Raw genomic sequence first — 70,622 nt, 5'->3', positions numbered from 1 at the left:
AGGAGGTCCACCCCCATCCCTGGGCCCATAGTGGCATAACCTCAAGCTTTTGTGCCAAAACCCAGCCATTCTACTCTTCCAAGGTTGGGGTCAGCCAATTACCGAGCCAAAGGCCACCTTGATGAGTGAGAAGTTGGCCTGAAAAACCTGCATGAAAAACCTTTGTTGGATGCTAGGAGGTCATCTGGACTTCATGGGGGAAACCTGACCTCTGCACAGCTGGTTCAGATCTCTCACTTGGATTTAATCTGGATTTCTCAGATTCCATCTCATTACAACTTTCCTTGATGCTGTTTCCAGGATTTATACCTGTGCAGATGTTGATAACCTGCAGTACCTTCATTGCAGTACCTTGTTGATAACCTGTTGATAACCCGCGGTGAAGTCCCTTCATTTTCCCCTTGGATATGTTTTTCTCTCCCTAAAGTAGGCTTCCAATGCCTAAAATCACTCTGGCAGGAATCTTTGCTGTTTCCTTAAGATCTTTTTTTGGACATGTGAACATCAAGACTAGACATAACTTTTCAGAAATGGTCTCACTAATGCTGTTTACAGAGATAATATCAGTTCAGCACTCCCACTTCATATTTGCCGTCTGCGCAGCCAAGGATTACTCCAACCTTCTTGGCTAAGGCATTGCTGGGAGTTCAAACACCAGCAATTGTCTACCAGGACCATTCCAGTTGGTTCTGAGTCACTGATTTCCAGGATGTATCCCCCCCTACACACATCCCCTAAGGTGTGACCCCTGTCACTTGCTCCAAAACATTTGCCTTTTCCTGTGGCCACACCAAAATGAATTTTCAGTGGTTCCCACTTCAGCCAGAAGCACCTGCCTGCACAACCAGGCTGTGCCCATGGCTACTTGCCACCAATCTTGCTTTCATCTTCATTGCAAATTTTTTTGCTCTTTGGGGGCTTTTCTTGCCATTCACAAGTCAGGGGCTGCTGCCCTGTGGTGGTTATCAGATCATTCTCCAGCTATCTGCTCCTTGCATTTTTCTTCCTCCCACTTTCTCTCAGCTTTCACTTCCCCTCCCATGCTTTTACTCCTTTTTGCTAGCATCAGTTGGTTCTGGTTTTGTTTTCTGAAGGTGTCTTGTTTGGCTCAACTCACTGGGGTTTGGGTTTGAGGGGAGGTGTAATGAAAGAGGATCACACTGAGAACATGCCCTGCATGTCTCTGCTCTGCCTAGACCAGATGTGCACCATGTGGCCCAACACAACAGTCATCAGGCATTGAAATTGAGAATATGAAAATATTCCTCAGAAAAGAAGTACATAAAGCTACCGGAGGCGGCTCACCAAAAATCTCTTATTCTCAGCAAAAAAAGACGATTCCCATGGCCCAGCAACTGTTTTGATAACCCTTTCACTGGTGTAGCAGAATACTAATAAATAGGTAGCAAAAGAAATATTTTTCTACAGGCTTAACTACAGCAAGCCAAGCATTTTCTTAATTTTCATTTTTCTCCCTTTTTTGGGGGGCTTTTTTGGGGGGTTGGGTGAGGCAGGCTGGAGAGATGGAATAAGTGTCTACATTAAAGAACCAGTGGAGATTTTGCAATTGTATACTTAGTTCCTGGTTGGGGTGTACTGGGCAGTGAAAGAAGAAACTGACTGGTGGGGAAGGAATTAAATTATCTTTGTAAATAATTGGTGCTATGTACCCAACTTAAGTGGAAACAGGTAACAAGAAACCTCTCACTGGAGTCACGTTAATGCACAAACAGAAGCTGTTGGGCTTTAGGGTTTTCTTATGAAAAATCTGTTTGCATTTCTTAGTTTCAGCCACTGAGAGAACTGCCTCTGTAGAGGATGCAGTCATGGAATCGTAGAATGGTTTGGGTTGGAAGAGACCTTAAAGACCATCCAATTTCAACCCTGTTCCATAAGCAGGGACACCTTCCACTATCCCAGGCTGCTCCAATCTGGCCTTAGACATCTGCAGGGATCCAGGGGCAGCCACAGCTTCTCTTGGCAACCTGTGCCAGAGCCTCACTGCTCTTTTAGCAAAGAATTTCTTCTTAATGTCTAATCTAAATCTGCCTTCCTCCAGCTTAAGGTTATTCCCCCTTTTCCAAAGTCCCTCTCCAGCTCTCTTGTAGCCTCCCTGGACATTGGAAGGGGCTCTAAAGTCTCCCAGGAGCCTTCTCTTCTCCAGGCTGAACCCCAGCTCTCTCAGCCTGTCTAGGATAGAATTTCATCATCTTTTGAAGGCTGCAACGCCCTGACTGCCTGTGTACATGGCTGTGTTCCCCACTCTGCAGTTGGAGAGCTGGGGCAGCCAGGTTCAGCCCAAGGTCCTGCAGACAGCCTAAGGCAGAGGAGATGGATGCTCAGAAGCTGCTGCTGCCACTGCTGCCCCATCCTCCTTCCTCCCCTGCCTGACCCTGCAGCAGTGCATGGCAGGAACCCGCTGTCCCTGGGGAGAGATGCTGAGGATCATCTCGCCATCGGAGACTGAACCAAACATTTCAAAGGACTATTCTTCTGTTTAAAAGCGTATCTTCGTTGGATCTCTTATAGAAAGCACAAGAAGCTTTTCAAAATAGCCAGCATGATTATTCATGACTACTCATTTGCAGCAGCGCTTGTTTTCCATGGCAGCACCGATGAGCTCACCTGAATAAAGATTTTTGGGGGAGAATGGATGGCTGGAGGTTTTGCACAAGCCAAGATGTGGGCTGGCAGGGTCCCTCTGTACTGGGCAAAGACCAGAGACCTCATTCCCATCCCCATCCTGGTGCTGTTCCAGCTGCTGCCCTGCCCTCGCACAGCTGTGCTGAGCCTCTGGCACTGGGAACTCATCCCTGCTTGCTTTATTTACCAGTATCCGATGGAGGAGGGCCTTGGGGGCACACTGGGTTTTCCAGGGAAGCTCTTGATGGATGGGCACACCTGATGAGGGTGATGATTCCAGCCAGAAGAACCTGCAGTGACGTGCCCAGGGCTGATGTGGCAGTGCAGGGGAGGGAGCCCAGCTCACCAGTAAAGCCCAGCCTAGCTCAGGATGATTTCCCAGCAGGCAGAATGTCCCGTCCCCTCCTGTTCACCCCTGGCCTCCATGTACTCCGACCAGCAGGCTGCCGGGACTGGAATTTCCTGACTCCTGAGACCTCGGCTGTGCTGCCGCAACACCCACTGGAGTCTCCTTTGCTTCCCCCCAGCTTTGTTTGTCTGTGGTTTTGCACAGGAAAAAAAGAAAAAAATAAAAAATAAAAACAAACCAACGAAACAAGCGGAGGTTTCCGTGAGCCGTCGCTCCACCCGAGAGCAGACAGCGATGCTGGGCTGCTCTGATCAGTTTATTCTCGCAGCGCCTTCAGATGGGAGCTGCGAATTCCAGCGGCAGCTGCGAGCAATGCGGCACAGCCCGAAATCCAGGCAGGGTTTGCCGGCACAGCCCGAAATCCAGGCAGGGTTTGCCGGCACAGCCCGGCGCGGCTTGGGCCGTCTGCTGAGTGATGTAACCCCTCCTTTAATTTGTTTTCCAGAAAATTCATTTGGAGGAGCGCTGCGCGAGCAGCTTGGCAGCAGCGGGGGGAAGCGGGCCGGGGAGGATATCAGCGGTCAGCCCTGGCCAGCAGGATGGAGCGGGGGCTTGCAGGGCTGCTTTCCCTGCCCGGGAAAAGCCTTTGGGTCGGGTCCACAGCGAGTTACTCCCGGTCACCCACTGTGTCAAGCTCCAGCATGGAGTTATTTGTATGCCCCAGAGTGCCCAGCACAGAGCGGTCTGCACCTGTGGATGTGACAGTAAAACCGGGGATAAATAACAGCCCAAGCAGGAGCCAGTGTAATTCAATCTGTATTAAGTGAATGCAGTTAAGTGGAGAAGGATTCTCAGGCTGGCTGAGAGTGGCTTTCCTTTTTTTCCTCTGTGGGTCTAAGGATGCATGTCCAGGCTAAAAGCATTTGGAGGATACAGCACAGAGAGCCTTGCCTGCTCTGTTCTGCACCACTTGACTCTTTATCTGTAGGATATGGAGGGAGCATGGCTGAGAGAGGGAAGCACAAAGTGTGCCAGCTACAGTGGGAAAGGCACAAACTGGCAAGTGATCTCCTTCCTTCCTTCCTTTCCTTCCTTCCTTCCTTCCTTTCCTTCCTTCCTTTCCTTCCTTCCTTCCTTCCTTTCCTTCCTTCCTTCCTTCCTTCTTGTGCTGAGGTTTAAAGCTTTGTTTCATCTTCTCCTTCTCTTGGAAGTCAAGGAATGCTGGGTTGTTCTTTCCCATGGACTCAGAGCTGCAGGGGGCCCCCAGGGCCATCATGCCCACCTGTGGCTTCAAGCAGAACCTCACCAGGTCCAGCCTTAACAGGTGTTTCTGTAAAGGGAGCAACAACTGGTGCTTGCTCTAGGAGACCTCCCCAGCCTCCTGGCAGCGGGTCCTGGTCCCTGCTCACCCCTGTCCAGCAGAAAGCTTTGCCTTATCCTAGATTTCCCTTGCATGTAGCACATCCCTTGCTTGTCCTGCCCTTCAGGGACATGGGGAACAGACAGTCCCTTGGTGTCCTCAGCAGCCTTTCAGAAGCAGCCCTTGGCCTGGGTCCCATCCCCAAACGGGATGAGGAGGTCAGTTCTGCATTTCCTGGCAGTGAATATGTGAAGGAGTGTAATTATTTATGGGAAAAGATGTTCAGGCATATTTTCCTCCCCTGTGCCACCCCCTAAGTCTTCTTTGGGTCTTTAGGAAGAGGACTACTGGGGTAAGACCACTGGAAATCAGCTTCTTTTATGACTGCTGACCCCAAGGCTGGAAAAATGGGCACAGGTGATGACTTTACTGGCTCCAACGAGATTAACTGAACATGTGCCTAAATGCTTTGCTGAAGGAGGTCAGAGGCAGCTGCAGGGGGACACTGCAAGGTGGGATGGGAGAGCAGCTGATGAATTTCCTGGTTTCTGGAGCATGGCAATTGCTGGGCATTAAGGCTGAGCACTGCAGGCAAGCAGGACAGAGCAAACTCCTCCTCACTACCTTGCTGCAGGTCACCTCTTCCATAACTCACTGAGTCATTTCCCCCTGCAGAGAAGGACAAGCTGAAGAATTTGGTTGGCCAGATTGTATTTTTTTTTCTTTTGGAAAAATAATAGCATAGCATTTCCTCTGCCTTGTCCTCTCCCGTGCTGTACTGGTAGCTGCACTGAAGCTGATTGATTAGTTTAATAACAGTCAGTTGATATGCAGCCATAAAATTATGCACTTTTACTCATCAGGCTGATTGAACTCCTCTGCTGACTGTACAGGAGCAGAATGGCAGAGTTAAAATTATGAGGGAAACAGCCAAGGGAAAAGCAAGCGTGGTGGTGTTATTGTTTTAAAGCTGAGGAAGAAAATGAGTCCAGGGAGGAGTTTTTCCAAAATAAACACCAAAATACAGAGGGAAAATGTCAAGATGTAATTAGCATTCGTACAAGTGCCATTAAATGTCTGCTGGGGTTGGAGAGCTTCTTTTACACCCACCTGGTCTGTTTTGGGGTTTCAGGAGGTTGGGGCTGACCCTGTTGAACATCCCTGGATGACCCCTCGTCCTCAGAAAGGGTGAGAGGGGCTGAACCCTTTGCAGGGTGAATAAAATCAATGGGAAAAAGATGGGAATTCAGTTTGTTGTTTATCTTGGGACTGGTTTTGGTTGGTTGTTTTTTTTTCTACTTTTAACCAAGGAGGGAAGGATAGGAGGATGGAGCTGGGAAAAAAAACATGACTGGGAAGGGATTGTTCCCTCTGCCCCCATGCTAATGGCATCAGTGGAGGGGAAATGGTGTAATGGGGAGTACCAGGGCTCCTGCAGCCTGGCCTGGCAAGGACAAGACTTCTCTCAGTGACATCCCCACGACCCTGAGCTCTGCTCTTTGTGTTCCTGGGCACCAAGGAGCTGAAGTCAGCCTCTGTCCTGCGGGGTGTCAGTCACGCTCTCTGGAGCCACCAAAGGGAATTGAAGGTTCTTGCTCAGCCATGAATCAATATACAGGAGCAGGCAGCGGGGCTGGCTGATGAAAAGCCACACAGCCCCCATCCATGCATGGAGAATGGCATTTAAGGCTTTATATCCCAATAAAATATTTCCCAGCACCCCAGCATGGCTTGCTCGGGTGACAGGCTCCCTGTTTGTCCTGCACACATTCATTTTATTTATAAGACCAATTTGTCTGGAAGAGGTCAGCCGGCTCCTCATGTCCATGATCCTCATCACTCCTTCTGCTGTGAAACATTTTAATTGAACTGCTCACGTGCTCTGTCCCCAGCACAGGGCTGGCAGCCTTGACCCTGGGTCCAGTCTCCATCCAGAATGCAGAACTAGTCAGATTTTTCCTTTGGGGCTCATCTCCCTGAAGGAGGGGATGGGAACAGGAGAGGGAATAAGCGGCGCTTGGTTGGTTTTTTTTTCTCCCAAATGCCTGGCAGATGGTTGCACAACTCTTCTTGCCCTTTCTCCCTGATTGCACCCCGTCCAGGCTGCTCCTGGAAGCAAGGCTCTCTTCATCATTTGCCTCATAGGGCTTTGGGTCAGGCCATGTGTGCAGGTGACACACTGACATACCCAAGGCTGCTGCTTCTGCAGCTGTTTTATTATGGGTGTCCAAGAACCAGGAGCGAGGTTCTGGGTTCACAGAACCTTTGTCTCTTTGCTTTGTCTCTCAGCTGTCGTGGGTCTGCTTCCCTCCTGGCAGCCTGTGCTCTTCCTTGGGCTCAGCAGAGTGGAGGTTGCACCTCAATCCAGAGCACTCTGGTGCTAAGGAGCAGCTCTGGCTATGGCTCCTTGGCCTCAGATGTGGGATGGAAAAGATAAACACAAACTGTGTTGCAGCAAAGACTTTGCTTTTATTCATCTGCATCTAAGGTAAAAAGAGACCCTGCAAACCACTAACAGAATATCTTTCTGCAAGTGCAAATCTTGGTAAAAGCTGTCAGGGCTTCTTTATGCAATGGAGTTGGAAAGCTAAATTTAACTGCTCCTTCAGGCTTCCCTCCCCTTTCTTTTGTTTTCTGGCAAAAGCCCCATTACCAGGATAGAGAGCTTCAGTATTGAAATTTTCCATTAAAATTAAAAAAAAAAAAAAAACACCACCAACCTTTCCCAACTTTTTTTTCCCCAAAAAAACGATAGTAAAACCTACCAAAGCTTTGGTTTGTTTTTTTTTTCCCTCTCTCCTTATGCTGAGCAGGTGCAAAGAAGAGCCTTTTCCAATGTAAAGAATGGCACAGCAAGAAAGCATAAGAAGCAAGGGAAGGTGACATGTGGACAGGGACTGCAACAACAAACAATATTGTGACTCAAAGGATGCTGCAAACATGTTGTGCGTACTCAAAAATACTTTTTAACCATTTTTAAACTGCTTCTTGCCATCTGAGAGGGGAAGCCTAATAGCAAGTGCCTGGTTATTCCTGATTCCTGCTCTTGGCAGAAGATTTGGCTTGGCGACCTCCTAAGGTCCTTTCCAACTTCATTTAACCTCTGATCCTGTAAGCACAAGTCATTGAGCTCACCAGGGTTCTTGTGCAGATTGCATTAAGGATGATGAAGAGAATGTGAAGGACTGAATGAATTCAGTCCATGCTGAACACCTTCCTCCAGACCTGAGTATCACAGAACAACTCGGGTTGGAGAAGACCTCTAAGGCCACCGAGTCCAACTATTAACCCAGAACTGCCAAGGTCACCACTAAACCCTGTCCCCAAGTGCCACATCTACACTGTTCAAACCCTCCAGGGGTGGTGACTCCACCCCTTCCTTGAGCAGCCTGTGCCAGGGCTTGGCACAAATTGAGGCCATTTCCTCTGGTCCTGTTGTTTGTTATTTGGGGGAAGAGTCTTACCTCCACCTGGGTGCACCCTCCTGTCAGGGAATTTTGGAGAGCCAGAAGGTCCCCCCTGAGCTTCCTATTCTCTAGGTTGAGCCCCCACAGCTCCCTCAGCTGCCCCTCATCAGATTTGTGCTCCAGACCCATTCCCAACTCTGTTCCATTCTCTGGACATGTGCAGCACAGAAAGGGAAAGGGAAAGGGAAAGGGAAAGGGAAAGGGAAAGGGAAAGGGAAAGGGAAAGGAAAAGGGAAAGGGAAAAAGGAAAGGGAAAAGGGAAAAGGGAAAGGGAAAGGGAAAAAGGAAAGGGAAAGGGGAAAGGGAAAGGGAAAGGGAAAGGGAAAGGGAAAAGGGAAAAGGGAAAAGGGAAAAGGGAAAGGGAAAAGGGAAAGGGAAAGGGGAAAGGGAAAAGGGAAAAGGGAAAAGGGAAAAGGGAAGGGGAAAGGGAAAAGGGAAAAGGGAAAAGGGAAAAGGGAAAAGGGAAAAGGGAAAAGGGAAAAGGGAAAGGAAATGAAGAAAAAAAAAAGAAAAAAAAACAAAAGAAAAATGAAAAATCCCAAGTTTCCCCAATGTTTTTAAAATGCATTTCGTGGAAAGTAGAAGGAATGTGTGGTGTGAGGCAAAATGAAGGCCTTCAATGCCCTGCTTGTGCTCTCCCCTCTGCGGGGCAGCTCCGTGGCTGCCGCTGCTTTTGTTTTGTCCCTCTGAGTGACCTCTGGGTCACTGCAAATGTCACCCTGGCCCGAGGAACCGCGGCTCCCCCGGCAGCCCCTTCCGGAGGGGAACACTCGGTCACCGGACCAGGGACTTGGCTGCAAACCCCAGAGAGAGCAAAGCAGCGTCAGAAACGAGCGAGCCTGGCAGCGGGGAGAGAGGGGTGCTCTCAGCCATCATCGTTCACCAGCACATCTCCAGGGACTCCAAAAACATCCCCAGCAGGCCACAATGGCCCTGGTAAATGCCACTTTTGGAAACGGAGGGTTTTGTTTTTTTTCACATCCGGCCTTTGCCCCCCGATATTCGGTCGGTCTGGAGCTGCACAAGCAGCACAGGGTCTTCCCCAGGTGGAACAGCTTTATTCTGCGGTTGACATTTTGCTACAGCTGAGATGGGCATGCTAAAGCCATGTTAAGGCAAATATTTGCACAGCATGGAGAGCTGCTGATAGGTAAAAATTGCCTGGTGTTACATGGCATGAGTGGGGATGCAGGGGCTGGAGTAGGGAAAATCCCAACCCCTGCAGGCTCACGGGTCATTAAAGGTACCAGTTACCCCTCTGGGAGCCCATCTTCTGGCTCACAGCTCCATTTGCCACGTGAGCAGCACTGATTTCAAACTGTCCAGCACTGCATTCATCTGTTAAATGTGCTGAAATCCTAATGGAGCCGCTGATGGGGACCAGGAACCTGTTGTCCCAATTTCCAGCAGGAATCCAAAATGGACCAGATGAGTTACACTGCCCTGAAGGTGCCTCTTTCCCCCCAGTGCCTACTGGCTGCACACAAGCTGTGGGGTGAGGCATAGGGACTGCTGCCCTGTAAGTGTGCCCTAAGAATTTGTCAGCATCGATGTTACCAAGCTGCCTCCTCTGGAATACAAATTCCCTTGGACCTGCTTGCCAGCTCTCTGCTGTGATCACATTTTTCTCCCAGAGTCAAGCCAGCCCTGTATCCTGTATCCTCTCCCCTCGGAAGCAATCCTCAGCTGTAATGAAGTCCACTCCCAATTTTAGCTTTTGTTTGTTAGCCCTCTCCCTGTGATAAATATTTATTATCACATTTATTATCACAATATTTTGGTGACTCACCATCCCCAACTTCCCAGCATTGTTTTTGACAGGAACTTCTCAGTACCTGTTTCATTAACACCCTGCAAGGAATAAACTTTACCTCTGTCTGTTATTGACTCAGCCGTGCACCTCCCCAACAAAACCCCTCTGCCCCTCCTGTGGGGTGAGTTCATGACCTGCTCTTTGTCCACTGTGATCACTTCATCCTTTTGCACTGTCACTTCTCTCCCCATGACCAGATGGGGCTGTCCTTTCTTTGAATGTCACTGGCCAGCAAACACTGGTCCCAGGGCAACCATCAATTTTCCCTCCAGCGCCGAATTAATCCACAGCCACATCCTGAGTTCCCCCAACCGAGTGATTGCATTTTTGATGTGTGGTAGTGCATGTTCAGCAATGGCCAGCTGGGTTTTTAGAAGCACTGACGCCATCCTTCTACTGCAGCACAGGTTTCTCACCATGAAATCTCTGTTATCCAAATCTTTTCTCGTTTCTACAAATTAACACTGAGAGTTCTTCCCCACTTGAACTCCAAGGCTCATCACAGATCCCTGCCACTGCCCACTCTTGGGTAATGTTAGTGCAAAGATGCAAAGGCATGGGAGAATCTCAGGCTCTGAGGTATCAATAAATCTTAAAAGAAATGGGTATTTTTTTATTAATAGGTGTCCTCTGCTCCATTTCTTCCCTTTCATCTTCCTCCACACTGCAGCCCATTACTGCAGCACTCCACTCACCTGAATCCCTCATGTGTCACCCCAGACTCCCCCCAGCACTCCATAAACTCCTGGAAATCTCTCCTCTGTCTGGCAAGGCTTCGATCTGCTCGTTACACAAAACCCAGTTTTGTTCTGCTTTTTGCCTGCTTTAATCCTGCTCGTTTTGTGATCAGTTCAATACATTTTTGCTTGCATTCTCTAGTCTCCAGCCAAATAAAAAACCCCCAAACCTGTCCTACCCAAGAGCTGTCAGCTTGCCCTGTTACCTGCCCATCTTTGTCTCCTTCCACAAACCCAATGTTTTCAGCTGCTGCTTGCAGAGGAGGTTGCTCACACCAGTATTTTTTGCTTTATTTCTCAATCTCTCAGAAAAATCTCCCAGCTGATCCCCCTCCAAATGATTCCTTTCTCAGACTCAGGGGTTCTCTGCAGTCTCTGCTGACCTGTGTAACTCCATGTTATGCTCCATCTGTTGTTGACTTCTTTGTGTTTACTTACTAAGGGGAAACTGAAAACACAATTCCCAGCTCTGGCCAGTGTTCCTGCCATTCCTCAAAAATAAGATCTGCCGTGGATGGAGCTCTGATTTCGATCTGCTCACGCCCATGGCTCAGCCCCAAGGATGCTGGCTGAGGGAGGACATGTGAGAAGTGTCCTGTGCAGTGCTTCATCACCTGTGAGACACATAATTCTCTCTGTCTCAGTCTCCATACTGAGATGTCAACAGCTGAACCTCCAGTTCAAGTGTATTTATGCATATTTATCCCTGCATGGCCAGTGAGGTGTATTAAAACCAGTTTATTTCAGAAATAGCATCATTTTTCCTGGCGAGGGAGAGCAGCTTCTCTAATTTTCTGTGCCACTTGTATTTTTGGGCTTAGCAAGGCAAAATGCCAAGGAGCGACAGGCTGTTTACCTAAGAGCAGCTAAAAGAGCCGTGTGGCAATCAAGGTATTGAGTGGGCTGGGCTGAAAATAGATCAGCTTGGGAAGGGCTTGATAGGAAATGCTCACTGGGGGGCTTGCTGGCCAGAAGTACCAGTGACAGCCTCTCAGGGAATATATCCCCCTGCACATGTGCTGAGCAAGGTACACACTCCTCCCCCTATGAACCGCACCATGGAATGGGATTCATTATCAGAAATGTGGTCATTTTTGTCTTCCCCGCTGGGAAAACCTCTTTTGGAAGGGTGTTTGTGGCCTCACTGGGATATCACTGAGTCCTTCACCTCAACCTTCCTCAGAGAATGATTGTTTTACCCCTTGAAGCTCTCCTGAGCTCCCACCAAACCAGTCTCAAAAACTTTCCCAAGCTGTTTTGCCTCTTTCTTTCTTTCTTGATGAGCAGACATGCCAAGCCCAACCTACCTGAGTGATTACCAAACTATTTGCCTGCAGCCTCACATATCTCACTTTATACAGCCCCGTGTGCCAGCTCTCTTCTCTGGGCATGTCTACATAGCAATTTTGGCCCAGGCTCCAGGTCTGGCGTAGCTTTTGGCATCCTGACAGGCAGGACAGATTACAGAAGAAAGGGTTTGGGCTCTTTTGGTGGCTCCAGGAAAACTCTCACCCTGAGATAGGAGAGCATGAGCACAGACCAGGCTCTGGTTTTGAAGGTGTGGGATTCCACAGGTTCAGTCACAGGCCCTGAGCTCAGCCCCAGAGAGAACAAACAGCATCACATCTCTGTAGCACTATTTTCAGGAGTGTTTTCACTCCTTAGTCGATGTATTTTGCAGCAAATAAGGCACTATGGGGTTTTTTCTTTGCAGTTTTCCAGCTGCAGACTTCAGGGAGAACTGGCCACTACAGGGATACAATACTTGTAAAAAAAAAAGGGCTCTCCTTGAGCTGCCAGCCACAGATCTTGTTACAGACTCAGTGCCCACTGTTATCATGAAAGCCATGGTTACATCAGGAATTTTCCATTTCCAGGGCTGCCAGGCCCTTAGTTCTGCTCCTTGTCAGTGGGGGAGAAGTAAAAGCACCACCTCAGGGTTGTTTGAAGGCTGCAGAGCATGCCAGGTCTATCCCTGCTCTGGATGACAGTGCCTGTACCTGTCCCCAGCCCTGCTGATGTTTAAGGCTTTATCAGACTCCACAGGAAGGGAGTTGAATGTGGTCCAAGCCAATTCCTGAGGTTTTCCAGCCTCCTGTTGCATCTGGCACAATCCAGCTGAGGATCTCAGGGTCACTGGCTCCAGGCCTCCTCCTCCTCCTCCATTTCATGCATCTTCCAAAGGCTGGGGTTGTGTTTTACTCTATAAAGGTGTTAGAAACTAAATTACTCTTTGAAGACAACGATGCTGCCCCATGCAATTGTCCTTGCAGATTTTGGTAATTGCCTTGCTATCCACACCAGTCCTTCCACGGATCAACCAACAGCACAAACCTCATCAAATCCCACTCACTGCTGCATGCCTATGGCTCTGGGAGACTGAGGGAAGAGAAAACCCAGCTGTTGGCACATTTGGTTCAGAAAGAGGAAATCTGAGTGAAGAATTAAAAATGGCAGACTTTTGCAGTGCCACTGTTTTGCTCCTGGAGTTATGATGCTGTGTTGGGTCTAGAGTGAAGCTGAGCAGATTTCCAGACACAGCAGTGGAATGAGGATCAGTAGTTGGCTGACCAACTTCTCATCAGGGAAACCAAGGGATGGCAGCGAGTCAGTGACATCCTCTAAGTGAGCCCAGAGGGGCTGGATCCTCAGCTTTGGCTGCAGTTCCATGGAAAACAAGATACCAATGAAATATGTGACCTTCCAGCATCAGCCTGAAGATCCTTCCTGCCCGATGGAGGAAGTAGCAATGGGGCTTTTCTGTCCAGCAGTAACTACACTCAAGGCTGGTTTTTCTCATTCACATCCTTTAGTTAGAAGTGAGTATGAAAGGCAATTTCAAGCTTTGAAATGTTGAAAGCCTCAAAAAAAGAAAATTTCGAGTATGGGGACCAGGTATGGGTTTTAGCTGATGCCTGAATACTTTAGGGGTCGTATTTTGTGGTGTTCCTTATGCTGCTGAATTACAGCCGACACTGAGGTTTGAGAACTGCTGGTTTAGGAGAGATGGTTTCAGACACTGAGGTAGAAGGTTGGGAGGCACAGCATGCACTTGGTTGGTTACTGGGATGAGCTGACACTCCTCAATTTGTTAAATCAGGTAATCTGACCTTAAATCCAAGCCTGTAGACACAACCATGGAAAGAACACTTCCAGGAATAGGCCATTTATCCTGTTCTGTGCACAGAATTACAGCAAGATAATAACTCTGGGACATGGTTTATTTCCCTCTGGTTGCTGTGCCTTCTGGGTGCTCAAAAGAAGGCTTTTTCTTGCATTTTTTTCCCAATTTTAGTTTATTTTTAATCTTACCATTTGCATTCCCTTACTTGCTGATTGCAAGTGTTTCAGTTTTAAAACAGAGAAAACAAAAGAAACCGAAAATACATTAGTGCTGCCTCCGTGAGAAAGGTGCCTGCCAACATCCCAGCCCTGCTCTGGTCATAGCATCCAACTTTTAGCTCCTGTCTCTGTGGGATGCTGGGACTGACTGCTCATCATTATGAGCCAAAGTACCAAAACCAGCACATCAGCTCCAAAACCCAGCCCCTGCTCTAGCACATTGGTAGCACCCCTAATAAAAGTGTCACTGGAGATCCCAGGTGCCCAATAATCCCTGTGTAAGCAAGCACAAGAATCAGCCCAGCAGCCAGCTCCTGACTTGTTTGCATTCAATGTGCATTTAAAAGCAGGCAAAAAATAAAACAGCGTGAGTGGATAACATTCCTTGGGAGGCCACTTGTATTTCAGATCACCCCAGCCTAGTGTCACATTCAAAACCTGCCAACAGATGTGGGAAAATAATTTCAAGGCTATCAAAGGTCAGAGAGCAGCTCCAGTCAAGGACCCTTTATTCCATGGGTTTTCCAGCAGGGCTTATGTAGTTGACATAGGGATCATGGTTTGTTTTTTTTTTTTTAGGACAGAATTTCAGGGAGGAAAACTGGTGGGTACTGAAAGCAGCTTAGATTCCAAGCAGGACACCTGGGTCTCTAAAAATAAAAAAAAAAAACCCAGGACAGGATCCTTTTGCATCCTCCTCATCCCAGGGACAGTCAAGAGTAGCTGATGCTGAGGGCTGTCTGTTGCTCCACTGGGTCACAAGTGCAGCCCCTGGGTAAATCTAAATCTCCCTGTGCTCCCTTTCCAGCCAGGAGTGACCCCTTTTAGAGCACAGCTCATCTCACCCCAAAGGAGTCAGCTGGAATAAGTAAACAAAATTCCTACAAACTCATCTTTAGGATGATCCCTTCTGCAAGGATATAAAATTTTTTCCAGTCCTGTGTGAGACCTCTGCCTTGGCCAGGGGCTGGGGGAGAGGAGCAGGACAGCTCTGCTCAGCCAGGCAGGAGGATTTGGGAAGTCACAACACCCTGGTGACCCTATGAAAGTTTTGCCCTTAGTTGGGAAAAGCCCCATGTGATGTTTTTCAAAATTACCAGTAAAATAAATTGTTACATTTAATTCCATTGCATTCTTTAATTCCAGAGGTGGAAAGGGGGTTCTGTACAGCCCCTCAGTGCATTTATATCCACCCTTCCCTTAAGTATCCTCAGACCAGGGAAAGCTTTCCTCATGGCTCTTGTATGGCCAGAGATGTCCTATCAGGTCTGAGTGGGAAGGAATGTCTTCTCCTCCCTTGATCTATACATCTCCAGGTAAATTAAAATTATGCCTTCTACTCCTGATGACTTTCTAGCAACCTCCTCTTGGTCTAAAAGCATGGAAAATTGGGGGTTTGGCATAGATTGTTATGGGTAGCATACCCAAATTATTCATGAGCATCTTTGGATTAAGTAGTCCCTGGCATTTCTGGCAGGAAAACAGGCAAATGTGATCACAGTTTCCCTGTCTGTCTGTTCACGGTTTGTGAGCCAAGGGATAATTTCCAGCTTTGTTTGATGTACCAAAGAGTTGAAGCCTGCAAGATTTGTGCCAACAGGCAGCCAGGTACAGAGAGGAAGGACAGAGAGAGAGAGAAAGGGAAAATTACTATTTCTGCAACACAAGAACCCATCTAAGGGTTCAGCCTAAACTCTTAAAACCAGGGAAGACCAGGCCATGTCTGGGATCACTCACTCTAATGAGTGGCTTCCCAAGGAGCAGGGGTCTATTACGTGCCCCAGTACCTGCACACACTGTGTCATCTCAAACTGGTTTGAACAGGGGATAAAACCCACAGCAGAACTTCTCTGGCTTAAACTGAGCCCTCTCCATCATCTTTGTCCTGCATGGACAAGGTAACAGAGGCACAAAGAGCTATCACTGCCAGTGATTCGAAGCCTGATGGTTCCAAGTGATGGAAAACACGAGTGTGCAGGTGTGGGCTTTGGTATTGTGAGCCACTCGCAGATAGACCCCACCTCCATCACATCAGCCTTTAAATTCTGTTTTTGTTTTTGTGTAAAGCAGCCCATCCCTGTGCAGGCAAGAGCAGGGATAGAAGCCAAGCCAGGCTGCAGGTACTGAGGGGACAGGAAAGAGCAGTTGTGGGAAGCAGCAAGCGTCCAGCCCAGACCATCTGCTGCTGTTGGATTAATCTCTAACCCGTGCTCTTAGCTGGCCAAGGAAAACTTGTTAGGCTGAATTTGTATCTCCAGCTTCAGGTTACAGCCTGGCATGTTAAAATAAACCATCCCTGACTTTGTGTTAGCTTTAAAAGCTGGGTTGTGGATTAGAGATGGAGAAGGAGTCGTGGAAGGAGCTGTTTGTGATCACCAGTGAGGGAAGGAGGAGACAACTCCATGCTGCCAACAGCTTGAGCATGGCCAGAGCACCTCCTTGAGAAAAAAGGAAAGGATCAGAGGCCCAGAATAATGGAGTGTCTGAAAAGAGCCTTGGACCCATGAGGACAGGCTCTTTTCCTCTCTGGGATCAAGGACTGTGTGCTCTGAAGGAGCAAATTTGAAACATTTTTTATTCTCTTGTTACTATTGTTTCTCATGGCCACTGTTTGTCTTGTGTTCTCATGCAAAGCATCCTCTGCCAGAGGAGTAGCAGTCTTGAAAACTTGGAAGCATTGTGGAGGAAGGAGGAGAATTTTTTTTAAAATTTCCATTTTGAAAATGTGAAATGGGAAAAAACAACCTGTGTCCCAGCTTTGTTGAGTGCTGGAGAAGGAGGAGATGGATGAAAAGCACTAATAAAAAGCAAAGTTTGAGGAGTGGACTTGAAAGCTGCCCTACTGCTTATCTGATTCCTCTGCAAACCGGGCCAGCTGTCTCGCAGGATGGTTTCAGGTAACATCTGCCCGAGCTTCCTGACTCACCCATGTGTGGGTTTTGGATGTGCTGGAGCTGAGCTGAACCTGCCAGGCTCTTACAGTTTGCTTTTACACACATGGAGGAGAGCTGGGCTGGTTGGACTGAGCATTACAAAGCCTCTTTCTAGGAAAGGAGCTTTGCGTAACAGAAGGGAAAATAGGTCGTTGTCAAGGTTTAGGGCATTTGCAGAAGAAAGTAAACAAGCGGTGCAGCGTGGCCGGGCTAGAGGGGAGAGCAGGGTCTGCTCCTGCTCTAGACAAGGCTGTGCTTTGGAGGGTTTGGCTTGGAGCAAAGTCAGCCTCGTGTTTATGGCAGTGGGACTCTGATTCTCCACGTGATCCTTGGCAAAGCATCCCATCCCAGGGCTGTGTCTGGGTGCAGGGAGGAATCGCTGCCCCATAGCACCCCAGGTTTTGGGTGCCAGCTCTGCGGGGCACGACACAGAGCAAACAGGACCTCGGAATCCCTGTGGAGCTGCTGCGGGAGGAGGAGGCTCACCGAGACAGAAGACCACGGCAGAGCCAGAGCAGAGCGTGCCCAGGGACACTCGGAAAGAAACAAAAAACAAGGCAAAAAAATAACAACCACCAGCCTCCTGCAATAGCACCGCAAAGTCCTTACAAACGCCCTCGGGCATCGGCCAAAAAAAAAAAAAATCCCAGGGGAGATTGTGGGAAGGGATGCAGCTGCCTCTCCGGGTGATGCAGAACCAGAGCGTTTTCCCTTCCCCAGGGCCAGGGGAGAGGCCGGACAACACCGCCCCAGCCACCAGCGGCTGTGTGCTGGCTGCCCGGGCTGTGGCCGTGCCCTCCCCGCCAGGGAACAGCCTGTGCCGGAGCTGTGGCACCGGGGGGCTCTGCGGAACATCTGCCAGCTGCCCGGCCCCCGCCGCCAGCCCGCCAGGACATCTTGTTTGTGTTTTTGTGCGGAGCACACTCCCAGCGGGTTATGTCAGAGGTGAGGAATGCAGGGCCACCCTGTGTCATGAGATCAGACTCACATTTTTAGGCTGAGCTCTTACCGTATTTGCTGGGAAGCGGCGCGGGGGCCCCGCAGGGGTGGGAGATTCCCCCCTTCGCCCGCATCCCGCTTTTCCAGCCCTCGCTCCAGCCGAGCCGGGTGGGGCGGATGGGGCCCGTCTGCTGGAACAAGCTCTCCCTCTGTTCCTCGCAAGGAGCAAGAAAGGAAACGCAGTGAATTAAGGCGAATGAAAAGGCGGCAGTGAAAGGCGGCCGGGAGCGCTGCCAAGCGCAGGGCGAGCGACGGGAGAGAGAGCCGGTGGCGAGCTGCTCTCTGCCGCCGGGGAAGGCATCGGCACCCGGGGCTACCGCGCCGGGAAACTCACCCAGCCACCCACAAAACATCCCCGTCCCAGGGGCTGAAAGCGTGGGGAGACACGGGAACCCGCCCAGGGCCAGCGAGGAGGCTGGGCTTGGAGCCCTTGGAGTAAAAGCACTTTGACCCAAAACACCGCCCAGAGCAATGGCTTTCTCCCAGTTCTGTTGCTGGGAGCCAAGTCTTGCTTCACCCCTTTCTGAAATTTCTGGACTGCTCGGCCCGAGTCCTTCTGCTCAAGGCAAGCTGGTGCAAAACAGTTCTGCTGATGTCACACAGGGTGGCTGCACTGCCCTTTCCTAAATTTTCTTTCTTAAAACTAGGAGGGTCCTTTGCAGCTCTGCATCTCACCTAGGGTAGAAAGAGGGGAGACGCTTTGATCCTGGTGCCACTGCAGAGAAAACCTACAGAGGCAGGGTCAGACCCTCGCACAGGAAAGGCTTCTCCTCTGCTCTGGTGTGGCCTTTATTTCTTTTTTTTTTTTTTTTTTTTTTTTTTTTTTACTTTTCCTGAAATAGCTACAACAGTAGATCTTGAGATCGAAAAGCCCACAAATGAGGAGAAACACTTCCACAGACCATGTCCAAACTGAATGACTGAATACTGAATACAGCTTGATATTTTTTGGTTTGTTTGGGGGTATATTTTTTGTTGTTGTTTTTTTATATTTTTTGGTTGTTGTTCTGTTTTGCCCTGCAGAGGGTTTTGACATAGTGGTGTTTTGTTCTGTGTTAGAAGGAAAACAAACCCTGAAATACCAAAGGCTTTCACACAATGGTCTTTCCTTTCTCTAAACATCCCTGTGAGCTGGGCCTCTTGCAGCTCTTGACTCTTCCCAGAACAGGAGAACAAATAGTAGGAAATCTGGAGGGATGAACTGCATGGATGAGCTGCAGGGAGCTGGCAGCACCAGCTCCACATTATTCCATGTCTCCAGTGCTGCCTGATCCTCACCTGGAGGAGGCAGGTGGAACCTCCAGTAAGTGCTGATGGTTCCTGTCCTACTGGGCATTTTCTGCTGAGCACCTCAGTCTCCTTTTTGTGTCCCTGTGAGACATAACAGGACAATTTCACGTCCTCTTCTCCTATCCTCTGGCATCTGCTGTTTCTTGTGTCACTCCCAGACTTCTTTGGTCACTCTACCATAGTCCCAAAAGTTTGTTTGGGAAATTATCATTTTCATGGTATGAAAATGAAAATGCTGATGTTAGATCCTCATTAGACTTGTAGTGCTGTGGAGGCACCAGAGAGTATCTTGAGGAAATGAGAGAGGTGACCAGCAGGGGCAGAAGGGACTAACAGAGAGCTCAAGAGGGACTTTCAGACCCAGAACCCTCCCCTGTTCCTCCACAAAACACAGAGGTGATGCGTTGACAGGAAGGGGCTGGTTGCTGCCTCATAAAAATAAAGAGGGGGAAGTGATGGTGTGAGAAAATGAGGCTTGTTTAATGGTTTAGGAAATTATCTTCTCTTTCTTCCCACTCTCTTTGTCTGCCTTGCTCTTCATAAAGTCATTCCTTGATAAGATTTTCTTTTTTATCATCTGGGGTGGAGATGTTGGTTCATTATCTCTGGATTGAAAAAGGAAGGAAAATGGGGCTTCATGCAGCATTTAGCAACAGCCTTGGACACTGAACCAGGGTCAGGAAAGACCTGGAGAAGGGGTTGCAGGTCCACCTTAGCTGATCCAGAAGACTTTAAATGACATTAAATAAGGATCTTAGCTTTCATTAGATTTTTCAGTAGTCTGGAATGCTTTAAGAAACAGATATCTTCAGTAGCAATTATTATATTTAATTATTTATTTATTTATTTATTTATTTATTTAGATTTTATATAAGCTCATTTCTACTGCACTGAACTAATTCACTTCTGCTGTGCTCCTTCAGTTTGGGAGAAAAATGCTGACATTACTTAGTGACCTTTAAATCATTTTGGTAGAGCACAATAATGTGGGAAGGACAAAGTTGATGTCTGTTACCCTGCCCCAGGTTACTTGATCTGTCAAATATTAACTAACCTTCTTTGCTTCTAATCACCATTGTTTTCTGAATTGCAGTTGAGTATCCTGAAATCATAGAATATCTCAGGTTGGAGGAGTCCCAGAAGAATCCTAGAGTGGTTTGGGTTTGAAGGACCTCAAAGATCTGTGTGTTCCAACCCCCTGCCATGGGCAGGGACACCTCCCACTATCCCAGATTTCTCCAAGCCCTGTCCAACCTGCCCTTGAACACTTCCACGGATCCAGGGGCAGCCACAGCCTCTCTGGGCAACCTGTGCCAGGGTCTCTCCACCCTAAAAGTGAAAAATTACAAGGATCAACAAGTCCAACTCCCTGCTCCTTGCAGGACTGCTATAAACATGCATTGCTTGACTTTAATGTTGGCTTTTCACTGCCTCTGCAGCATGACAGAGCACCGGGCTCTCTGGGGAGATCCCACGACACAAGGCAACAAAATCTCCATCTGACCCAAGCAGGCAGCTGCTTTGCCTTGCTGCAGCTCAGCAGTGGGATGTGTTGTGCCTGCCAAAGCAGATACTGAAGGTTCTTTCTTTCCTAATTGTCACTTTTTCTGTCACTGCTTCACACACAGAACCAAGGAGCACAGAAAGAACAGTGCTTGCCCTGTCAGGGATGGGGTGGAAAAGGCAGGAAAAAAAGACTGAAGGAAGACTGTGGTGAAAGGCACCACAACATCCAGAGGCTTGATTCTGATTTGCTTAAAGCAGTGTAAACAAGCAGGTTCAAAACTTGGAGCTCTGACTGGTGCTGGCACCACCAAAACAAGGCAAACATGTTTTAGACCAATTATACTATAGAAGATATGCGAGATTTTCAAGACACCTAAAGCCATCAGCATCAGACAGTGCAGTAATTTGAGTTTTAGGGCCAGATGTAAACACCAGGGCTACAAGAAACAGCTACTTAACCTGATATAGTGACTGTTTATTGTTTCTAAGGATTTTGCACTGTTTGAAAGATTACCTACTGTAAGATCTCTCTGCTGCTCTTCTAACCTCCCTGCTGTGATGCCCTGCAGCTGACCCAGGCTCATCTTCCCCAAGTACTTTACCCATCTTTCTGCACTCTGAGCTCCAAATCTCAAAATAACTCTGGCACTGCATGCACACTGTCTTGAGTTTGCCCTTTCTGCGAGATACTCACCCATCCTTTCCTGACCTATGGCCATATTTCCCCACTCTTTGTAACCTACATCCATACTAAAGCTCTCTGCTCATAGTCAGGGCAGGACTGCCCTTGTGCTCCTTTCTATGAAACTCACTGGAAGAACATCCCACATATTGGACTCCTGAGCGACTCAACTCACCTACACAAAGAAAAATGAGGCAGAGCTGGTAGGTCTGAGCAAAAGGCCCAGGTTAGCCCCTGTGGAGAAACAGGGCAGGACTTGCAGGAAGATCTTGTTCCTTGATGTTCTCCAGGTTCCCCTTGGGAGCCAGGCAGAGCTTCCTGGCTTTCATGGATTCAGTTCTGTGTCCCTCCAGGCCACCTCTCCATCTGGTGTCTCCCCATCCCATGATCGGGCTGGTTGTCCTTATTCCTGATTCATCCCTCCTGGCTCCTACAGAACATTGAGAGAGCCACAGAAGCCTGCGGTGGTTTTGGTTCTCCTGAGCTGTGGTTCATTGCTCCAGCCCTTTATGCTCTTATATCCTTCAGGGGAAAAGCAAAAATCAGTGTAATGATCCATCTTTCTTTACTTACCAAGCACACGCTTCAGTGGCCTTACCCTTCCCAGAAGGGCAGAGAGCTGGGAGATGGGAAGACACCTGAGAAATGATCAGTGGTTCTCCCACTCCAGAAAGGGGTGTAGGAAGTTCCAGGCAGCCTCAGCATGGTGATTTCATCCCCTTCAGCAGTCCTTCTGCCAGGCGCATCCTGTCCAGCTTGTGCTGGACAGACTGGCAATGAGAGGAGTCAGTGGCAGCCAACTTCAAATGGCCAAGGCCAGCCTCTTTCCAGTGCTCAGTAGCTGATTCATGCTTTGGTTTTCTGCCCCACCCAGTCTAGAGTGAGTTCAGCACATCCCTCTGAGCTTCACTTTCCTGCTTTCAAGGCTCTGCCTCCTTCAGATATCTTCCCACATTCATGGCCCAACCCAGCTGCCATCAATTCTCTCTCTTTTCCTGGACTGGACACCAGGGAAGCAGCCAGGAGCTTGCTGGCTTTGATTCATCATGCTCTAGGAAAAAAAGCTGCTGGTTCTGCTGATGGTGCTTCCTCTTGACCGTCTGGCCCAGCGCAAAGACTTGGTGTTCATCTCCACCCCTGTCTCAAGGGGGAAAGGCCACTTCTGAGGGCCACTGTCCCTCCAGGGCCCTGCTGAACTTGGAATGTAGGAAGTGGAGCTATGGGGGAAAACACAGACATGGGACCATGGGAACACATTCCTATCCCACCAGCTTTGTGCCACCAGGCAATGCTCAAGTTTGGTGTGTGTTAAGAATCAAAACCTGATGGTTTCCCCCAAGACTCAGGCTCCTGGATGATGTAAGCATTTGTCGTCCCTCTCTTTAAATAACTACAGAGCAGAGCCAAATGGGTTTTCTCTCTCCAACAGATGGGCTGCTGACAGGTGCTGCTGGAGGCTGGGAGATGGAAAATCAAGGATGCTCTGGTATGGTCTGTCACTTGCTTGAAGAGAAAAAAAAGCAGGTGAGGTCTGGTCTCCTTGCTCTGCCACATTATTTAGATGCTGTAGAAGTATAAAACCACAATATTATCGTGTTAGGAAAATATTATTACCTTGTCTTAAAGGCAGGGAAATTGAATATATAATAAAGATGGAAGACCGGGATATGTCCCTTGGGACAAGGAGGTTCTGCTTCCATAACACAGGTCCCAGAATAAGCAGGGTTTTGTCAGAATGGCATTATGTAAAATAACAGAAAACAAAAGCTTTTCTTTGTCTCTAAATAAGCAATTTCTGTGCTTCCTTTGTGGTTCACTCTTAAAGGCTTGCTGAATCCAAGGAGGATGTGGTCACACTCATTGGAAAACTCCAGATGCTACAATATAAAAAGACAAATCTGCATTAAACCCACATTTTTAATGAGTTAAATCTCATGTGTTTTCACTCTATTTTTCTCACAGGGTGATGGCAGGCTGCTGCAGTTTTCATGTCCCTTGGAGAGCATTTGCCCAGTTCCTCAGAAATCTCCCCCTTGATTTTTTTGACAGGATACAGTCTTTTGTTATTTACTGATGTCACTGTAGCCTAGGAGAGAAATCAACAGAGTCATGAATTACAGACTATGCTTGTAGGACACTTCACTCTGTTTGATTTAGTGTGAACAAATTCCAGATAATTAGAGATGAGTTCAAGTTACAACACTTCACTTCTGTCTTCTGAGTTGCCCTAAGTGGTGAGGAGTGTCTGGGTTGAGTATTTTCACAGGGGTCATTGGGAACGTGAGATCCTTCTGTGTGTAGGTCTCAGTTTTGAAGGAGCCTAACATTACAGCAATGCAGCTGTGTCTCCACTCAGGAAACACATCAGACTTTGAAAAAAGACCCTCTGAATCCTCAGGGTGAAAGCATCACATGGTTTTGTGTGGGTTTTCTTCAGCTTTATCTGTGGCATCCTCCAAGTGCTCCTACACCTGCAGGTCATTTCCATTCCAGCTACCACCTCCTGCTGCTGCACGCCTGAGGGATAAGGAAAGAAGCATCTTGGCCTGGGTTTGTGAGATCTGGGACTGCCTGGACATAAGATTTACCATTTCTGAAAAGCTTTCCACCAGCATCCTCATTTTATGTGTAGAAAAGTAACTCCAGCCTTCCATTCAAATTAAAAAAAAAAAAACAAAGCAAAAAAAACCAAACAAACAACCAAAAATTGAAAGGGGTATGGGAAGAGGGCAGAATCTTGCTTTCTCCTTGAACAACAAAACCCTTGCCTCAAAGCAAAACCAAAGTCACTTCATCATGATTTTGGAAGATGATGTAAAGTGCTGTGGTACAACAGTGAGGGGAGGGTGTCCCTTAGCACACAGCTACCCTGGGGCACAATTAGGAGAATTAACTGGACTTTTCCATCTGAATGCTCCATTTATTATAAATAACCACCATTTCAATCATAACTCACTGCCTGCTGGAAGTCCTTCGGTAATGCCCACTCTCATCTGTGGGCACTGGAGACTGGGAAGGAGAAGGATATGTTGGTTATTTGATGGACTCTTTCATGAGGGCTACATTCTCTGCATGTGCACAGAACACCACCATTTGGAAAGTGTGGGTGGTCTTTGGCCAGGTCCTCTTCACATACCCAACTACAGCACCAAACACACTCCTTAAGATAGTCAAGGCACAGGTGATGCACTCCTGCCTACCCTTGGAGTTTATAGCTCTTACCGTTGGTTAAAAGTCTGATACAATTAGGCCTATATGTGGACATTGGGCCTGGAGGATGCCTCAGCTCGGGTTTTGAAGGTTTAGTTAATGATTTGTAACTCCTAGACATCACAGGGGCAAAAATAATTGTTTTGCTTGCAGTCTGATGAACCCCATGGTTTCCAGCCAAGCACTTGACCCAGAGAATCAAGCCAATAACTGCGTGACTCACAAGGAAAAATCAGCATCAAGAATAATAAAAATCCTTGGACACACAAGCAGACTCCATTACCCTGTAAAACACCACAATTGCAGAGTCAGTTATGGAGCAGCCCTTTTACTACCTGGGAGGAAAGGAGGCATGGACCTTCTTTGGATGTGAAACTAAAGCTCTGCTCATTTCTCTCTTTTCAGGATGGGTGGGACAAGGAAGGCACCAAGAAACCAAAACCAGAGAAGGAACAAAATGAATATTTAAGGAAAAATAATTGCAGCATCTGGCAATTTTTTTTTTTTTTTTATATCCTTCCTTGGGTAATGGTTATTCACCACCTGAATGGCATTGGTGGTTGTGACTCCTCTCAGGATATAAATCACAGAGTCACAGGTTGGGAGGGACCATAAAGATCATCCAATTCCAACTCCCCCATGCATAAGAAGTGCAGCTGTACTGCACGTGTGATGGGCTGAATGGACAACTCAGTCCCTGGGGTAGTGTCTGGTGACGGGTGGCTTTGATAAGACTTACAGGAAAGCCACTCATGGTGGAGAGGAGCACTTTGGGTCCCAGCTGGTTCATGTTTTACATGCAGTCATAAAAAATAAAAAATCAAACAATCATTTAGCGTACCATCAGCAGATGGAGTAAGGTTTTTTTTAAACCAGAGTTGCAGCAGGTGGTGGCCAGTACTGATTCCTTGCTGTCATGGTCAGAGGTCCCCTCTGTTACACAGGGGGAACTCTCCTATCTTGTGCTGATGTGACCTGGAAATCCCTGTGGTCTTGGAGTTCCCCTGGCTCCAGGCCCATGCAGGGGGGTGAAGGCACTGATTGCTGTTTGAACATCCTGTCCCACCAGAGACTGGATGGAAAATATTGATTTCCTTTCAGAGGAGGCACATTCAGAGATGCATTTATTGAGGGCTTGTTTCTCCTTGGAGGCAAAAGGAATGTGAAGACAAAGCCCCTTTCCCTGTCATGTTGAAGGCTCCAGGCATGGAGCAGGATGATAACACTGATACAAGGCTCTGTAACATGCAAGATCTTGGTTTCCCACACCAAACCACAATGCCTCCTTTGTCAGCCACCACAGAGCCAGCAAATATTAAATTAAGTGCTGTTTCCCCCAAGGTGCTTACAGTCCCAAGGTGACACCTCTTGCTGCTCCTCCTACAGTCTCTGGGGGTGTATTCAAGCTAAGGTGCCCTTTCAGACCCGAGCTTCATGGCTGGGAAGAAGCCCCCTGGGATGAGATGCAGAGGCAGAAGAAAACATGACTAAGGAGGCACGAGGTGTTGACTAGTGACAGCAGTAATTGGCTCAGATTTGTTTGGCTCGTGGATACTCACTGGTGCCGTTGGAAGTGGCATGTAAGAACACCACCAGCCCTGAGGTGCCACATTTTTCTGCATATGGATGCAGTGACTGCCCTTTTGAAGGAGGTTATTAATCTTTCCCATGTCATTGCTTTGAGTGATGGAGCAGTGAAACACCTGTTCTGCAGCACCTAGAGAGGAAGCCCGAAGACCTGGCTCCTCAGAGAACAACACACACACACACACACACTTGAAGGACAGAGACTTCTCTCTAGAATTTCACAGCCACTTGGGAACCTTGAGGTTGAAAGCCCCTCCGTGGCATGTACCTGGAGGAACACTTCATCTTCCCTGGCTGTAAGAATTTGTCCTACCTAAAGATTTTCAATTAAAAGTCAAGACTGAATTGCTGCAAAGTGTCGGAGACAAGACTCATTAATACTGGAATGCAAGTTTTAAATAATTTTTAATATGCTCTGCAAGACATCTATAAAAGGCCCTTAATCAATATGCACTTCAACTGCTTGCATTAGGGTTTGAGGAATTTAAATTCATGGCAGGGAAAGGGTCGAGAAATCATAATGAATTTCTATCAGAGCTCTTACACAGCCGGACCTGGGAGATTATGAAGGTCCCAGCTGTTGGAGGCTGCGACCAAATGGATTAGACTTTTTTGGTGGTCCCAGTCCATGTTGTGACTTGTCATTGATAGGGAAGCAAATTTTTGAGTCCATGTTGGTGACAGCAGCTGTGATTTTGCTTGACCATTTCAGCCAGTATCAAATATTTACTGGCACTACTGGCAATTTAAGCATTACCTGACTGTCCCCTGGTGAGAAGACCAGAGGACGAGCATGGGCTGAGCTGTAGACATCGGGGCTGCAGGTGCTCATGTTTGGGGACCCCAAATCTTTGCGTGCAGTATTCCCATGCCCTCGCAGATTTGATAACTATTTTCCTGCACACAGACAGGGTTAGTTTTATGGTTGGTGCACAAGCAAAGCAAGCTGATCATCATCTCACAGCATGAGCGTGAAGAGGCACGAGCTTTCCCAAGGTGAGGAGGAACAAGACAATCCGACCCATCCAAGAAGACACTGTGGGAATGCAGGTTTGAAGCTAAGCCTGTGCTTAAGCATTTGGCTGGATCCAGGCCAGAGGTGCAGAAAAGAAATTTCCAGTAAGGAGAAACCTCTAGGAAGGACCAAACCCTAGAGGAAGCTCAGGGTGAGGTTTGTGCTTCCTATTTCAGTCTAAAAAAAGCCCTGTCCCAGGAGGGGGTGAGTTTCAGTAACATCCAGAGTGTCTCCCACACACGCATGCCAAATATTCCAATTCTTCGTGTCCAGCACAGGGGTGATGACAGTAAAGCACATGGAAACTCCACATGCAGATGGACCCTCAAAACATCCTTCCCTGCAGGCAGCCCAGGGGCAGAGCAGCATCACCCTTGGAATGGCTCATAGGAGGAGGGAAGCACCAAAAGGAACAGAGGTGGTTGTTGTAGCCAACTTGACCCCCAGAGATAACAACAGGGCCTAGGGGTTTATCCCGTGGTTATCTCCATGAGCTGTGCCATGGGTTTGGATAAGGGCCGGGTATTTCTCTCATCATTTTTCCTTGGGCAAAGTCAGGAACTGGGGGCTGTGCCCAAGGAGCAGGCTGGATGCAGCCACACTGTTTCAAAGGCTGAAAAAGTGCAGTCCTGTAGAGAGAGGAACGCCAAGTGGGAGTTATTCATTAGAGTCCCTCAGGCCCTGCTTAGTTTACTGCCAGCCTAAAAATCCCCCAGTGCTGGGAAATTAGCTTGGACCTTGTGTGCACATTGCTGCAGCTCAGCCTGCATTCTGAGGGTGCATCTGCCTGATTTTGCAACCCTGACGCTTGAAATGAGCTAGGGAAAAGCAGGCAGCCCTTTGGAGAGGGATGGGGAAAAGAAAAAAGAAAAACAGAAGGAAACCAAAAGCACAAGCGGGGGGGGGGGGGGGGGGGAGGGAAAAGCAGGATTTTATCTCAGGAAGGCGTCGGAGCCTCTGAGGACTGTCCCCGCCGTCGCTCCGCATTGCGAAAGAGCCTTTGGCTTGGGCTCGGGTGCCCCTCGGTTTTCCAAGGGATGCCGGCACGGAAAGCCCGTCCCGGGCGCTGCTGGCGGAGCGCAGCGGGGATGCCGGGGAGCCGGGGGCCCGCGCCGGGGCCGGGATGCGGCGGGAGCGGAGCGGAGCGGGAGCGGAGCGGGGCCGCCTGCCATCTAGTGGCACCGGGACTGGTCCCCTCCCTGCCCCGGCCGAGGGAACCCCCCGAACGCAGCCCAGATCCCTCCGATACCCCCCGCCCACCGCCGTCCCTCGGCGTGCGGGGGAATCGCCTTCGGGTTTGGGGGGGTTCCGAGGGGATTCTGCCAGCGGGGCTGGAGCATCTGCCTGGAAAATGCGTTGAGACGGAAATGCGGTGGAGCGTGAATGTCTGCGAACTGAAGAGTCGTGCCGACCCCAGCAGCCATGGACTCTCCCCCTCCACTGCCTGCACCTTTTCCCCTCCTTACGCCTCTGCGAAGGGTTTCTCCTCATTTCCCTCCATTAAAAGAAATACCCTGTGGCAGGAGCAGGGCTCTCCCCTCCATCCTTTCACGTTCACTGCAGGCTCTCTCCTGCTTCCCATTTTGTGGTCTCGTTGCTCCCCCACTGCTGCTGGTCCTCATGGAGAGCGGCAGGGAGGACACAGCCACATTTCTTCTCGCATGTCTTTAACACCCCCCGATCTTTCAGGGATTCTGACACCTCTCTGTTTCTGCACCCAGATGTTTGCAAGGTGAAAGGGCGGGAGTGGGGTGAGGGCTGAACCCCCCTTCCTTTGTATCTTCTTGCAGTAAATCTCCCCTGTTCTGCTGGGAGCTCCCCTTTGCTTTGGGGGTGACAGTGTCCCGTTTCATACCCAGGGAAAGAAATTGAGACAGTTTTTCAAAGGCCATCCTAGAAGGGGATGGAGTAATGCCCTTCCTTGATTCCATCCTGCCCCTTGGGGTTCTTTTGAGGGATACAGAGCAGAAAACTAACATGGACATATTCAAACAGCCCCCACCAGGATGCTTATCAGGTGCAAAGAGGCACAGAGGTGGAATCAGATTTAAAAGGAGAGGGAAAACTGGGCCCTGGGCAGTTGTGAGATGTCAGCCAGTGGTGATGGTGTGCCCAGGAGCCAGGAGGTTCAGCCACTTGAGGGGTGTCAAAGATGATGCCAGCAATGGGTCCTCTTGGCAAACCAGCACCAGACACAGAGATCATCTCTGATGGAGTGGGCCAGAGCGGTCTGGCAGCACCCCAGGACCCCAGAGCATGGGGAAGAGGGCACAGGCACACTGGGTTTGTGCCCACAGCCCCTCCATTGGCAGAGGGTGCACAAAGCCCTTCACACTGATATCAGCTTGGAGATGAGGTGCAACCAACTGCAGATGTGACCCAGTTCTGGGGGTCCAGTTTGCTCATGGTCTCTTGTGTCAGCTATGGCTGAATGCAAAACTCTGCCTGATTTTCCTGCCATCCTGCGCAACTTAACAAGGATCCAGCAGCATGCCTTAGAGAAAGGACTTCAAATCAACATTCTCCATCTTCAGCAGTACCATCACAAAAGTGACATTGGAGGTTTCCTCATGTTCTCCCCACTTAACCGCCTCTAACCTTGCTCCAAAAATGTTCACCCTCCTTTTCCTTCCCTGTTTTTTCTTCTTTTATTGCTTTGTTCTTTTATCTAAACAAACAAACAAACAAAACCCCAAAAGAACCCAACACAACTTTAGAAGTTCAAGTTGACCATACAGCCCAAACCTTGTGCTAGCCCAGAGTGTGGGCAGTCAAATACATCATGAAGGATTTATTCACAAGGACAAATCTTGCTCCATAGGTGTTCTCAGCCAGATGCTTCTTAAAGTCCTTTATGTGAAGTGCTGCATCCACAGTTAGTTGGGAATGGGCAGGGAGAACATCTTTTTGGCCCTTGTGTTTAGGTTGCCCCTTACCAGCTGGTGACAGTGCTGGGAACTGGTCCCAGGCATGTTTATTTTTTTAAAGGAGAGGTGTTCCTGGGGTCAGCACTGTCCAAGGCAGGATTTTATCCAGGGGAAAAGGCTCAAGGCACCAGCCTGTCCCATCTTCATCCTGCAGTGTGCTGCCCTGGGGACCAAGCCTCTGCCACTGAGGAGGGGAGGAAACCTAGGAGGAGGGAAAAAAAGAGACTTTTGAGAAATGTTGCTACTTGGTACAGGTGTAGCATAGTAGAACAGAGGTGCCCCTGGTCACTGGGGTTCCCCATCTCCCAGGGCTCTGTCCATTTTTCCTCTACCATCCCAGCTGGATGGGATTCCTCATCCCTCCACATGAGCCAGTTCCTTCCAAGGTGATTCCACAATCTTCACATCTTAAGTCCATGACAAGCTAGAAGGGGACTGCAGAGCCAGTCCTTACACTTCTATAAGCACAGCATTAATTAAAAAAAGAACTCAAAAATAGAAAACAGCTTGGCATTAACCTCATGCTAGAGCAATTTCCAAGCAGGTACGCCAGCAAAATAAAAACAGCAATTTGCAGCTAAATAAAAATAACAGTTAAGCATTTGAAACACAAATGCACCATTCAGGAGTAGCAGATAAATATTCAGACGCGTTCATTAGGAGGTTGAGGCTGTCTCTCAAATAAACAGACAGGTACAAAATAGCAGCCTGAATACTCCAATTACGCCAACATTGCATCAGTGCCGATGTGAGAGAGTGAGAAGAGAGGGTGAGGAGGAGGAGGGCAGTGGGGAAAAGCATGTGTGGGAAATGTATTTATTTTTTTTTTACTTTTTTCCCCCAAGATTTGACTTAAATTTTGTTTTATGCAACCGGTGTTCGGATTCTCTTCCACGGAGGGTTTAACTCCCGGGGATGGGAAGTTCTCCTGAGGTGGGCTTGCTTGGCCTGGCTGCCAGGGAAGACCCCCCACACTGGGGAAAGCAGGACTTGGCCTCCTGCCCGCAGCCCTAAACCCAGCCCGCACGGCCCCCGGGTACCCAGGGGCGGCCGTGGAGCAGCGCAAAGCAAAACAGCGCCGAGCCCAAAAGCTACAAAGCCTTTGGAGCTCAAATACTGAGATTATTGAAAAAACAGCATTGCCCCCTCAGCCCTCTGCGAGACCCCATTGCCCCCAAGGCTGGGACGTGGCTCTGGGACAAGGGGACACTGAGCAGGGAGGGAGCGGGGGCTGGTGCCGAGTCCGGCTCAGGGACAGTGGGGTGTCCCAAGGACAGCCACTCTTTTTGGGGTGACATGTCACCGGGGGGGAACACAGGGACCACGCTGCCTCACACGTGCTGCAGGGGGACACAAAATGAGCGCTGGTGTGAGGCTGGGGATGCTCGGGGACGATGGGGTGACCCCCAGGCAGGGACAGCGACATTTCAGGGGGTGCCATGCGTCCCCGGAGGGGGAGGAGGTAGTACTCTCCCCCATGCACCCCACCGGGGGTGCAGTACTCCCACCACACACAAACCCTGCCGCGGGGCTGGGGACACGCTCAGGGACAGTGGGGTGTCACCCAACCCCAAGGACAGACACACTTTTGGGGCGACGTGTCACCTGAGGGAGTGCGGCAGGGCTCACCCTGCTCCACGCACAGCTCGGGAGGGTGTAACACTTCTCACCGTACGCGAGCTCTTACGTGGGCCGAGAGTGTCGCCGCACCCTGGGGACAGCAGCACTTTGGGGTCCCCCGGAGGGGATGGCGGCAGCTGCCGCCTTTCCCCGCTCCCGCCGCGCGGGGGCGCAGCGCTCCCCACACGGAAGGGGTGGGGGGGCGCGCGGGAGCGCGCACTGGCGGCGCGTGCGTGCGTGCGCGCGCCCCGTGCCGAATCTGCGGGGCGCTGCCCAGTGCGGAAAGTGCCGCGCTCCCACCCGCGCCGCGCTTTACCCCGGCCGCGATTTCATCATGCGGGGGGCGGGCACCGCTCCTCCCGCTCCTCCTCCTCCTCCTCCTCCTCATGCCGCTTCCCCGTAGCGTCCTGCCCGCCCTGCTGCGCCGCCTCGCCCGCCCGCTCCGCTCCGCCGCCCCCCCCGCCATGGACGGCCCGCAGGCCGAGGCGCTGCTGGCGCCGCTCCGGAACGCGGTGCGGCAGCAGGTAACGCCGGAGCGGCTCGGGGGTGTCTCCCGGGGGTCGGGCGGGCTGTGGGAGGTGCCCCGGGTGCCCCCCCGGGGGTTGCCCGCCCTGCCGAGGGGTCTCGGCGCATCCCCGCGGGCTCTGCGCGGCCTGGAGGGGCCCTCCGGTGTCCCCACGGGTGTGTCCCCACGGGTGTGTCCCCACGGGTGCGGGGTGGCCCCTCGGACGCAGCCGAGTATCGTGTGTGGGTTTCCCCCCGTGGCTCTTTGCCGTCCCCGCGGTGCCGGAGCTGCCTGGCGGGGCTGGGTCTGTGTGCCAACCTACCTGGGTGTCCCCTCCCGAGCTGGCTGTGCCCAGGAGGGGACAGCCCCCCTGCCTCAGGGCCCCTCCTCGTGTCTCCGGTGTAAAACACCCCCTGGACCCTTCGGGGTCCAGAGGTGATGTCCCCCTCTTAGAGATGAGTTCGTGCCGGGTTTCGGAGGTAAATTACGTTCTCTGGAGTTGCATATTTGCCTGATGCAGTAAGGGATGGTAATTCCTTTACGTATTTTCCATTTCATCATTCTGATTAATCTAGGTGGGTGATGTGTCCTTTTAGCTGGGGCTGCATTGCATTCTCTTCCCGTGTCCCTCCTTTTACGTTTACCATCCTTCTTACCTGAGAAGAATTTGGTTGTCTTTTCGTTTCCTAAATAAATCTTGGCATTGGTGGTAATGGATCTTCTGGAGTTCCTTTTCCTCTTTTCGCCACCTGCCAGACCTGTCCCCGTGTGTCCCCCGTGTCCCTCCTTTAAGTGGCTGAATCCATATTATTCTATTTAGCTGCACACAGAGCTATGCGTGTGTCCCTTGTATTTGCAGATTTGTGTGTGCGTTTCCCCATTAAATGAGTGGATTTATGGCCCTCTAATTATGCCAGCACTTCAGTGAGTTTTTATTATGAATCACTGTACAGCATAATGCCTTGGCAAGAGAGCTGCTTGTAAATAAAATGATGATCTCTAGAACCAGCCAATTTATTTGGTTTAAAATCCTGGGTGCTGTCATTTGCCTGTGATTACCAATGCACCCCTTCTTTTCAGGGGTTAAAACTGGGGTGTGGGGTGCCAAGGGGAAAAGAATTGTCCAGCTGGGGCCACACATATTGTGTTGTACAACTGGCTGTAGTAATTCCAGGAGATATTTGCACAGGAGGGAGTAGCAAAGATCGGGGTGGTTGATGCCTCTGGATGCAGGAGTCTGTGTCTGGCAGCTCCAGGAGAAGTGGTTTAATTAAACCTAAGGGACTCAGCCTATGGAGAGGGAGCAGCCTATCTTCCTGCAGCAGTGCCTGATGCAATAAGCTGCCGTGATCCAGGGGTGGATCCCTCCCTGCTTTGCTGGTCTGTGGGACAAAGCTGCAGCAAAATTTGCCACATCGAGTGCTGCTGTGCACTCCTCCTCTTGGGCAGGGCTCGAGATCAGAGCTTTAATTAGATTGAGTCCTGTCAGCAGGCATAATTATTTGCTTCAGTTGTGTTTGTTTTGTTTTGGGTTTTTTTTTTCCCCTTCTCCTTGCGTATGTCTGAGCACTCTTCTTATAGGTCAAGACAAAGAGTTGCTGTGTGCTGCTTCTGGATGCTCAGTAGTGAGCAGGGTGAGGGCTCTGTTGAGTCAGCAGGAGCTGCTTTGCTGCTGTCTTGATGTTTTTCCACTGCTGACCCCCCTGGCTCAACAAAGGCAATTTGGACTTACTACTTTAAAAGAAAAAAACGCCAGATCAGATCCCTCCCTCTGCCACGTTACCCAGGAATGGCAGTTGCAGTCCTCAGCCCCAGAGTGAAACTTTCACGTTTTGGTTTTGAGTAGATAACAGGAAGGAAACAGCAGATATCTTCTGTTCACGTAGCTGATGGGGTTAATCCTGACAGGATTCTTATTTTTCCTTCTTCTCCATGTGTGTGTTTTAATGCAGTCCTTGGAGACATCCTTTTATTAATAAAATGAGCCTTTGAACCCCTCAGTCTCTGGAGCACTTTTATCCTTTCTAATCTGATTACAGAATGGCAGTCTGTGTATTCTCTTCTCTTTGCTTTCTCAGTTGCCTGTAACGTTTATGTTAGGAACATTGAGAATTTAGGAAAAAAAGTTAAAAAGTTAGTGTTGTAGAAATGTAATCTCTATGAATTGTGAGGACTTCTCCTTTATTTTTTTTTTTATGCTGAAGATATGCAAGGTGCAAGAAAAATGCTGAACTTGGAGCATCCCATTTTTAGAACATCCCACTTGGAGCGGCTTTGACATTTCTGTGCTTTTTCCTCCAGCACCTTTGTCCTTCAGTAATTCAAGCTAGATCTTGGTTTTGGTGAAGAAGAGTAGACACAAAGGAAGACTTTTAGTTGATTTATCTCCAGGAGCAAGCTGGACTTGACAGCTGAGGATCATGTTCATTAAAGAACCCTTTTGGGTGTGTGTGGATTGAACACTTCCTTGGGCTGAAAGGGGAGAATCATCCTTACAGGGCAGAGAGACCTGTGTGGAACTGTAACAAAGTGTTGGTGGTTTGACTCAGGCCAAGATCTCCTATAATCCCACTGCAGGGTTTTGCTCTGAAATATTTAGGTTTTGGGAGTTTTTTTAAAGGGTATTTTTATTTTTTTTGTTGTAACATAAAGTTACTCAACAGGTTTTAAGAACAGTAACAGTTTTCACTCAAAATGCAGTGTTTTACTTGCTGAGACATTGGGCTGCAAATATCTGTCTTCTGCGAGACTTTCTTCTGAAAATTTGTATCCCTGTTGGCCAGGTAGAACAGGTAGAACAGAGGAAAAGAAGTCTGAAATGGTCATAATCTTTGAAGAAAAGGTAAGGGGTGGAAGGAAGAGAAGCCTTGTAGAAGGAGAAGGAGGGCACGAAGCCTGTGTTCACCATCTGAGAATCCACTTAGTACATCCTCAAAGGCAGAAACCAGGAATTTGTGGAAATGAGATGTACATAGAGGAATATAATTACACACAGAGGTTGAATAGCAGGTCTGTGATTTAACAGTTGTGTGGGGTGGTAGAATTTCCCTAATGAAGTCTACTCTGCTAACTCTTCAAAAGTGTGTTTCTCACTTGCAGCCTCTGGAGGCCTGTGTGCAGGCTGGACAAAAATCTCCTTTTGGATTGCCAGGGGAGCTAGAAGTCTCATCTGTGGCAAAGAATGAATCTGTAATGTTCTTTTTCCCCTAGGGAGAGCTGGTGAGGAAGCTGAAGGAAGAGAAAGCTCCCCAGGTGGACATAGACAGAGCTGTAGCAGAGCTCAAAGCTCGGAAGAGAGTCCTAGAAGCAAAGGTGAGTTTGGAAATTTAATTGTGAGCTGCACAGTTTTGTCTGAAAAGCCTTGAAATCTCTTCTTAATTCTTTATTGCAGGTTTGGTCTTAACAAACCTAGACTGAATTACTTCTGAAGTAGTTTTTACAGGTTTCCAACTAATGGCAATTTCATTCTTTACCTGTTACACTGATTTCTGTTAGCATTGAATCTGTGTGGAAACAAATACATATGAGTTCAGGTTGCCCAGTAATCAAAGATGAAATTGAGTGTACATTCACTAATCTTTGTTTGCTATATAGATTTTTTGTGTGCAGAGTGAGAGCACATGCTGTTCATTGTGGTGAATTTTCAGATTCTCTGTGCATTGATAGTCCCAGTCATAGAAAGTGTTTATTTAGAAACCACCCAATTTGCTACAGTAACAAAGTTTTTGTAGGTGTTTCAAGTAACCTGTAGTTCTTCTCAGCCTTAGAGGTGAAATTGTGTCCCCTTTTTAAAATGCAGCATGCTCTGAAAAGTCTTTGTGCTAATTAAATGATGGAACTTGAATTTTGTTGTCTTTAGATTAATAAAGAATTAAAATACACTTTGTTATCCTGTGAGCTTCCCTTCCCAGACTGAAACAACAAAAAGAAACTCTTGAAGCTTAAAAATGGTCAGTTGTGCAGATTCACCCAGGTTCTTTCTAATTTCTATTTCATGTAAACATGATTGTAATTGTGTTTGGGTGGTACTCTTAAAAATAAAGGAATTAATGAGTAAATACACTTAGAGCACTTTTTACAGCTTCCTGGTTGTGAGAATGTGGGTTCACCTGGACTGAAGCCCACTGACCCTGTTTGTCTTACAGAGTCACGTGGGATGAACAGGTGCTGCTCTGTGCCAGGTCTAGCCTTGTGGCTGCCTGTTTTCATACCCTGAACCCAAGAAATACCATTTTTCCCGAGCATTCAGCATAGGGACTGGGCTTTGAAACCATTGCATAAACCTGCATTCATAACTAGGTCATCCTGGAGGAAATGCTAGCTAGATGTTTTCCAAGTTTTGTGTACCAGCCCTTAGAAGCGTGAGGGAATGTCAGCAGGCAGGTGAGAGGTCCTGGAGTCCCTGTGGGTGTCAGCAGGCAGGTGAGGGGTCCTGGAGTCCCTGTGGGTGTCAGCAGGCAGGTGACGGGTCCTGGAGTCCCTGTGGGTGTCAGCAGGCAGGTGAGAGGTCCTGGAGTCCCTGTGGGTGTCAGCAGGCAGGTGAGGGGTCCTGGAGTCCCTGTGGGTGTCAGCAGGCAGGTGAGAGGTCCTGGAGTCCCTGTGGGTGTCAGCAGGCAGGTGAGAGGTCCTGGAGTCCCTGTGGGTGTCAGCAGGCAGGTGAGGGGTCCTGGAGTCCCTGTGGGTGTCAGCAGGCAGGTTTGGGGTTCTGGTATCCCTGTGAGCCCCACCTCTGTGTTGGAGGATGCCTGTAGGATGCAGTGGGGAGGTTTCTTAGCACTTACACAATTTGTGTGGGCTGTCAGTGGAAGGGTGACCTTGTAAATGCAGCATCTGCCCTTGGGAGTGCAGCACTCCAGTTCTGGGAGTGTTTCTCTCCTGGTGCTGTTCCCAGTAAGAATCACAGTCCCACCTTCTGGGGAAGGTAGCAGTGGTGGTTTTCAAGCTCTGTGTTTCCTGCTTGAAGATGTCAGAGAAGCTCTGAATTTGAAGCTTTGATCAGGGTGGAGCAGTTGAGTATACAGAGTAGAGTGCTTTTAAAATTAAACAAAGTTTATTTGTCGTTAGAGATGATAGAAAAGGGGAAATTTGAAATAAATGGACACAAAACTTTTTGTTACCCAAAAGCTTTTCAAAATGATAGTCTGAGACACTTAGGGGGATCTGAATTTATTGAACTTCTGTGCTTAACTCTGTCTTAATTATCAAAACAGCTTCTTGGAGGGAAGGCTTTGAAGTCTGTTGACCTCAGTGATGGATTACATTGCAAAAATCACAGGTTTTCAGACAAAATAGTGAGTCTGCTCTTAAACATTTTCACAGTATCTAGTCAGAGCATTAAAGCACTCCCAAGTTTTCTGAATGAAGACCTAAATTTTACAGATAGATTTTCCATGCACAAATACTTAAAATCATCCCTTTGACAAAGCACAAGGATGATGGTGCCTGTAATCTTTGTAGTCAAAATTCTTTCATGTGAGAAACACCTTACTGAAGGTTTATATATGCCAAGAGTTAGATGTGTGCAGTGTGATATGGTCACTTGAAGCTCTTTTCATAGTCAGAAGAGGGAAGAAAGTCAGAATTACTTTGGAAATCGGCTTCTTTGTTTTTTTTTTTTTTTTGGTTTTTTTTTTTTTTTTTTTTTTTTTTTTTTTTGTTTGGGTTTTTTTTTTTTCTTCAGTGGTTGTGAAGAAAGCTGAGGATAACTCACTGAGATAAAGTTAGGTCATGAGTCCACCTCAAGTGTCTGAAATGCTGCATTCAGACAAGGATGTTCATATCTGAGCACTTGAATCTCAGTGGGAAAATTCCTCTTTGGAGAATGTGGATATTGACAGGATACTTCTTCTTCAAAGTGGTCTTTACAGACTTTTCCTCACAGTGGTGAGTGAAGAGGATTTCTCCTTCTGCCAGAATCAGGAGCTATTAACTGGTTTTGTTTTGCCTGACTTACAGGAGTTGGCGTTACAGCCCAAAGATGACGTTGTGGACAGAGCTAAGATGGAAGACACTCTCAAAAGGAGGTTTTTCTATGACCAAGCCTTTTCTATTTATGGAGGTATGGGTTTGAAGAAGTGTACATTTTAATCCCTTCAGGCTAATGTTCTGGTCTTACTAGCTGGGTGAAATGCTGTGCTCTAGCAGTGTTATATTAATATGACATACCAGATTTATTTTTTTTTTAAGTTTGCTTTAAAACTTTCCTGCTTGAGTCTGTAAGCCTTTCAAAAATTCCCTCTTCCTGAAATGTATGGGTTGGGAAGAAGCTTAATTTTTGTCTTGTGCTCTCTGAATGGAAATGAGTGGACTTTAGGATGTGTGTCCTGAGCATTACATTGGTAGAAGATGTCTTTGCTGAGGGGAGGGTGTTTGAGGCTTTAGGAGATCATCAGCTTATTTATAACCATTCATCTCTACCCGAGCTTCTCTTGGCAAATTAATCATAGAATATTCTGAGCTGGAAGGGACCCACAAGGATCGTGGAGTCCAGCTCCTAAGTGAGTGTCCCACAAGGGGACCAATAATGCTCAAACCCACTGTGAACTTTAGAACTTGTTCCCTCAGTGAACTTTGCCAATGAACTTTATGGCACAGGTGAATAAGTGTGGCTGTTAAACCTCTTCAGATAGCTGATATGAACATCTTAGGAGGCAGCACAGTGCCTCTATGGTTGCTGCTCTTTCACCTTAGATACTAAATTAAACACTGTTGAGTTGTTTTATTGGCTTTTTTTTTATTATTTTTAATCTTTGCAGCTACACTGGTGATTTGCAGATCCATAACAGTAACACTACTTCAGCTCGTGCATGATCACTTCTTCTCTATTCAGATTCCTCCTTGACATAGATTGCTCCCACAAAACAGAATCCATTGGTGGAGGGAATGTAGTTTTTAGAGTTGTTGGTTGCAGGAGTTTATCAGTTTTAGATTCTGTCACTACCTGATGCCTCAGTGCTCTGCAGCTGAACTGTGCCTCGTGCTCATAAAATGAAACCAATTGATGGAAATGCTGAGAAGGGAAGACATCTCTTCCAAACAGTGCAGCTTTGTACAATCTCAGACTCCTTTTTTTACCTTTTCCTCTTCACAGGAGTCAGTGGTCTTTATGACTTTGGGCCTGTTGGGTGTGCTTTGAAGAACAACATCATCCAGGCATGGAGACATCACTTCATTCAGGAAGAGCAAATCCTGGAGATTGACTGCACCATGCTTACGCCCGAGCCGGTTCTAAAGTAGATACGGATTTTTAATTTTTTTTTTTCCTGCAGCATGTAATTTTTGGTCAAAGGTTCTTTTTACAGTGTTCTGTAAAATAACCCACAGGGATCTTGAGTCTGGGTCACCCAGTTTCATACCATAACTAGTGCACAGGTCAGTGTGAGAAGCTGTTGTTCCATAAGTCAGGGAAAGCAGTGGCACTCATGTTGGAGAGTTCAAAGCCTCCTAGCAGTCCCATTAGGTAATAAATTGTCATTATTCCTTTTTCTAAAAGATGAAGACAAGAAAAAGGGCAGAAGCTTTCATGCAGCTGAGTTATAAAATACTGGCAATATCTCCACCTGAATTAGTGGTTACTCCTCACCATGGCAGCTATGTCTAGTTTTGGTCGTGGTGCAGTCCCTGAAGGCATTAAGTGTCATCTTTGTGACACATTTTAAGATTTAGATGTATTGATACTTCCCACAGATCATATTTTCTGAGGGATGATGCTGCTTAACGTGACTCTGTAATCTGAAGCAGGATTGAACCTGCAGTTTTTGAAGGATTTCATTTTGATAAAGGTCTGTCCCCTGGGATCACACAGACCTGGGGCTGTCTGGTGGCTTCTGTCACATTCCTTGTTTTGTGTCATCTCTTCCAGAACTTCTGGCCATGTAGACAAGTTTGCTGACTTCATGGTGAAAGATGTGAAAAATGGGGAATGTTTCCGTGCTGATCATCTCTTAAAAGGTTTGATTTTGTTCAAGCTAAGTGGGCCTGGGGATTTCTTGCAGTGGTACAAGCACTGGCAAAGAGAATTGTTCTCAAAGAAAGCCTGCTGGTGTAGCCAGTCTTTCATACTTGTGTTTGCAGCTAATTAATAGTACCATGCCAAAATCCCATAGGTTCTGTTAATGTCTTAAATGAGGTTCAGGATCTATCTCTGTGTGTCTCTTTTTATAAAATCCAGTGTCATCAGACTATGAAAGATTACTGTGTTGTCTAAGCCAAGGATTCCCTATATAACAGGATTCCTGTACTCCACTGCATTCTGGTCTTAATTTTCTTGAATTTCAGTTGCTTTTTTTAAGTACTGAAAAACCATTTATTGATGCTGTGAGGGTCAGAGTGTGTTTTTTCCTGTGAGAGGTCAATTATGTGGCAGTGGATGACTTTCATGTGTACCTTAGAAATAGACCTCAGGCATTTCTTTGATTTGCAAAGTCCTCACACTTCTTCCTTTTTATTAAAATTTGTTTGGAAAAGCAAACCAAGAAAGTCACAGGAAGGAATCTCAGAAATAAGAAGCCTGTTTGAAAACTTTCTCGTGTACAGTTCTGCTGTGAATGGAAGGACTGTTGCACTCTGCATAAGTTAGTTGTGCCCTCTGGTTTTTGAACCTTTGTCTTGAAATTCAAGTATACAGAACAATCTGTATTGGCACTAAAGCAGTTTTAATGATATTCATTAAGAATTCTTTTTTTTGTAAAAAAAAAAACAAACACACACACACACACAAAAAAACACCTCAGAAGAAGCCCATCCAACCTCTGCCTCCTCTGCTCAGCAGCCTCATCAACAAGTGTGTCCCTGTGAACAGCCACCTGTTGTTACTGCCAAACTGAGCTGTTACTGACTAAAGTTGCTTTTTCAGAGAAGATTGGGAAGTCTTGGCATCATTTGTGTGTTAGGGAGGATGTTATGCTGTAAGGTGGAATGCAGTCCAGCCCCACTGTACCAGCTCTGTTCCTGCCTCTGTGAATAAAATCAGCCTTGCTGCTTGGGATCAGACATTTAATTTCTAGTCTGTATAATAGAAAGCAAGAAAAGGACTACAAAGCCATTGCTTGGGTTTAGAGAAATAATATTGGAAAGGAACTAGATAAGAATGTGTTGTTTTCCCTGTGACACAGCAGTACAGTGAACTGTAGGTCACCACTGCCCTGAGGACATGACTGGAATTACCCTGGTGGATGTTGTCAGGACAAGTTGTGAACATCACTTAACTCATGCTGGGAGATCCTCCTGAGCTGTTTATACTGGGGTCGGTGTTGAAGTTGCAATATAAACTCATGACCTACTTTTCTTACAGCTCACCTGCAGAAACTGATGTCTGACAAGAAGTGCACGGCAGAGAAAAAGGCAGAAATGGAAAATGTTCTAACACAGGTGGGTGCTGCACAGGGAGGTAGGTGACTGCTCCAGGGAGAGGGGTGTGTGACAGAGTCCAGAGGCAGTGGCCCTTTTCTGTTCCTGAAGATGCTCAGAAGTCTTTACCCCAGAGATCCTCTCAAATACTGAAAATTTAATTGTTAATGAATACTCTGAGCTTGCTAGAGAATCCCATCTCCCTCACTGTTTTGGAGAGTTACTGCTGTTATATTAATGAATCTCTCGAGTTGGGCTGATAGGGCTGAAGCTCAGTTGTGGAGTTGATCTGCTCTGTTTCACTTCATACCCTGGCAAAAAGCTTTTACATTTGTCAATCCCTCTGTGGGATTGTTATACAAAGGAACAGTGATGGGTCACAAGTTCTGCAAGGGTTTTCTTTGAGTCAGCTCAGCACTGATTTGCTTTGTTCTGAATTTGTCTTGGCTTTGAAGCACTGGAGATTTGTTCCTCTCTCTCTGGCACCCCACAAAGATTTTTCCTGTGTTTACCATGAGAATAGTTAGTGCTCAGGCTGACATTCCTGAACAACTGTACGAACATTTGCCTTTTTTTTTTTTTTCTTTATTTTTAAGGTTTATCTCATGACTTCTAGGATAAATGCTTCCAAATCCATGCATTGAATGAATGTTCCCTTCCAGAAAGAGAAACTTTTTTTTGTCAGTGTTCTGCATCATTGAGCAGCTGTCATTAGGTTTTCCACACTACAGCACTGAACTTTGACTATCCTTTAGGGACATCTCTCTATTAATAGAGTATTTTTGTATCCTGGTCTGGGATTCTTTTTCCTGGTATATGAAAGATCATGATAACTAGAAATGCAGAACAGCTCTGAAAGGGCATCTAATGCATAGCTGGAATACTGTGTTTCATGCAGCAGAAGAAAGAGAAATGAATGCAAACAAAGCCCTGCAGAATATTTAGCTTTCTTCTCTTTCATTGCTGTATTTTTTTTTGCTCCCAAGATAGAGGTCCCCATATTTTAGCTGAATCTGTTCAAAAGAATCTGTTCTGGTGGGTGGTGGTGCAGTCCCAATGACTTTTCTTGTGCTTTACGCCCACTCCTAAGACTTCCTGTGATATGACTAAAACCCAGACCTATTACTAAAATGGGTTTGCACATGTGCAAAGTGTGTTCTTCTATCACTGATTCAAACTTCTGCTTGCTTGAAAATTTAGGTTAGAAGGGACTATTTTGGGCAGGTGATTCAGAGCTGTGGATCACGCTCAGTAAAAAATAAAAAGGACATTAATTCCTGTTACCTTGTCTAGTAATTAAAATAATTCTCTTGTGTTTTGATATTAGTTGGACAATTATGGCCAGCAAGAACTTGCAGATCTCTTTGTGAACTACAATGTGAAATCCCCTGTCACTGGGAATGACCTGTCCCCTCCTGTTTCTTTCAATCTGATGTTCAAGACCTCCATTGGGCCTGGAGGAAACATGCCTGGGTAAGTGCTATTTTCATTCTGCTCACATTCTCCTTGCTTTAGAGATCATCTGGAATAAATATGAAATGTGTGGAGTAACTTTCCCCACCTCTCAGTCTCAGCCTCCTGTAGCACATCAGCATTCCTTGGAGTCTTGGGGGAAGGCAGGAGAAACAAGGGGCTGTTGGAGAATCATGAAAGTACTTAAAGCACCCAAAATACAGATCCCAGCTCTGCCCTTGGTGGCTGGAGTAGTTTCCATAAAGCCAGTTAATGCTGGTCTCCAATTGTCAGTGACTTCATGGCTGTAGAAAACCTACTTCAGGATACCTGTTCGACGAAGGAGGTGAAGTTTTTTTCCCCTTGCATTTATTGCTTAATTTTTTTTTTTTTTTTGGTCTGGAATTAAAAGTCTCAAGAGAAAAACTTTCACCTGTAAGTTTTGTAGCAGCTGTGACTTTCTTCTTGCTTTTCCGACCCGTAAATCTTCCTGATTTTTCCACTCCCCCATCTCCTTTCAGCTATCTGAGGCCAGAAACTGCACAGGGAATATTCCTCAACTTCAAACGTCTACTGGAGTTTAACCAAGGCAAATTGCCTTTTGCTGCTGCCCAGATTGGAAATTCCTTCAGGAATGAAATCTCACCCCGCTCCGGCCTTATCAGAGTGAGGTACTGCCAACTTCTTTCACCAGGAGTGTACCTGGGAGCAGGGAGCTTCTTCCTTTTGTTCCAGGGTTTGTGCAGAGTTGTTTTACTTTAGTGCTTTCTCACAGAGGAATCCTGATTATGTGCCTGGTGAGTCTCAGGCTTTAAAGATGAGTTCACAGTTTAGGTTTTAAGTACAGAATTCTAAGATTGGCTTGTGAGAAGTAGAATCTCTGAAACAGTTTTTATATTGGAGATAAACTCAGTTTCACTGACAGAATTTGGCTTCCATCGTAGTCAGAAAGAATCATGTCAAAGGTAGCTGTGTTCTCTACAGGACTTTGCTTGTTTAATTATATTAATGCAGTTTGCTTTGAAACTGAAATCAAAACGTGATTGACCTTGCAGCAATATTTCCTTGTCTCAGTCCTGCAGATTCTGCAGTTCTACAGCTTGCTCCAGAGAGGAAGTTAGGAGATGACCTGACTCAGGACCAGTGTTTGTGTTGCAAGATCAGTCAAGCTGGAAAGCTCAGGGTTATAGGGAATTACTTTCAGTTCTGTCTTTGGATAAAAGTGATTATTGCCTTGCACTAGGGATAATCTCTGTGTTTAAAGTGACCTATCCTAATTGGAAGACTTTTCCATATAATTTGGAACAAGAGTTCCCAAGCACAAGCAGTGCATAAAGTAAACTTGGCAGTTGATTATTTTGTGGTGCCATAAATATCACTGAGAGGCTGTGGCATCCTTAGCACAGAGGGAACTCAGGAATTTCCTTAGTCCTCCTGTTCTGTTTCGCTCATCTGGAAGTGAGAACTTCTCTCGTTGAAATCATTTTCAGTCAAATATAAATGATATGCTTGTGGCACATTTATTTGAGACTGTTATTAAGCAATCACAGCAAATTACACCCTGATGGCTGTGATTTACAGTTAATGATTACCTAGAGCTTTTTTAAAGGTTCTTGATAATGAGCTAATTCAGTGAAAAGTGATTTCAAGCAAGAAGACTCAGAATCAGTCTCTGAGTGAAGATATATTAAAGACAAGTTCTTAAAACTCATGCCACTGCTGTGTGCAGCAGTATCATTATTTTCATGAAATTACCACTTCACCTGGTTATTTTTGGCACTTCTGACATGAATTAAAGCTACTGATTTAATCAGCAGACCCTGTAAGGAACAACTGCTTTAATATGGGCATCACGACAGTCTGGAAAAACTGTAGAGAACTTCTGGAAGTAGTTCTCTCTTTCCAAAGTAGTTCACCTCCTTCCAAAGGTGGTATTCTCTGCTCTGATTCACAGTGGTGTTAATCACAGCCTGGAGAGCTCTAGATGAATCTGTAGAAAGTTTTGTTAGGAATTTGAAGATGAAATTAAATTCAGTGATAAGACTGATTCATGTTCCAATCTGCCCATTGTCTTGGCTGGGTCTGCATATGATTTTAAATCACTGGCTTGCTGTGAGAGGCTGAAGCACAATGCTTTATTAGGGTGTAATGCATAAAATACTTAATGTGTGTTTGCTTGTTTTCACTAGGGAATTCACCATGGCAGAAATTGAGCACTTTGTGGACCCCAGTGAGAAAAACCATCCCAAGTTTCAGAACGTGGCAGATCTCAACATCCTCCTGTACTCAGCCAAGGCCCAGGTCAGCGGGCAGTCTGCGCACGTCATGCGGCTGGGAGACGCTGTCCAGCAGGTAACCTTCCCCCTGCAGGCACCCCGAGCTTGCTTCTTGCAATATTGCCCTCAAAGCTAAGTTACAAACTGCCTTTTTAAAATTAGGGCTCAGAGTCATGTGTCTGCCCAGTCCCTTGTTGGTCCGAGCACACGTAGTGCAATTGAAGTATTCTGAATCCAGGACTGAGGGCACGGATCAGCTCCATGCACTGGGCTTGCACCAAGTTTGTGTTGGCTTGGTGCCAGCTGGGATTTACTCCCAGATTTATGAGTAGATTTTCTTCAGTGAATCAGACTGATGTCTAGGCCTGGCCCTTGCTACCAGAAGAGTGCAGGTGGTGCTGGGGGTGGAAGTTAAACTTCACACTTAGCTACTTAAGGGGGGCAGTAAGGACTATTGATGCATATTGATAGGAGCAGTATCTGAGAACCTTATATTCAGCTGCTGACCCCCGTGAGTAGGTGGCTTGCATAATTAAATGAATCACTAACTGATTCATCTAATTCTGAATGGGTTGATTTACCAACCTCCTTCACCCCATTTCCTCCAAGCCCCAAATGAAAAAAAGAACCCAAAAAAACCACCAAAACACTGCCTTTAAAAACATAAACAAAACAAAAAATCCCAAAAACAAGAGCCAAGAAAAGAAAAGAACACCAAACACCACCCCTCTGTTGTATTGCAGCTGTGAACTGTAGGGTGCAGCTGTTGTAGTGCCAGTGACTGCCCTGCTGCATACAGTGGGGTATTTACAAGTAGGTGATCCTCAGAGCCAGTGGGTGATGAGTCTTGGAGTGACAGTAACTCACTGTTTTGGTCAGATGGAGATGGTGCCTGTGGCAGAGGTAAATTGGAAGAGATGTAACAGCTCAGGGAAAACAGAACTTAGGTTACAGGTTCTACCTGTAACACGTCAGGTTGCCTGCTGAAGTTCAACAACTCATGACTTTGCTTCCCTAGGAATTCACGTGGGTGTTTTTTCTCCCTGCAGGGTGTGATCAATAACTCGGTTCTCGGTTACTTCATCGGCAGAATCTACCTCTTCCTCACAAAGGTCGGTGTATCCCCGGAGAAGCTGCGCTTCCGACAGCACATGGAGAATGAGATGGCTCATTATGCCTGTGACTGCTGGGATGCAGAGTCCAAAACCTCCTATGTAAGTAGGCAAAGTGGAAACAGCAAGGGGAACCCCTGACAGATCTGGTTTGTTTCTGGCTTTTTGAAGTTAGGGCTGCGGGTGTGATGTGTCTGTCTGGCTCCACGTTGGTCTGAACACACGTAATGCAGTTGAAGTATTCTGAGTCCAGGAGCAAGGGGCAGGCCAGCTCCCTGCACAGTTTATGAACTGTTCATGCTGCTTTGGTAGGTCCAGGCTCCTTTGCTGAAACCTGAAGTAGCGTGGGGACACTTCACTGGTCAAATTTTCATCTGGAGTTAAAGGAAACTGAAGCCTGGTGCTTTCCAAAGACTGTAACCTCTAACAGCATTGGGGAAGGATTTGTTTTGCTGGAGGTGTTATTCCAGGGCAGATTGCTTCCTGCTTGAATGCTTGCTCTTCCTTTCCCTCTTCCATGCTGTGAGAAATGAGTTCATTCGTGCCAGTTCAGACAGCTGGTGCTGGAAGAAAAATTCCTCAAGGATTTGTTATCATCTTCCTGCTGAGTCATTAAGAGCTTTTTCATTCAAGCCTTGCTGAATGCCTTTTTTTCCCTCATGTATTGTTGGTTGGATTTAGACTTCTCACTAGTGATGTTTCGTTACAGCACGTTAGAGGAGTAACAGCCAGTAAAATTCTACCAAACATAAGAGTAGGAAAAAACCAAACCTCCTGCAGTTCAGATGAGTGATTTGTCCTCATACAGAAAAGACCTGGAGAAGTGACTGAAGGAATGGCTTCCTCTGACTTCCATAGGTTCACAGCCTATCTTTCCAGCCAGCCCAAAACTGGACATGTGTGGGCCACACCATGTAAATAAGATTATTCAACTTAGCAAGCCTTGCCATGATGATCAGATCAACACTCACAGAGCGGGGTGTCCAACAGCCTAACCCAGGAGTGAGCACAGCAACCCCGGGGTGTGAAAGGAACACCTTGAGAGCTGGACCATTCTTTGGTTTGTTACTTAACTCTGACCAAAAATGTTTATATCAGCCTGCAGCACTGAGTTGTAAGAAGGGAAGTGGTTTGAGTAGCTTAAAATCCATTCTGTAAGTTCACTGCATACAGTGGCATGTTGGTGGGTTAAAGGATTTTAAAGATCCAACCCACCTCCCATGGGCAGGGACACCTTCCACTATCCCAGGTTGCTCCAAGCCCCATCCAGCCTGGCCTTGGACACTTCCAGGGATCCAGGGGCAGCCACAGCTTCTCTGGGTAAGGTGTGCCAGGGCCTCCCCACCCTCACAGGGAAGAATTTCTTATTAATGTAAATCTAGTCTAAACCTGCCATCTTTTGCTTTAAAGTCACTCCATGGCCTTGTCACTCCATGTCCTTGTCCAAAGTCCCTCTCCAGCTCTTGGGGCCCCTTTGGGTATTGTAAGAGCCTTCTCCAGGTTGAAAAACCACATAAACCTGTATTCTGTGTTTTCTGAGAAGTAGCTGTAACACCCTAATAACTTAATTTCTGTGAAAATCATCCAAAATACCATGGAACACCACGATTGCCAAGCATAAGGATTTTCTTCTGTTCACACACCTTTTCTGACACCCTGCTATATCACTCCAGCTTGGAAAGCTGGACAACATCTGGCTGCCTGTACATCCCACACTGATGTGACAGTGAGTGGGAAACAGCTGCTGAGCCTTGTCTTACATGGGATTGTCAGGAAATCCAGAGGGAGGTTATTTGCTGCTTCACCAATCTGGTGTGAATGGTGTTCTGAGATTTCCTCCTTACCATACATGCTGAAATATTAAGAGCTTCCTTTACATGTGATCTGTGTTGTAGCAGCTTCTAAGCCAGGCTTTTGGCCATTTCAGTCTGGTTGATTCCCTGCTGTGTGTCCCATGGCCAAGCAGAGCTCTGGGGACACGATAACTTGTGTTCCTGTGGCATGTAAGTGATAGGACTGTGTGCTCTGGCCCCAGCCTGAGCTGTTGGCACAGGGCAGTGCTCTGCCAAGCCATGTGGAAAAGCTGGCCCTGAACACAGGCACTGGGTAGATGACTGATTGTTTCCTCTGGAAACAAATGGAATCACTCAAATGAGGGAGCAACTGGTGAGGGAGGACTGCTTATTGTAACAGAGCTAATTATGTAGAAAAAACAGTCATGGGAGCAGGGAGGGCTTAAGGGTGAATAAACAGATTTGATGGTTAAGTGGACAAAAAAGTGAGTTGGTGAAAGCTTTCAGTTTTGTTTTTTCAGGGTTGGATTGAGATCGTTGGCTGTGCTGATCGTTCCTGCTATGACCTTTCTTGCCATGCCCGTGCCACCAAAGTTCCTCTCATAGCTGAGAAGCATCTCAAAGAACCTATATCCTTTCAGAATAAACCAGCTTTTCCTCAAGTGGAAAGGGATTGGACAGGGAAATGTCTTGGAGATCTGCATAGCTCTATTTTGAGTTACATCTGTATATTTAACAGGGAAACCTACAGCTACAGGCCAGCATGACTTTGGGAAGTGACCTGGAAAAAACTGAGCATTTGTTACTCCTTTTCTCTCTTGGAGGGGAATTCCTTCATCCAAGTAGTGGAGGAGATGTCCTTGTGTTGTGTAGTAATTAACTTTGACATAATGAAGGAACCAGGCCCTGCTTTCTGCCCTCACAAGCTCCTTAACTGCCTTGTACAGAACAGTCAACATTGTTCAGTTTGAGGCAAATAAGGGAGCCATTGGCAAAGCTTACAAGAAGGATGCCAAGGTGGTGATGGAATACCTTTCCATGTGTGATGAGTGCTACATCAGTGAGATGGAGCAGCTGCTCAACGAGAAAGGGTGAGCTGGCTCTGTGTGTGTGGTACCTTCCTGTGACACCCTGATGTGGGCTCCAAAGGGCTACTGCATTTATTTGAGCCACCTGAAACCAGTTTGCTTGTGAGAGCAGGCTGTGTGGTTCATCTGAGATGTGTGAGTGCTGTCCCTCTCACCAGGTATTGGTGGTCACCCATCAACGTATCTCTGGGTGTATGTGCATAAATATTAAACTGTCTGGGAATGAGCTGCTGGCTTTAGTAGGATCCTCCCAGAAGAGAAGCAGTTCAGTGAAATGGAAATTGTTTACCAGCTTCCCCACTCTGGTTTGACAGTGGACCAGAACTGCTTTAAAACTTTAAAATTAATAAAATAATTCTGTAACCGATGGAACAGAATAGTTAATGAAAAGCAAAACTTGGCTCCAGTATTTAGTGAGCTGCTTTAGGACTTGTTACAGTCTTTGATTTACTGTGGCAGGAATTTATATGGTTTTCTTTGACCTGCCTTCATAACAACAGGTGCAGGAGCTGAAAATATGAGAAGTCTTTACAGTTGTCAGGTTTGGCTGAAGCAGGCCAGCAGCTCAGGGGAAAACTAATGGTGCAGTAACAAAAAAATAAACTTAATTTCCTGCTTGAAATGGTACAAGGTGTAGGATCAATGAATGCATTACAGAATGGTAGCATTTACATCTTTCTTTCTTCCCCTGAGCTAAAATTGATTTCTTTCACATCTCTATGAACGTGAAAATGTAGAAAAAAACCAGTAGCACTCAGTAGCACTCAAAATGGGCAGAGAAATTATTGCAGAGAAGAAACAGTGCATCCAAAATCTCCCTGAAATGGTTCACTAGATGAGTTACAAGCAATATCCCTGGTTTTATTGATACTCCAGTGCCTGCTTTGTGTGCATCCCTTTTTCTCTTTGGTGTATAGGCTTCATCCTGAGAATTTCCCAATTGACTTTGCTTCAGGCTGTTAACCACAGCCAAGTTCACTGTCATTATAAAAATGGTAGCCTTTAATGTACGTGTAGTAATTTTATTATTAATGCAAATTTCTTTTAATGGGTATGCTACATGTTTCTTTCATCTCTGGGGTTTTCCCTGGCTTCTATCATCCCACTCTTAAGTCAACCAAGTGATGCAATTAAGGAAATAAAACTTGTTTGTTTATTGCTTTAGCTTTTAAATTACTTCATTTTCCTTTGCAGGGAATTCACTGTTGAAACTGAAGGGAAAACTTTTCTATTAACAAAGGACATGGTTACTGTGAAGAGATTTCAGAAAACATTACATGGTAAATTTGATTCTTTGTTGTTTGATCGTCATCAGGATACACTTTGAGTATGAACTTCTTTGGTAGTGTTGTCCTGTTAATATTGTAACACAGCCTAGGAAAAATGCCAGATGTAATTTCCTTGAAATTTAGGAGTAGGAAGGCGTTTGGAAAGTCAGTGACTTTCCAGACTTTCCACAGAGCTTTTGTCCTGATCCAGGAAACAGGGCTAGAAGGAAACTTTGAAAATGTGTGGATTTAGTTCTCAAAGAAGTGAGAGAAAGGGCCCTGAGTTGTTTTCTACAGCCTAAATACATCCTGAACATGAGCTAAGTCTGAATCTCTATTTCAGGTGTTTGTATTTAGAGCAGAAGTGTTTAATCTTCTCTTTCCATATATTCACCTACACGTAACCAGAACTTGTGAGCAGAGAGACAGCATCAGCAACCACACCTTTTTTTTTGTGTCTGAACACATTTTGAATGGTGATGTGTGTTATTCTGTGTTCCAGTGGAAGAAATCATCCCAAATGTCATTGAGCCCTCGTTTGGCATTGGAAGGATCATGTACACAGTGTTTGAGCACACATTCCGCATCCGGGAAGGAGATGAGCAGAGAACAGTGAGTGCCCCTGGGGCTGGGCCAGCTGCAGGCTCCTGACATCCAGGGGGAGGGCTAAAATAACACTGCACAATGCCCACTAGAGATGGGAATGCCCAGGTGAGGTGTGGAATTGCAGTTTTTGCTAGAGTACATGTAATTTTTACATGAGAGCATTCTGGGCCCATGTGTGCATGAGGCTCTTGCTGGATTATTGGAAAGGAGGTGAGAAGTTTCTCCTTCTGGATCCACACTTGGCAGTGTTCCATTGCTCAGAGAAAGGTGTATCTTCAGTGTTTAATTTCCTTTCTTTCTGCTGCTTTTCCTGGAATCATACTTCTGTGCAGCAGGATGGACAATGGACTAACTGTGTGCTCAATCCCTGTGAAATTCAGCCTTCTCTGGTTCTGGACACCCCTAAAACTTGGCCTGAAGCTTTGCTATAGCAGGAGCCCAAGGGAAGTGTTTGTTACATACAGAGCTTCCTCCAGCCAGTGCCCAGATGTAGTGCTCTGTGCTATTGATGGTGGCCCCCAAGAAGCTGGCTGGAAACTTGGTGCTGCTTCCTGCTTGCTGTTCTTGGCTCCTGGACTGTGTTCATAAAAAAGAAGTACAATAAAAATGCTTCTTTGTGTCTCTGGGTGCCACAGAACATGGTACACTTATGACTGGGGGAACTAAGTTCATGAGCCCAGAATTAGGACACAGATGACTTTGAATCCCAAACTGCTCCTGAAATATAAAATACTGAATTTACCTTCCTTCTAGTACCCATTTACTGTCGACGTAGCCTGGGCTGCTTTATATTGTGGTACACCTCACATGCATTGCTTCTGTCCCTTTTATACCTTGCTGATTACCAAGAAAGATTTTATTATTTTTCCCTCACTTCTGTCTCATTTTCTGAGAGTGTCTGTGAGGGGTTCTAAAAACCTTTTTGCTGCATATGCTTCATGTGTGTGGAGTCTCAGACAGGAAGTTTGGTTTAGACTGTGCATAAGACTAAATCTCCTGGAAAGACACCTCCACCCTTAATTTTTCTGTAATTCAGGTGAGGTTAAATTTCTTTAGGAGGGCTCTAATGGACTTGTTTTGGTGGGAGGTAACATTTAGCTGTCAGGAGATACGGGGGGATGGAGGCTGAAGAAAGCCAGTCCTGCTCCAGTGGTGTGAGATGTCACTGCTGATGTCTTAGAGTAGGCCAGAGACTCCCTCTGCCTCCAGCCTCAGTCAGAGCTTATTCTCACCTCCTAAGAGTCTGATCTGACCATTAAACTTTTCCTTTTTTCCACAGTACTTCAGCTTCCCAGCTGTTGTAGCACCGTTCAAATGCTCCGTTCTTCCTCTGAGCCAGAATCAGGAATTCATGCCTTTTGTCAAGGAATTATGTAAGTGTGTTAAGCACTTTGGGTCTGATGGGGCTGTGCACTGGGAAGAGAGGTCTCTCAAAATAGCACTGGGATCATGTGGCTCTACCAAGTGCACAGGGAGAGCTGTTGACATGAACCAGCTGAGTATCCACAAGCTTTGGGTATCCATCAAACTCTTCAGCCATACCCAAAATACCTACACCATAACCTTCCCTGTGTTGGTTTAGAGTGTAAAAGACATTGCTTTTTTTTCCTTTCTGTGTCAAAACTAAATCTTTCCCACTGCTTAGGAGAAGCTGGAGCAGTGGGTTTTTTTCTGTTATTAAAGTTTGCTTTGCTTTTATTTGCCACCTAATTTATTGAGTCTGTCCCCGAGCCACTGAGCCTGCAACCATTCTGTCAAACTGTCCACTGGTAGTGGGCATCATGGTGAAAAATAAGGATCTTAAAACTGTACAGATGAAGGGTAGGAGCAGGGCTTGTATGTCAGACTGCTGTCAGCACCAGTTCTGCCTGAGACTTTGTCTCCCTACATTGGATGTGCCCTGCACACTGAGGCTCGTGTTTGGAGTTAAAGCAGAGTCGTGGCACTGATGACAAGGAGAAAAACTTGGTGACTGCACTTGGGATGTGAGTTGTGGTGCAGTGTGGAGAGCTGAGAGAGCAGATTGGGTTTGGCCCTGTGGTCCTGCAAGGAATGGAATTTTGGATGTTCCTTCAGAGTAAAATTGGGGCTCTGAGATGCTGCTTGCACCCAGGACAGGTGGTGCCTCACGAGGCTGGTGCCTAGAGAGGCTGACGTGGAACAGAGGCTAGACAGTGTTGAAGGAATAAAGTAGGTACTTATTAAAAGGCCTTCAAAGGGTTTACCTTGGGCAGTACAAGAGCTTGGCCGTGGCTCCACCCAAGCTGGATGCAAGATGGATGTCTGGTCACGAGGTCTCAGACTCGTATAAGTTTTGGTCCATTTCCATATTGGGGTTCGTTGTCCAATTCCAGCTCCAGGTTATGCAGTCCCATCCTCCCAGATTGCTCTCCTCACTTGGTTGTCGTTTGCACTTTTTGGGCCTGAAGCTGCAGCGATGTCCTTGGTTCTGGGGCTGGAAAAGGATCTTTTTGCGTGACTAAACTGTGAGGAGAACGTGCTCAAACTTTACATGAAGTTCAGAGTCGCGCACTAAGGCACTACAGAATCTTTGAAAGCTAAACTTAAGGCACCAGGGGCGCGGGGAGCCTGTGCCGTGGCTGCGTAACAATCCCCGCTCCGTTCCCGCAGCCGAGGCGCTGACCAGGACCGGGATCTCGCACAAGGTGGACGACGCGGCGGGGTCCATCGGCCGGCGCTACGCCCGCACGGACGAGATCGGCGTGGCCTTCGGCATCACCATCGACTTCGACACGGTGAACCGCAGCCCGCACACGGCCACGCTGCGCGACCGCGACTCCATGCGCCAGATCCGCGCCGAGGTGAGCCCGGGGCTGGAGCGGCCCGGCCTGCTCGGCCCGCGACGGGGAGAGCGACAGTGCTGGAATGGTCTGCACGGGGAGCCGGTGCGCTCAGCATCCCTGGATGGGTTTAATGAAAGACTGGGTGTGGCACTCGGTGCCGTGGTCTAGTTGAGGTGTTAGGGCTGGCTGGACTCGATCTTGAAGGTCTCTTCCAACCTGGTCGTTCTGTGCGTTCTGTGCTCCTTTTGGCCTTGGGGACAACATCCCCTGCTGCTTCTGATCTGTCTCTAATCCTTGTGGGAGCTGCCTCCAGCTCTGTAGCAATTTAGCTGTTGTGATAAATCCCCAGGAACAGGTACTGGTCTGACAGAAGATGCTGGCCCAGCTGATAAAGTGAGCAGAAGCTTTCGTTTTTCTTGCGTGCAGAGGTGTTGATCTTACCTGAAAGCCATGCCTTGTGCTGATTGCACTGCTCTTCGGAGTGGCTCTTTCCAAGTGAAGGCTGCTGAGTTAAAGCACTGACTGGGTTGTGTCTGTCTTTCAAAGGCTGGGCTCTTTGTAATCCACAGGCATCAAAAGGCAGAACACTGGGGTTTGCCTCCCAGCTGGTGTTGCCTGTGCAGCACCAGAGGAGCTGATGAACCCCAAAGCTGTGTGTGCCCTAAGCATGCTCTGCCAGTGTGGCTGTAGTGCAGACTAGAATAGCAAAAACCTCCCTGTGATGGGCTCTGCCTCTGCTCAGAGCTGTGGATCTGCAGTCTTGGGGGGTTTTCAAGATTTTCTTTTCTCCCTGATCCTCTTTTCTCGCTGTCCTTCGCCCCAGGCACAGGAGGAGATGGTGATCACCTGTGAGGCTGAGTTGTAGCTCCACAGAAGCATCTGCAGTGCCTGGGGCTGCTGAGCTGGCTGGGGTTTGGCTGGCTGTAACAGGCAGTGCCAGTTCCTCAGGGCACCCTTCTGTCTCTCTGTCACCTGGGTGGCCTTTCACTGCCGACCAGCAGAGATGAGACTTTGCTATCCTTCAGTTTCTGCAAATGTTCAGCTTTCTGGCTGATCCTTTGTACCGTGACAGTGTCCTGTGAGGAGCAAAGAAAAGGCAGCTTGCAGATTCTTTTGCTGCTCTTACAGTAGATGGGGCTTAGCAGAATCCTGGCTTACAGCACCTTTTGGATGTGTGTATTGTGGTTTTTTTGTTGGTTTTTTTTTCCCAAACTGTAGCACAACATTACCTTGCTTTGGTTGACCATTTCCGTCCTGGATCACCGTAATAACAGATAACAGAGTGATCTAAAGTGTCCTAATGAATGGTTTTCTCCCCAGAAGTGATCTTCCAGGAGATATCTTGTACCTGTTCTACTGCTGATGTAAAAATTGCCCACATCCCCAAATATCGAGCTTGAATTTGGTCACTTTGTGTTTCTTTCCTTTGTGGCTTTTCCTGCAGATCTCTGAACTTCCTGCCATCATCCGAGACCTGGCCAACGGTTATCTCACCTGGGCTGATGTTGAGGCAAAATATCCACAATTTGAGGGACAAGAGACTGGCAAAAAGGACACAATAGAGGAATAAAGAAAAGGACCTGAAGTAAAATCCTGTCAAAATGTCCACTTTTTACTGTTCATGTTAATATGAAATAAACTTACCGTGTATTATTCCAAGCTGCATTGTTTGTGCACATAGGGACTATTTGGGTTTTTTTTTCTTTTCCTCAATTGCTGACCAGATTTAACTTTAAAAGCTGAAATAATTGCAGCCTGAGCTGAAGGTGTTATGAATAAAACCACCATTGTATATGCCTGCTTCTCTGTGTTCCTGCAGCCTTGTGCTTTCTTCAGAAATGCCCCTTTTTTCTCTCATTTTTGCTCTCCTGCTTAGGGCTGTGGGTGTTACAGGTTCATGCACAGGCTTTCATCTGGTTTGGGTCATCCTGGACTCTGGTGGAAGATGGTCCCAGTTGCATGGGCTGTGTTTGTGAAGGGGTGATCACAGTGCCAGTCCTCTTTTCTCCACTGTGGTTCAAGCAGCTGCCTCCAGAGATGGGTTCAGTGCTCTATTATTATTTTTATTTTTTTGTTTTTTGGGTTTTTTTTGGCTGCAGATGTTTAATATCTGTATTTGTGCAGAACTGGGAGCATTTGCATGTGGGAGAACAGAGCAGGGGTGGAAAATCCCGTTCCAGTTCTTGCTCCTGCTGGACATGGTTGGTTTCCTTGGCTGAGGGAGCAAGCAGCAAAGAGTTGGCAGGGTTGTTTTCTCATTCAGTGTCTTCTGGCAGCAAGGGCTAAAACCAGAGAGTGCCCTGAGCAGGTGGGAGAAGAGCCAGGTACTGTTTCACTTCCCTGGGCACTGGAGGAATTCAAAGCCCTGTGCTATCAGAGGACCTTGGTTTTGGGGAGCATTAAACCCTCCTGGCCTCACGCCTCTGAGAATCTTGCAGGCTCTCATCCCACTGAGAAATCCCTGGGCTAGAAACCTTCCCTTTTAGAGGGTTGGGAAGTGTTCTTAATTTTTTTGCTTGGGTTTAGACACTCGTTTAAAGATGATTTAGGAAATGTGAATCCTGGGATGATTGAGGTGTGAAGGGATATTAAAGATGATGTAGTTCCAACCTTCTGCCATTGGCAAGGCATCTCCCACCCTCCCAGGCTGTTCCGAGCCCCATCCAACCTGGCCTTGGGCATTTCCAGGGATCCAGGAGCAGCCGCAGCTTCTCTGGGCAACCTCTGCCAGGTTCCCACCCTCACAGGGAAGAATTTCCTCCTAACACCTCATCTAAACCTGCACTCTCAGCCATTCCCCCTTGTCTTGTCACTCGAGGCTCTTGTCCCAGGTCCTTCTCCATCTCTTCTGGAGTCCTTTTAGGCACTGGAAGAGACTCGGTTCTTCCCAGAGCCTTTTCTTCAGGTGAACACCTCCAGCTATTTCAGCTTTTCTCCACAGCAAAGGGGCTCCAGCCCTCAGAGCATCTTTGTGTTCTCCTCTGGACTCACTCCAGCTGTTCCAACTCCTTCCCATGCTGGGAGCACCAGAGCTGGACTCAGCACAAGGGCAGAGTAGAAGGGAAGAATCAGTCTCCTTGCCCTGCCTTTGATGCAGCCCAGGATACTTTTACCTTTGTTGTTTACCTGCCTGCTCCACCTGCCAGACTGGTGAGAGAATCCGAGGACTGAGCCCGACTTTCTGCATCCCAAATCAGGATTTGGCTCTGTCAGCTGCAGGTGCACAGATCCTCTCTGGAAGTTGTGTTAGCCCCTGGCATCGGCAGGTCTGACGCTCAGCAAGAAAAGGCTTTTTTAAAAAAGGATGCAGAAAAGGATGCTCAAAACCATCAGGGGGATTCATGTGATTGAAGCTTTCTCTGTGCTGACAGCTAATGCCTTCTTCAGCCTGGCAGGCAAGCAGCAATTAAAGAATGTTTCTGAGTAATTTCCTTCAGTTTTAGCTAAACTTCTCCAGAAGCAGATGGACCAGGGGCAGTGGAGAAAAGCAAAGGAAGGGCTTTTCAAAGCCACCAGTGCTTTGTGGTGTCACTGATTTTGAGGAGTCCCTGAAATGATGCGGGTTTTGAGCAGCCTGGGAGGATCTTTCTGCCTCTAAGCAGGTGTCAGACCTGCTCACTGCCAGACACTCCCCCTGTCCGCCTTTTCGGCATGGCTGAAGAGTCAGGTCAAATCCTCTCCATCCATCTCCCAGCCCCTGCTGCTGTTCACGCTTGATAAAGGTAATTAAACATCCCAGTAGATGCAGCAGGGCTATATCCTTCATGGGAAAACACAGAAAACTTTGCGGTGACTTCATGGGAAAGTTCACAGGGAGTGGGAAACCATTATCAGAGAACTAATTAGAAAGAAAATTGTCATGACTTCACTGCTTGGGCTTCAAAGGGGCCTGGATGCAGGTAAACCCTGTGTGTGGTTTGTAGTCAAAACCACTGTTCTTTAAAACTCAAAACAATTTATTGAGCCAGCTGCACGATATTTAGTTTGTTCAAGTGGGAACTAGTCCGATGCCAGGCACAAGTGAGACTCCTGCTGTTGCAGAGGGCAAAGGATGAGGATTTTGGAGGAGGTGGAACCTGGACCTGTGCTGGATGGATGCTGATGGTGGTGCCCCAGCCCTGCCCTGCATCCCTGGGAAGCTGAGCTGCTCATCCCCTTCTTAGTTCACAGCCTGTGAGATGCACCCAGCTGAACACAAGGGCTCTAAAACTCACGTGATTTCCAAAAAGTTGATGGCTCACCTGTGTTTCAAACAAATGAAAGGGCTGGGACATATCTGAGGACATAAATTTAAGGCGGTTCTTGCCAGGACAGTGCAGATTTAACTCCAGCACCTCCAAGCAGCAGTTTTGTCAGGCTTCACCAGTGGCAGTGCTGGGAGCTGCTCCCATTCCCTTGTGAGTACCCCATAACAGGGTGCTGTGACTGACCAGCACTTGCTCATGCAGAAATCTCCAAACTCCTGCAAAGGCAGCTGCAGAAAATAGCTCAGAAGAGGCTGCATGATGCCACTCTGCATAAACTCACCCTGGGAGGCTCTGCCCTTATCCTGCTGCTGCTCAGCACCAATGGGAGCTGAGCAGAGAGCACTCTTCAGCCAGCACAGCACCTGCTTCCCAGGAGAGGGTGCTGTCAGGCAGAAAATAGCAAGAGGAAAGATGGTGTTCAGGCACTGAAATTGTTTATTTTCCACTCCTGGCTGTTTCAGTTGTGCTGCAGCCCTGTACCTCCAGCACTGCCTGGCTCTAATGCCCTTTGTTAATTCAATGGCTGAAAATGCTGTTGCAGCGTGGATTTTAATGCAGGTGGGACAACAAGCCTGTGAGAGACTTAGAAATGTAGCTCGTGGTATTTCATCTTCAGGGGAGTGCACAGAACCGTGCCTGGAATGAATCATGGAATGGTTCAAGTTGGAAGGGAGATTAAAACCGTCTTGTTCCGACCCCCTGCCATGGGCAGGGACACTTCCCACTAGACCAGGGTGCTCCAAGCCCTGTCCAAGCATCCCCAGAGTGGATGGTTGTATGGTTGTAGTGCAGCCTCTGTGACTGGGAGAGTCCAGGACACGGTTTGGCTCAGTCTCAAGCAGGCTTGGCAAAGGCTGTCATGAAACCTCTGGTTTTGCTCTGCTGCTGGAATAGGATGCTGTGGAAAGGACTCTGAAGTTAACAACGTGAACCTTACCTCACTGGTGTGTTGCAAACATCGCCCTGATAAAAAATACAAACTGCTGAAGGTGACAAGCTTGTCCTAACAAAAAGGGCTCCAACAGATGCACTTTGGAAGCTCAGCTTAAACCTTTTTGATTCCTATCTTTGCTGTGACCTGCAATTCACCCTCTGTGCCACACAGGCAGAGCTTAGTATTTATAAGCCCCAGTCTAACTCCACATGGCTCTGCCACCCTCATTTCCATGTTCCCATCCAGGCTGATCATGTAACACCTCTGTAATCTGCAGCCATCTCCTGCATGGGGACAGGACAACATTGCCCATTCATCTCATAAAGCTCAGAAAAATGAACAGTGGCAAACCCCACTGTTTTTTTCTAAGTTACTGTAGGATCCTTTAGGTTGGAAAAAAGCACTAAGGTGATCAGGTCCAATTGTCAACCCAGCACTGCCAAGCCCAGCATTAAACCTTTGGTGGAGAAATTGTTTCTAATATCCAATCTAAACCTCATGGGTCTCAACCTGAGGCTGTTTCTTTTTATCCTATCTCTTGTTATCTGGGACAAGATTTTGACCCACCCCTCCACCCCCTGGCTGTCCCCTCCTGTCAGGGAGTTGTGCAGAGCCACAAGGTCCCCCCTGATCCCCCTTTTCTCCAGGCTGAGCCCCTTTCCCAGCTCCCTCAGCCCCTCCTGGGGCTCCAGCCCGTTCCCCAGCTCTGTTCCCTCCCCTGGACAAAATTCAGCCCCTCAGTATCTCCCCTTGCATTACTTGGATCAGCTGTGGGTTCAGACAGTTTAGGATCATCCCCATTTTTAGGATGATGTTTGAAGAGGAGGAACTTAAATTTCCAAGTCTCTCTTTACTTGAAAAGCACACTCAGGCTCCTCACTCATGTTGGTGTAAATCAGTCTGGAAAAATCTGTCACAAACAGAGGTACCTGGGATACTCCTCTGGGGACATCTCTGAGCCAGAGATCACTTGGTGACCCAGTGGGATGTTTCCAGGCCAGGTTGGATGGGTTTTGGGTCAATCTGCATTGGGAGAGAAGTTAATTTCTTCTTCTAATACAGGAAGTGGTGAATAATTAATTAAATTAGTAGGTGACAGCTTTGAAAGGAAGGAAGGAGGAAAGATCACTTTGTGTTCGGGCTGCTCTTCCTCTGCTGTGCATTTTCTGGTGGTCACTGGCTGGCCCTTGCCTGATCACTGCACGTCCTTGTCCCCAGTCCCTCTCCAGCTCTCCTGGAGCCCCTTTAGGCTCTCAAAGGGGCTCTGAGCTCTCCCTGGAGCCTTCTCCTCTCCAGGGGAACATTCCCAGCTCTCCCAGCCTGGCTCCAGAGCAGAGGGGCTCCAGCCCTTGAGCATCTCCATGGCCTCCTCTGGACTGGCTCCAGCAGATCCATGTCCTTCTCATGCTGGGGACCCCAGAGCAGGGCATAGCCCTACAGGTGGGGTCCCATGAGAGTGAAGTGAAGTGAAGTGAAGTGAAGTGAAGTGAAGTGAAGTGAAGTGAAGTGAAGTGAAGTGAAGTGGGAGAATCACCTCCCATCTTAATTCAATATCCCCGAGCTCTATTATCCTCTAAGCAGGAGCCCCTCAGTAATTTTCCAAATCCCACAGAGTCATTTGCAAAAAATGTAACGATAACGAAGAGCAAAGCCCAAAGCTGACTTTTCTGCTCTTGGGGGAATCAGATATGAAATAATAAATATATATTATATTCTCCAAGCAAAACCCTGCTGGTCACTAATGCCCACAGATTAATTGCACTAATCCTTTGTGATCGAGGAGAGGTGGTTGGACACTTGGCACTATTTTGGTCCATTGCTTATGAAACTCCATCTCTGTGTTTGAGAGAAAAGACTTTACATAACCCTAATCACTCAGATAAGAAAAGGACTAAACTGTCCCAGAACATTTTATCTTTTGCACAGATGCTGCCTATGAATTTTGACTTGATTAAATGAACATGGCAATGTAATATTGTTTTGTTCAAATGTCCTCTGTGGGAGAGAAGGAGTAGAGCTGCTCTCTTGACCAGCGAATGGCAATGGGGATTGATGGAGGCTGGAGAATCCAGAAATTCACCTGCCTAGTGAAGAGCTGCTTGGAAAATAGCTAAAGAAACAATCATGGAGTCATGGAATGGTTTGGGTTGGAAGGGACCTGAAAGTTTGTCCAGTTCCAACCCCCTGCTATGTCCATGGACACCTCCCAATAAATCACCAGATTGACCCAAAACCCATCCAACCTGGCCTGGAAACATCCCACTGGGTCACCAAGTGATCTCTGGCTCAGAGATGTCCCCAAAGGAGTATCCCAGGTACCTCTGTTTGTGACAGATTTTTCCAGACTGATTTACACCAACATGAGTGAGGACCCTGAGTGTGCTTTTCAAGATGTTTAAAGAGAGACTTGGAAAGTTAAGTTCCTTCTTAATTTAAGTTTCCTGCAGTGATTCCTGCAGGAAAACCTTAGCCTCACGCAATCCTCCCCTCAGCTGAATCAAGATGAGGATGATGGTTTCCTGGTCCCAAGTGGATGCTCCCAAGCTCTCACTTCTCCCACCTTAATCCCATTCAGGATGACTTGAATCTGACAGCACTGATACATATCTTTCTCTAATACAGCTTTTACAGAGGCAAATTACCTGCAAATCAGAACACATACAGAAAAAATCTAGGGGGAAGAAAGAGTCTTGTTGCTGGAGGAACCTATGCTGCAAGCAGGCTGGGATGTGAGGTTAAAATGAAGGATAAGTACAAAATGTAATTTACTTTGTCCCGTGAACAGCAATCAACACTGGATCATATATTAATATTTCAATCCTACTACTTACTCCATGTCCTGCCCAGCCACTTTCTGCCTACCAGTTAATGAAAACTAAGTCATAAAAAATATAACTGGGAAATTCTGTGGGTTGTACTAACCTTTCCACCCTCCTGCCTGCAGCAGCAACAACAGTGCCAGAGGAGGTAGGGTTTGCACCAGAAGCATCTGTGGTTCTGACCCCGTGCACCAGTTGTGTCTAATAACTAAAAACACCTGACCTTTGCAAATAGACTGGGTTCTGTAGGCTAAAAGCACCATGGACTGATGGGGATGTCTCACTCCAAGCCTGGCTCCCCTCTGCTTCTCATGGAGACACAGCCAGGAAGAGTCCTGGAGTCTGATCCCAGAGTCGTAATTTAGATGGAGCAAAAAAAAAATCTCTTTCCCCATCTCTTTGCTTCTTTCCTTTGGTTTTGAGTGAGGGGTGGCCAGCTCAGGTGTTCACATCAGGAGTTTGGATGAGATAAAGCATAGAGTCACAGAATCACAAAATACCCTGAGCTGGAAGGGACCCACAAGGATCATTGAGTCCAACTCTGATCCCTGCACAAGACACCCTCAAAAATTCCCCCCTGTGGACAAATAACCACTGAGGTAGGGGAAAAAACACATCTATTCCAAACTTCTTAATTTTCTCACTCCACAGTGGGAAGATTTGCAGGTGAGAGGCTTTGTTATGAGAATTTATCTCCATTCACCCCACTGCTGTCAAACTTCTTTAGAAAGCCCCAGCCACATCCCATAAACATGGAGCTGCTTCTCTCTTCCAAAGCTGTGTCCAGCCAGGCCATGCTCACTCTCTAAGTGCCCTCCAGGGTCTAATTTGGAAGATGCTGAGACAAAGCCTTTTCTCCTTGTATTCCTGCTCCAGGAACTCGGTCTGGTACTCATCACTCACAATCCCCTGGCTGGAGAAGCTGTCACCTCATCAAGGCAGGAGTTTTGCCATGTGATGTCTGTGGCTGCCTCTCCACCATCCCGGCTCCAGTTTGTTTGTGTGCAGAGGGAATATTAGCAAGAAATAAAGTGGGCAAAAGAAATCAGTGAGAAGAGGAGTTCTGGGTAATTTATTCCTTGCTGTCATTTCATTCCTGAAAGAAAATTCCCTGAGCCCGGGGCGGCGAGAGCTGAGCTGGCCTTGCTGTGTCTGTAGCTTGCAGAAATAGGGCAGAGCTGTGCAAAGATTACTGGAGCAAGAACATCTTGCACAGAACACAGAAGGCTACAGAGCTTTCAGGAAGCAGCAGCCCTTCACCACGGCCTGTTTTCCAGTGAATGGATTAATTCCCTGCTTTTCACGTGATAGTTTTGTGCATGTTCATGTTATCACATTCTATTATCACTCTGCCTATTTAGGGCTGATGAATTTACCACCAGCACAACAAATGTAAGGAAAAAAGGCCAATTAAAAGGACAGAAATGCTGAAAGGAATCTTTAAAATCAAACAGGTCTGCTGGGAGAGAGTACAGTGGGGGATGCAGCATATTAAATCTTGGGGAAGACAAAAGTTTGGAGTCCAGATATTATTTTAGGGAGATGCAGTGCCTCTGCTGCATCAGGCTGGAAATGGCTTTATAATTACAAGAGCTGTCTTTTTTGAATTGCTATTTTTAGGCAGCTAAACTGAGCTGCTTTGCATTATAAATTCTCAGCAGGTACCTCTGTGTTGCTCTCACTCTGTTCATGTGGCTGAGCCCCTTAGGACTGGGCAAGGAAAGAATCACAGAATTCCTGGAATATCCTGGGTGGCAGGGGGTACACGAGGACCATGGAGTCCAGCTCCTGGCCCATCACAGGACTGCCCCAGGAATGAGTCCATGAGCCTTCCTGCTCTCCTCTTCCATGACCTTTTTGTCTGTGGAGCTCAAAACTCTTTTCAAAGGGGAGACGTAGTGAGGGTACCTGAAATAGGATTTTTAGGGACAGTGGCAGAACCCAGGTCAGCATCCTCTGCTTGACAGGGTGAGAGAGAATCCAGGAAAATTTGTTCCTTCCCTGTGAACCCCCAGCTCCCAGGGAAGCCTTCTCTGGGAGTTCTGTAACAACCTGCCTGGATTAGGCTGTGGCTACAACCAGCAGTGCTGATGCCCTCAGAAAGCCACAATAAATCCATGCTCCTGCCAGCCTGGGTCAGCTCCTGGAGCATTAGGTGGCTGTGGACATGTGCTGATTCAGGGTGAAGGGAACCTTAAGCCACCTCACTGAAAAAAAAAAAAATTATGTTCCTGTGCACAGCAGAATTTTCTCAACTCTCATGTTGAAACTTTTAGCCTGAGCCAGGGCTGGAGCCAGAAATGAGTCCCATGGTAGAGCTGGATGGTTCCACCCCAAATGGAGTTCACCTGTATGGGTGGAGGGCAGGTGGGTGCCCTCAGGGCTGGAGAAGTATCTTTGTCCTGGCTGAACTACACAGACACAGCCACTCAGCCTGGCTATTTATCAGTAGCACCTTCCTCTGGCAGTACAGGTCAAAGTGTTGGGGACACACTCTCAGAATTAGGAGTTTTAAAAGAAAATGTTATTGATTCATTCATTATTAAAAAAATAGTACTGTAAAAAAGGAGTTCAGTCTGTGCTGGGTACTGCATATTTCACGCAGTTTGTGTTTTCTGATTTCACATGTGTGTCACTTAGAAGTCAAACCAATTTCTCCTGATGTTATTATTCAGATTAAATGAGTCCACAACTGCTTCAAAGCATGGGATGGGGGAACAGAAGGATGAGGGTGTGTCTCTGACATATCCTGCTTGTGGGATTTTGTTGAGATCCAACGTTTCCCTTAGTTTCCAAAATTAGGCTGAAAAACTATACCTGTCTTGTACAGGAATTTAGTATCCTCAAGGGAAGGAAATGCTATTTTTATTTGAAATTTGAAATCTTGGGAAACACAGCTCCAATTTTCCGTTTTTTCACTCTGGATCATGCCCTGTCATGGTGGATGTTTTTCCCATTCTCTTTTTGTTCTGGTTGGTTCTGTTGGATTTTGCTTAAGGATGTGAGCTGACACACTGGAACAGTTGGTTTGCTGAAGGAGAAGGCAGAAGAAAGGAGGCCACTGGCAAAGGAGAAGGGAGCTCCTCTGACATCTTTGACCTTGTGCTGTTGCACCAGGTACATTTCCTGGGGACGAAATTATAGAATCGTGGAATGGTCTGTGTTGGAAGGGACCTTAAAGCTGGCTGAGGTCACAGACTTTTCTGTGGCCTCACTCAGAAGATGTGCAGGGGATGTCAAGGCAGAAACTATGGCACTCTGATGGAGATCTCTCACCTTGGCTTTGTTCCAGCACAATGAAGGGAGGATCAGGAGATCCCTCTGTGCTTTGGATCAGGAGATGGAGGCAGTGGTTCCAAGCACACCTTGGATCAGGAGATGGAGGCAGTGGTTCCAAGCACACCTTGAGCTCCACCTGGCCCCACCTGGCACTACCTGGCTGCCTCCCCTTGGCTCTGAATGGGATGAGAGGCAGCCAAGGTGGTGGTGGTGGGCAAATACTCATTCCTCATGGAGGCTGAGAGTCAAATCTGATCAGGGAAAGCTCATTTGGAAGTGTGTGAGTGACACTCAGTGCCCTGCTGCTCACCCAGTTTTCACCCTGCTCTTTTTCCTCCCCTTACTCCCCCTCTCTGGAGATATCAGCTTCTCCACAGCCTGAGATTCTCCAAGCAGTTCTCATGGGAACTATCCTGTTCTCAGAGGACAAGTAAACATCCCAAGGCACTGCTGCTGGAGCAGATGTTTGCTCTGGGGGCCAAGGACCCTCTGGTTCCCACCACAGCAGGACACACCAAGCACCAACTGTGTCCCATCGAGCACGAGAGGAGCTCTCCTGCTCAAACACTGCCCACCACAGCCTGTTCCCAGCTCCATCTCCATCCAGACAGGCTATGCTGAATGCTGGGGACAGAACTGATGAACTCATACACACTGGCTGCCAGTTAGGTGATCCTTGGCTGAATTCCTCCTGAATTCCATGGAAAAAAATGTACCTAGCTTGTCTCAAGACAAGCATTTCTCTAGTGAAAAAACAGATTTATTTTTAAAAGTCATCAGAGCCTGGATCTCTCCTCATGAACATGACTTTTACTTAGGTTTAACTCCATTGGTTTCAGTTTTACCTGTTCAATTCACTGTAAAACCAGGCCTTGTGGGCATTGCTTTCCCGATGTTTTCCCATTGTTTTCCTGTGCTCAGGGAACGCTTACAGAGGTGGGTTTCTGTTACACCTAAGCAGTACTAAATGGGGCAATGATTTGGATTTTAGGCATTTTGTTATTATCTGGGAGCCTTTTTAATGGATTTAGCAAGAAAAGGATGAAGGCTGTTTTGCTACTGTGAGGATTTGGTTTTGTTCAATTCTGATGTTCCTGCCCATGGCAGGGAGGTGGAACTGGATGATCTTTAAAATCCCTTCCAACCCAAACCATTCTGTGACTCTGTGATAATCCCCAGTTAAACCCATTTATTTGCCACTGGTGCACATCTGGCTCTGGCACTGCTCACCTGTTGCAGTGTGGGGAGATCACAGTGTGGTTCCCTCAGTGATAATTATGATAAACCTCCCCCGCAAAAAAAGTAGAAAAGAGGCTCAGTTTTTCTCTTCTTTTCTTTAAACAGTTATTTATTGAGGAGATATTACAAACTGTCAGCCCTGATTTTCCCCAGAAGGTAGGACTGGCCATGGTCAAGGGTGGAAGATCCAGTGATGTCCAGGAGACCTGCTGACATTGACTCACTGCCCTGTCTATGCAGGTACAAAATAATACAGCTGGAAATCCTCTCATAGCAGCTCCTGTTCCTGGCAAAAGTCCCTACAGCTTGGCTAACAGAAAGGAAATAAATGCCATCCACATTTTGTCCCCAGTGACAGGCACTGCTGCACCCCTGCCCCTCAGCAACTCCCACAGAGGCTGTTTGGCTTTGTCCAGTTTTGTCTCAGCCATAAAATTCCCAAGAAAGGGTTCCCCAGTCCTGCAGAGAGATTTTTACCCACCACAGGGTTCAGACCCATTTTTCTAACAAGGATGAACCTTAGATTTCCCTGGAACATCCTAAACTTGGTGGTTGTTATTCAGCTGTGTATTTGTGTTTTCTGTTCCAAAGTGAATTTCCAGCAGAGCAGAGGGATTTGAGGGTGAGCTTCACATGAACAATTTTGTGCACAGTTCACAGGTGAGGGGACTGAGACTCCTTCCAAGGCTGTCAGATCTTGCTTTGCTGTTTGAAATCATGTCCTGGGCCTGACCATATCAAAGGCTGAGGGAGTCCAAACACCAAAATGATTCTGCTTTTAGGGTTTGGTAGCTGCACTCAGTGTTGTGCTTGAGGCATCACAACACAGCAACGTACAAACAACAGCAGCTTCTCTCTGTGCCTCAGTTTCCCTGCCTAGAGAGGTGCCAGCTCCAGGGTAGGCAGTGCAGACAATGAGCAGTTTGGGTGTGAGGTGTCACAGCAGGACACCCTATATCATCCCACAGGACTTTCAGAGGATGCCATCTGCAACATGTCCTGGGAAAAGGAGGTGGAGTGTGCCTTGGGAGCTCCTATTTCATCACGGAATGCTTTTTCACTTGCTTCTTGGACCCTGCATGTTCTAGCAACATGAGGAACCCAAATATTTGATGGTTTTGCTTGGCAGTGTCTATGTGTCCACATAGAAATGCTGCAAAGAAATACTGGGGAGAGTCTCAGGGAATTGTGGATTCTATCCACATTTCTGTTTTGCCAGGGACTTTGGAGTCACAAAGATTCACCAGACCAGGGAACACTCGAACAAACCAACAGCAGTGAGTGGTAACAGCTGTTAAATTGTCTGTGTTTTTGAGTAGCTGCACATTCTTCTTAACACCAGGGAGAGGAAGGGAACACATCCCTACAGGGAAATAATTTCTAGTTCTCTAGCCCACAAACTCTGAAGAGTTTTTCACCTGTCCCTGCTGATTGGTTTGAATCCCCTAAATCCATGAATTTGAATACCCAGTAGAGTCCATATCCTACCAAGAGCATCACAGTAACAGGTAGGGAAGCAGGTGCAGAGACCCAGCTCAAGTCACTCCAGCTGCTGGAGTGTCACTGATGCCTCTGGGACTCGTGGTGGCAAAGCCACCTGCTCATCAGGGATGAGTCCTCTGCTGGGCAGATCCCCAGGGGAAGGGTCTCTCCCCTGTGTGGATGCTCTGGTGGGCAGCCAGGTGAAGCTCCTCTGCTCCTCTGTTATTCTGCTGGTGCCTCCTCAGGTTCCCCCTCTTGGTGAAGGATTTCCTGCACTCCTCACATGGGTCTGCAGCCCCCAGGGTTTCCCCACATCCCTCATGGCAGGTTCTCAGTGGCTGCCATGCAGACCATGGGTACAACAGAGCCACAGTGGGGATGGATGGTCGGTGGGGATGCAAAAACCATCAGGACACACATCAAAGAGTGCTGGGATGGATGCTGTGGGAATGGGGTGCTGCTGCTCTACACCAGCTCAGAGCCAACACAGCTCCTCCTCACTTCTCAGCCTTCTGACACCTCAGCTTCACCTCAGCTTGTTGATTAAATGGTCATGGCTCCATCTCCATCCTCCTCTCATCTGGAGAGGCTTCCCTGACATTCCTGGAAAGGCTTGTCTGCTATTCTGGACACCCAAACTGCCAGACTGAAAAAATAAAGGAAAAATTATTAGGTGATTATTTCTTCTGCACCTCCTGTCCAGTATATCAACACAATGGGTGGCACCTTGGCTGCTCCACAAGACACTGAACCTAGGAAGCCACAGGTCCAACTGGACACTGGAAGACAGGGTAGGAACAGGATGATTTCCCAAGGTTTTGGGGGGGTCTGTGATGCATTCGCTGCTGCAATGACACTGAGGTGTCAGCTCTACTACTGCCATGCTAGTCATTTACTCTCAGAACAGTCCTCTGTCTTTGAACCATGAAGATGAGGAAGAGGAAGAGGAATAATACAACCCAAAACCCAATCACCTGCAAAGTCTCTCCTGAGCCAGGAGAGACAAAACACACCCACCCGGAGCAGGAACTGGGTTTAGGGTTTTTTGCTGTTGGAGAGAACACTCCAAGGTGGGCCAGAAGTCCTTTATTAATGTGGGAGCAGCTGTGAAAACACAACAGGTTTTATCTTACAGCAGACAAAGCCTCAGCAGCAGCCAGGCTGGAAAAAGGACTCAGAAAAGTTCAACATTGTATGTTTATTAAGGAAAGTCATTAATGCTGAGTGGGTAGTGGATTTAGGCTGGGCATAAAGGACTCTCCTGGGGTCTGGGTGATGCTGGGGGCACACGGGGGGCTGCAGGGGCCGGGGATCACAGCCTGTCCCCTCACCAGGGATGCTCACACTTGTGCCTTAGAGAAACCTCTCACTGCCAACAGCATTTTAACCATCAGGAATTCCGGCAAAGAACAACAGATCCCTAAATTCAGACCAACGCTAAAGAAGAAATTCCTGCCTACTTTCTACCTTTTATTTTTTTTTTCCCGTCTTTCTACTCCGCATGCAAATCCACCCTTCCCTTCCATCTCCGCGGTGCCCGGGGCTCAGGGTTTGCGGGAAGGGCAGGATCGGGTCCCAGGGAGTCGCTGTGTCCTTCCCTTGGCCCCGGGGACCGAGCAGCAGGCGGGGCTGGTGCCCGAGCTCCTCTTACCTGGTCCCTCAGGTGCGCGCTGGCATCTCTCTCCTCCGGAGCATCCTCGGCGGCACCGAGACCCGCCTGGACATGGTGCGGTGACCGCAGCCGGGCTGAACTAAAGGAATTCTGACCTAAAGAGCAGCGAGAGCTACCGGAGGAAGGGTGAAGCCGAACAAAGCCGAAGAGCCAAGCCCGGCAGAGCAGGGTTGAAGCCGGGCAGAAGCTCCGCGCTGGAGCGCCCCGAGGGATGCTCCGGCACCGCCGAGGTGTCTGCGGGAGCGGCCGAGGGGGATTTCTCTTTGTCCCCGAGGTGTCCTTCGTCTGCTCCTCTGTCTTGGTGGAAAGCTGGAGGGGGTCTCCGCCTCGCTCTGCCTTCTGGGAATTGTGGTTCCCCCTCCCTGCATCCCTGGTCCGCATCCTTCCCTCACTTGCCCTGGCAGCCACTGGGGCAGCTTCGGGACTTTCCCTCTTGTCCCAGCTGAGCGTGTTCCCTTATTTTTTGTTGGTCTGGGAAGGGAAACATCCTACAGCACTGCAAGCATCCTTCTTCCCTCCCAGGCTCCAGAAAGTATCAGAAGAGGAAAGATGCATTCCGGGGAATATTTCTGTATCCAGAGAGGAAGGATGCATTATTCCAGAGAGTATTCCTGTGCCTGCAGGAGTTTGCAATCCTCCTTGGCAGAGTGGGGAGGGCTTGTGGCCATTTACCTGCAAAGGATCCCCTTGATACTCGGTGGCTCGGTGGATTTGACAAAGGGGACACCGAGGGGTGTGGAGTAGGTTTAGCAGAGGGATGAACACTGCCTGGGAGAGACTGAGCCTCAGCAGGACCCCAAGGGAAGCATCCAGATCATCTTGGGCCTGCACTGCACAAAGAGGCTCAGAGGTTCAGCAGGAAGCCCTAGCCCAGGATGCTTCCCTGGGAAGGTTTTAGGAGCATGGGAATGGAGAAAACTCTTCCCTGGGGCAGAGATTAGGGGCTGTCCCATGCCTCTGAGGCTGGACAATAACAGCCATTCCTGCATGCACTGCACCTCCAAACCCCTCCTAAATATGATTCCAAAGGTTGCAAACATGCTGCTCTTCTCCCCTTTAACTTATTAACTTATTTAGAAAACCAAGGCAGGAGATGGTGAGGTGTCTGGCTCAGATCACACAGGAAAATTTACAAGTTCTCTGGAGCTCAGATTTACTCTACACAATGTTCATGCCTGGGCTAAAGTCTGCTGATGTATTTCCTACCCCAGTGCAAAC

At 47.6% G+C, this 70,622-nt stretch overlaps 1 protein-coding gene across 1 annotated transcript; it reads left to right on the top strand.

The window, feature by feature from the left end:
• The first annotated feature begins 31,866 nt into the window (after positions 1–31,866).
• Positions 31,867–55,391, top strand: GARS1 (glycyl-tRNA synthetase 1). The gene is made up of 17 exons (XM_062493452.1): positions 31,867–32,004; positions 35,196–35,297; positions 37,941–38,043; positions 39,076–39,217; positions 39,847–39,935; positions 41,278–41,354; positions 42,661–42,806; positions 43,307–43,456; positions 44,975–45,137; positions 46,111–46,275; positions 48,488–48,595; positions 48,912–49,057; positions 50,249–50,334; positions 50,825–50,934; positions 52,208–52,301; positions 53,560–53,750; positions 55,177–55,391. Exons 1-17 carry the CDS (start codon positions 31,867–31,869, stop codon positions 55,300–55,302), a joined length of 2,136 nt encoding a protein of 711 aa, XP_062349436.1. The 3' UTR covers positions 55,303–55,391.
• The last annotated feature ends 15,231 nt before the right edge of the window (positions 55,392–70,622 follow it).

The sequence above is a fragment of the Cinclus cinclus genome, chromosome 1 (genome assembly GCF_963662255.1).
Source record: "Cinclus cinclus chromosome 1, bCinCin1.1, whole genome shotgun sequence".
In the NCBI taxonomy this organism is placed as follows: Eukaryota; Metazoa; Chordata; class Aves; order Passeriformes; family Cinclidae; genus Cinclus; species Cinclus cinclus.
Note: the sequence above shows the minus strand (reverse complement) of the source record. Positions and strands in the feature narration are given on the sequence as shown.

What these genes read in the sequence shown, in the direction of transcription:
- GARS1 (XM_062493452.1), top strand. Translation starts at nt 31,867, where the DNA reads ATGCCGCTTCCCCGTAGCGTCCTGCCCGCCCTGCTGCGCCGCCTCGCC. An exon ending in CCTGGAGGAAACATGCCTGG is followed by an intron (nt 42,807 to 43,306) that starts GTAAGTGCTATT and finishes ATCTCCTTTCAG; the next exon opens with CTATCTGAGGCCAGAAACTG. An exon ending in TGCGCCAGATCCGCGCCGAG is followed by an intron (nt 53,751 to 55,176) that starts GTGAGCCCGGGG and finishes CTTTTCCTGCAG; the next exon opens with ATCTCTGAACTTCCTGCCAT.